This window comes from Lactuca virosa, chromosome 8, assembly GCF_052849685.1.
Source record: "Lactuca virosa cultivar CGN04683 chromosome 8, Lactuca_virosa_CGN04683_v6, whole genome shotgun sequence".
Lineage (NCBI taxonomy): Eukaryota > Viridiplantae > Streptophyta > Magnoliopsida > Asterales > Asteraceae > Lactuca > Lactuca virosa.
Window position 1 is genome coordinate 97881734 of NC_136433.1, and position 72089 is coordinate 97953822.

Genomic DNA, 72089 nt, shown 5'->3' on the forward strand with positions numbered 1-72089 from the left:
TAATGGTTTAGGTCATGCTAGGGTTAGAATGGTCAAAAAAAATTCAACCCCTGTACCCCAAAACATACTCTTAGACACCCCCACCACCATAACAACCCACCATCATCCACCAAAACCCCTTCAACTTCTTTTAGATTCGCACCCAATTCAAGAAGTTGGTTCAAATGTTGTTAAGAGCACTCTTTCTTTAGCTAACCATCATCACCCTTCACTCGAATTAAACTCAAATGGTAAGTGTTCCATTCAAGTTTCCCAAAATACCCCTCACCCTTCTTCTAATTACCATTTCCTTCAACAACAAAAGCTCAAACAACAAGCTGAAATGATGTATCGGCGTAGTAACAGCGGGATTAGCTTGAATTTTGACAGCTCAACTTGCACCCCTACAATGTCATCCAATAGATCTTTTATGTCTTCATTGAGTATTGAAGGGAGTGTTGCTAATTTGGATGGAAGCTCTTTTCGGTTGATCGGGTCAACCCGGTCAGCTGACCAAGCCTCGTATCAACACAAAAGGCGGTGTTCGGTCAGGGGAGATGATGGGAGTGTGAAATGTGGAAGTTCTGGTAGATGTCATTGCTCCAAAAAGAGGTCAGTAGCTTCATAATTATGAAAGTAAATTTGTTTTATTATGGGGTCTAATTTGACTAATTTTGTTTTGTTGACCAGAAAACATAGGATTAAGAGGTCAATCAAAGTACCTGCCATTAGTAACAAGCTTGCAGATATTCCCCCTGATGAGTATTCTTGGAGGAAGTACGGACAGAAGCCCATCAAGGGTTCTCCTCATCCCAGGTTACTTTGATTCAAAAGATTCAGATTTTTTGTAAATTCAAAATCTTAAATGAATCTTTTTTGCTGTTTTTGAAATGGGTTTTTGCGTTTCTGAAATGGGTAATGATTATTTTTTCATGTTTGTGAACAGGGGTTATTATAAGTGTAGCAGTATGAGAGGTTGTCCAGCAAGAAAACATGTGGAAAGGTGCTTGGAAGATTCAACAATGCTCATAGTCACCTATGAAGGGGAACATAATCACCCAAGGTTACCTTCTCAATCTGCAAACGCCTGAAAAATATTCTGTATATATTTTAATGGGTTTAGGGGATATTTGGAGCTAAAATTATGGGGTTTACAATCCTTCAAAAGAAAGGGTCAAGTGTTTTTTTTTTTTTTTTTTTAATTCTTCTGAATTGTCGTTTTTGTTCTTTGTTCTTTGGTTTCTTCTTTGTTTGACTAGATTAGTGTAATAGTAATTTGGGTCAGTCATATGGGGTAAAAACAAAGTCACCATTGTTGAATGTTGGATTAATTTGAAGGATGAAAGAGCTTTGATGGTAGAATTGTTGTTATTAAAATTCTGTATATATTTTAATGGGTTTAGGGGATATTTGGAGCTAAAATTATGGGGTTTACAATCCTTCAAAAGAAAGGGTCAAGTGTTTTTTTTTTTTTTTTTTTAATTCTTCTGAATTGTCGTTTTTGTTCTTTGTTCTTTGGTTTCTTCTTTGTTTGACTAGATTAGTGTAATAGTAATTTGGGTCAGTCATATGGGGTAAAAACAAAGTCACCATTGTTGAATGTTGGATTAATTTGAAGGATGAAAGAGCTTTGATGGTAGAATTGTTGTTATTAAAATTAATTTGTGGGATTTTGAGTTATGAAATATAAATGGTGTTGGATCTTGCTAAATATGGCAAAGGTTTGTTGGGGTGGGGGTGGGGTGGGGTGAGATGAGTGGGGTATGATCCGAATTTGGAAATATTTAATTGGATGTCACCCCATTTATTATTGAAAGATGGCAAAAAAATCCAAACTTTTCTTGATTGTAATGAATGTGTTGTCAATTATGGGGTGCTTATTTAGTCAAAAATATGTTGTCATAACTCATGACACAACAGTAGTGTTGATTTTGACTTTTATATCACATTCTTGACATTTTGACTTTTATGTCACATCATTGGTGATGGGGATGGACTGGCACTGCGTATTGAATGCATTATGTATTTTAACTCTATGTAAAGTTGGTTTATATAAAAATTGGGGTGGGGTGTAGATGAGATGGGATTTAAGTTCAAGAAAGAACGTCATAGTTTATAATTCTGTGTGATTTTGGAAAAATAAAATAAAATATCAATGTTAAAAATGATATTTTGTCCAAATCTTTTCAAGATTGCAAAAAGCGATTTTCTTGTAATTTTTCTAAGCATTTTAAATTTAAGTCTTGGTTAAAATTGAAACTTGATCAAACGGGGCAACTATTTCAACCTCGAGAAGTCGCTAAGAATGTATTAAAATGCTTAAAAATTTTAGATTGTTTTAATAACTTATATTGTTATTAGTCCTTTTTGTGATAAAAGTAATATATTGAAAATCGGATAAAAAGTTGTTTGGATAGACATAACCAATCCATTTTAAAATGGATGTGTTGAAAAGTCCAAATTAAATGGTTGGTTTGGCAAGTAGGCGTTTGAAAGCTTTTATTTTTTTTATTGTCTGACAAAATGTTTCGTTTTAAATAAAAAGTCTCGTTTGATACTATAAATTTTTAGCGTTTAGTTTAAACAAAACACTACAAATATAAAATCTATCTCACGTAGTTTTTAACAAAACACAATCAACTACCAACTACCTGTTAACAATTAGTTTTGCCGAACAAAACCCAAAACTAAAAAGGTCATAGTAGGAAATTCAAACCCTTATAAACAATTGATGGTTTGGTTTTGACATTTATATAAACAGGTTTTTATATTGGGTTCTAACTTTTCATATAAAACCCAAGTATTTTAAATGACGTTTTATATATAAGTTTAATCGAATGAGTGACTCTTTGGCTTTTGTATTATTTTTTGTTGAATTTTCAATGTTTTTGTAATATAGAGTAATTGAACCAACCTCATGAATAATTATAAAAAATCAAAATTAAACATAAATCAAAATTAAACGCTAACTAAACATAAATCAAAACTAAGTACGAATCCAAATCAAACATAAAATCCTACCAATTTAATTTGAATTGATCGAACATAATTGGTTTCACAAAAACTTTTTCCAGTTTCATTGAACATGTATTATGGTTATTAAGTTGTATTTATATTAAACATGTATTTAGATGTATTTATATTAAACATGTATTTATGGTTATTGTATTATTCTTTTGTTAAACCACTTATCTTTTATTTTATTATAACATCATTTATAAAAATATCAAAAGAAATAAAAAATAAAAACTCAAACGGTTTATTTTATTGCAACCCCTCCCATATTAAGATGTATTTATATTAAACATGTATTATGGTTATTGTATTATTCTTTTGTTAAACCACTTATCTTTTATTTTATTTTAACATCATTTATAAAAATATCAAAAAAAATATATAAAATAAAAACTCAAACGGTTTAGTTTTCCTACACATTAAAACCAAAAAAAAAATGATTTTGGTTTTAGGCTGAGGAGTGGTTCGGCAATGTTGAGATGTATTCGGTGAACACCGCACCACGAACTCGGCATGTCGAGCTTGGAAACCCAACTCGGCAATGCCTATTCGATGAGAGAGAAAATCCAACTTTTCAAAAAATTTAAAATATATTCATTTTTTTTTTTCAAAAATATACCCGTTTTTTTCATAAAAATTTCAAAATTTTAATTCTTTTTTCACCCATTATAAATACAAACAACTATCTGATTTTTTTAACACAACCTTCTTCAATTTTTCACCAAAACACTCTTCTTATTTTTGTAAAATGACTTCTTCCAAATCCCTATCCAACCAAAAGACACCAATAAGAAACAAAAAAAAATACCCAAAATACAACCACTTCAAACCTTTCATCACATATCTTCCAAAATCAAATGGATCGTCCTATAATTCACATACTAATTTCCATTATCCCGGTGTCGGTACATACTACACTCCATATCTTATTCAATCTCAATCTCAACCTGTATTCCAATCCCAGCCCCAATTCCAATCACAATCCTAACTCCAATTTCAGTTTCACAATCACATTCCCAATTAGAAAATGATTTTAACCCATTTGAGAACATTCCCCAAACCGTTGGAACAATCTGAACCCCAAAACGGATTATGAGACTGAAGATGTTCAACCTCAACCTGAACTTAAGAAAAAAGGAAATGCACCTTCTAAGAATTTGACATCGGAGGAAGAGAAGGCGTTGGCATGTGTATGGGTGGATGTTTCAATAGACGCAAAAGTCAAGAAGAACCAAGTTGCGCTAAATTTTTACCGAAAAGAGACAAGGTGTTTTATATCATAAATTAAGCTTGGAGACTATCGAAAAAAGATCAAATTTACTCAAAGTGGTGGAATACCAACAAAGTTTTCATTGAATTTAATGTTATATTTGTGAACGTGAAGCACAAATGGTAAAGTGGTGCGAACGATGAAACAATATTCCAAAAAGCTCTAGCACTTTACCAGCATGATAATGGGACAACTTTAAAATTTCTAGATTTTTGGAATATTGTGAAGGAGTCCAAAAAGTGACAAGATATCCAAACTTCGGAATCATTCACGACCAAAACATCCTAAATCATTCATAGTTAACCGTCGGATACACATGTCGGGGTTGACCTAAACGAAGATGAGCATGTTGAGGTTCTAAGACCTAGTCATCCCATGGGAAGAGATCAAGAAAAACGTAAAGGGGTCGCAAGTAGTTCGAGTGACATAGGTAAAATTACGATCGAGATTGACAGCTTAAAAACTAATTTGAAGCACTATATGGGTGTTGCAAAAGAGAAGGAGAAAGCTAATGTCATGACAATCTTAATGAAAGATATAAGTCACTATATCGGGTGCGAAAAAAATCATCGTTAAATGCAAAAGATAAGATTGCAAAAAATAGAGTAAATTACACGAATGGTCCCTGTGGTTTAGGGTAATTTGCGCGTTTGCTCCCTAACTTTTCTTTTTAACTCGGACCGTCCCTACTGTTTACTTTTATTGCTCGTTTGGTCCCTATCACCCTAAAAAAAACTATTTTGCCCTTAATATTAATTTTTAATTATTTTATTTATTATATAAATTTATATTATTAATTTATTAAAATAATTATTTAACAAATTAAATCCATGACTACCCCAAGTCTCTTTCTCACGTCCCAGTGCCTCTTCACCTCCAGCACCATCTCTGGCACCCTACCGGATCTCTGGCACTCTACCAGAGCCACCATCACCTTTTACTCCGGCGACTCCATGGTTCCTTAGGTCTGATGACCGCCAGCACACCTTTGCGGAAATCCATATCTATCCTCCCGACCTTACCTTCTTGCTCGCTGTTTTCATCAACAACCATCATTACCAAACCTTTCTTCTTCCTCCTCCTTTATTTTTTTCTCTCATTCTTCGAATTTTTGAAATCGTTCTTGTCGATTTCTGGATTTAATTTTACCGAGTTTGATTTTTCTCCTCTATAATTTTTCCTCACCCTCCTCCATTCCCCTCGTTTCCTATAAAATTCAAAACCCTAGCCGACTTCAATCTTCAAAATCAAGCATCGGTGTTCCTTCTCTGTGATTCAAGAACCCTCACATTCCTCCACCGGTGTTTCCCTTCCACCACTTTATATCCCCCCCCCCTCTCCTTCACACCGACAAAGTGATGGGTTTCGAGCAATACATCATTCCTATGGTGTACATGCAAACCCTAATAGCTTTTGGATCTAGTTTGTCTAATGAACATGCAATTGAATATCCAAAGCTATAAACCCTAGATCTATCAAATAATAACTGAAATAAGGGTTTAGTAATTACCTTTGATTGTTATATAGCAATAACAATCAATCCTTGCTTTGATTGGCTTTAGAAAGCTTAGTGCCTCAAGTGTTGCACCTCTAATGAAGTCACAAACACCACTAGGCAACTTTGATGAAGAGGGAGGAGAGAGGAGGCACCAAAAACGGCTGGAAACCCTAAAGGATTACTTGTCCCCGTTTTTGGGGCTTAAGGGTCCTTTATATACATGTAGGCTATTTGGGTTTACAACTAAGAAACCCTAATCTGGCTGCTTAAGCCCTAAGCAGCCCATGGACTCCTTTAACATATCTCTTGGACGAATTCCTTATGGGCTTCCCATAGAATTCGTCCAACCTAGATTATTTAGGTAATCCATAACTCAATTGCAATTATCTTATAATTACAAATCCAGTCCCCTAAGTTTAATTAATCTCTTTTAGCCACTAAATTAATTCTTAATTAATTATTGACTAGTATTAATTAAACAATATGATTTCTCCTTTAATATATTATTCTTATAATATATTAATAGATCATAATTAAACCTTTCTCTCCTTAATTCATCCTACGTATTGCTATGGTGAAGGCAACCCAAAAGGACCATGCTCATAATTGGGTCAAGTACATACTAAAATAGTTATGGACTTAGAACACTAATCCAACAGTCTCCCACTTGGATAAGTCTAATAACTATTTTGCATAACTTCAAAACCTGATCAGCAATCGTAGCTTTCAAAAGTCGTTGTCAACTCTGATCTTATCAGATACGCGTGTCCTTTAGATAAGGGATTATATATTTCTCCATTCTCAAGATATCGTATAGACACAAGACATGAATTTCGATCATTCTCTCTATATTGTTTCCCGACTTCCGATTTATGACGACTGACAACAGACTATAATTGAACACATCAACTTAGTCTCGGCTTGGCCAAGCGCTTAGGGTGTCATCACTAAATCATCGAGAGGCCCACATATATCGCTTTTATCCCACTTTGGGTAAAAGGAATGGATAAACTTCGACTCAAATGCTTTCTTGCACCTACTAATCGGATCACACACAACAATAAGTTTTATAACACCAAGTTACTGGTGCGTTTACTTATCATCAACGTGCAACCGATCAGCAAGTAACAACTCACACGTCTTGGTTTCAAGAATATACAATATTATTGTCTCACAATTACTCGTGATAAAAAACCATGAAGTGATTCCAGTGAGCGTGGGTTTAATCCAATACTTTAATCTTATCAAAGCACTCATGAACTCTGCAGCAAACTTGTGCTATGTCTAAACACTTCAGACAATCTACAGACAGATACATGACAGTCTTCCTTCATACCTACTTCCAAGGTATGACCGACTGTGGAGGTTCGAATAACCCAGTTATTCTGGAAGTCAAAACATGCAAAGTGAAACACAATAATAATATTAATCCTATATAGCCCCAAAACTTTTGAGCGTAAATAAAAACACTTTTATTTAAACACCATATTGATTACTCGTTATTCATTGCTTACTGTTTCAGAAAATCAACTTATTACTCGAAGTATAACCACAATTGTCCCATGCTCCAAGCATGCACACTTTGGTTTCCTATGGTCCATACTTTGTGAAATAGATCAATTGAAAAACTTTTCCAATGAAACTCATTTCACAATCCCCAATCCTTATTATTGGTATAAGAATACCAAATTCTTGCTACTTTTAGAATATGTCAGATTCTAACATTTTATGCAACGATCCTTTCGTAAAGTCATAGCACAAAAGTCATCAAGACTTGGCCAATGAAATCACAAAGTACTCTATCGGAAATTGTTACAAGACAATTCCATAGACGTGAAGTCTCACATTCAAAGTACATTCCTTTGAACATCCTTCTCGCATAAAAGTTTCTAATCTAGACATATTTCTTAATATCCAACTCCCATTAATAGAAATATTTCCATATTTGCCATATGACAACTCATTCTTAATAGAATATAGTCCATCCAGTACTATACTTCCAACTACTCACAAGCGACAAATCATCAGTGAACCTCAGATCGTCCTTTTATAGTTGGTTAATTATTTTAGTCAAAACTGATTATGGTCCTTTTTCCCTCTTAATGCCCTAGGCATTTGGAAAATTTTAGAATGGTCAAATATTATAGCATATGCAATCGATCCTATACCCGAAGCGTATTGGACATGATGCATAATGTCTCACATAAAGACGTGATACTTTATCAGCCTTCTGCCATAATATTTTATGTGCCATGTTCCCATAATTCGAACTATGAAGAGGGATGCCGTAATCATAATCGAATTTTGAGAATGCACTATGTACCTTGACTAAATTTATTAACGTTTCTCGTTCTAAGCTTTAGAATTTTGAAACGAAGTATAATATTCTCTCCCTTAATTATAGCAAAACAACTTTTCAACCCTTGCAACTTTGCAAAGTGAATCTTTGTTTTATATAATTAATATTGCTAACTTGTAATACTTACCATAATAATCATGCTGCCACTAACATGATGATTATTTTCTTACCAGCATAACATTTACGCTTCCGATGTAACACCCCACTCTGGCACTCATATTGTCCGCTTTGGGCTCCGGGCACGAAAACTTCCCTGGGCATCACCCATCCCTGAATTGCTCTCGCCCGGGCACGCTTAACTGCAGAGTTCTTATGGGATCTGCTGCCCTCACGACTTTAATACGCATTGTGACAGAGAAGGTATCCACACCCTTTTAAGGAATGTTTAGTTCTCCTTCCCAGCTGATGTGAGATCAGGTGTTGCTAACCTGTCCGCCTTACAACACGTTTTAAAGTCGTGAGGGCAGCATATCCCATAAGAACTCTGTAGTTAAGCATGCCCGGGCAAGAGCAATTCAGAAATGGGTGACCCCTTGGGAAGTTTTCGTGGCGGGAGCCCAAAGTGGACAATATTATGATACATGTCAGAGGGGGATGTTACATCCGAACTTGTGAGGAGTATTAGATATTGCTGATACATGTCAGAGAGGGATTTTATCACATGTTGTGATACATGTCAGAGGGGGGTTTTATCACATGTTAAAATCTCACGACATATTTGAACACTCGATTAAAAACACTCGAGTTTGTGATACATACGAGTGTTTCTATCTTCGACCACTTTAAATTTGAAATCTAGTATCTTCCAGAATAAAAACCAACATCAATGAGTATATGCCCTTAAAAGCTAACAATATTTCCAACAAAAGAATCAAAATTTTATTAAAATCTATCAAGTGTAGCTGGAGTTATGCTTAGATGAATCGACCATGGAAACACACCCTAACTTTTACTCAAACCCTAATTTTAACTTCAATCCCATGACTTACTCGTCTTGTGTTCTCAGCCGTTGGTTTACAACCATCTAACGTCTCACATTCAAAATGTTGTAAAGGCGCCGATCCGTGTGATGACTCAATTAACCAATCAAATACCAGAGTTGGATTATTTAAATACTCAGCTATCCCAGCATCATGACATACCCGCGAATCTGAGAATCGCTGATCTGTCATTGCCCGAACCCTAACCTAATCCTAGTTGAAATGGCAACGGAACAACCAATAGTCGCGACGGAGCCGGCCGCCAAAGGAGCCGCAAAGGCGACTAAAGTTAAGAAAGTTAAGAAGCCATCTGCTCCCAAGACGAAGGATGCTCCTTTGCATCCTCAATACTCCGAGGTTTGATTCACATTTCGTTTTCATTTATTTGTTTAAATTTTGGATTTCCATTGTTTGATAACCTGAATTATTCATCGGATTTTCTGTTTACTTGATTGTGCAGATGATTAAGGACGCCATCGTTTCGTTGAAGGAGAGGAACGGTTCGAGTGTGCAAGCAATCTCGAAATTTATTGAAGAGAAATACAAGAATCTTCCGGCGAATTACAAGAAATTGTTGCTCAATAGATTGAATAAGGAGGCCGACGCCGGTAAACTTGTGAAGGTCAAGTTATCGTTCAAATTACCACCCAAGAATACACCTGCAACGGCTGATGCATCTGCTCCGGCGAAGAAGCCGAAGACAGCTGTGAAGAAGCCTGCTGTTAAGAAAACGCCGGCTAAGGAAAATATTGCCGCTGCCGCTCCGAAAGCCAAAGCTCCAGCTAAACCTAAAGCCAAAGCCAAAGCTCCGGCTGCCAAGCCAAAGGCAGCTCCGGTTCAAAAGGCTAAGCCAGCTGCTAAGCCTAAAGCAGCTCCGGCTCCCCAGGCTAAACCTGCTGCTAAATCTAATGCAGCCGCAAAGCCGAAGACTCCAACGAAACCAGCAGCTAAATCCGTGAAGACATCGACTAGATCCACGCCGGGAAGAGCCGCTGAGGTCCCAAAGCCTGCAGCGAAACCTGCCGTGAAAAAAACGCCAGCTAAGAAGCCAGCTGCTCCGAAAAAGGCAGCGACAAAGAAAGGGAAGAAATGAACGTGAGTGTTGAACTATAGGGACTGTTAGTGAATTTATGTTTGTTTTTAGGGTTTGTTTTGTAAATTTTTCAATTGGTAAACCATGGGTCTGTCGTGATTCTTAGCTCCAAACCCCATGAAAAGATTTACAAATTTTCAGTCTCGATGTATTGATTTTCTCGATCAATTTGACATTCACAACGTTTGATTTATTTGTGTTATTAAGTGAAGTTTGTTTTCTCCATTTCAATTAATCTATTTAATAGAACATAATTTGACTGTTACATATTTGTCTTAATCGATAACTGAAGGTCCACTTGGTTATATTGCGTGCGTTAATCACAAGGAATTACGTTATATACTATAAAATTTCATGGTTCAGCATATATGAATTGTTTAAATACAATTTAACGAAAAAGACATTTCTCTTATTTGATTTTAAAATTTCATTGTTCTTTTAAATCTTCAGCTTTCTGAATGGAATACTTGAGCTCTTTCTGGATACTTAACCTTGAAGGTGACATCACAATGTCTTTCCAAACCGAACCACGTTTGAATGCTGGGTTGGGTTGCTTATAAAGTTCGTATATTGAATCTGCTTTCTCATTCAACCTTTCAATTGTCTTCAAGATTTTTATTTCGTCTGGATCGACCAATAACGTTTTGTCTTTATCTTTCCATCCTATCAACTTTAAACACATATTTTTCATTACAAGACAACAAACAACTTTATCTGGTGTTCGATATGAGATATGAGACCGAAGTTATCGAGATGAGATAGAATTGTACATTCGTCCAACCCAAAAAGCAAAAACAATGGAAGCAGCTAACCTCGGATTATACAATTTACCTTGGGTGGTCCTTCTAACGCATTAGTTAGATATAATCGTGCATTGTCTACAAGCTGACAGTATGTCATGAACGCTTTAGCAAATCGCTTGTGTGATGTTAACTGTGACCGGACCCTCACAGCCCTTCGGCACATAATGGCTCTCCTGTTAACATAAAAAAATAGATAATTATATTTTTAGTTCCGAGTATAATTGATGTTTGCAATTTTCAGTCACAATAACTCTTTCTTTAGCAAATTTGGTATTTTGAGGTTTTTATAATATTTTTGGTTGATGTTCCATATAAAATGACTACTTTTGGTCCGTGATTATATTTAGTTTTTGTAATTTTGGTCCCACCAATATTATAATATTACTTGGAACATATTAAAATAAAAACGTTGAAGTAAAGCCCCATATTTCAAGTGAACTTTTTTTGGACAAAATTGCAAAAAATAACTATACCCCGGCCAAAAAAAGTAATGTACATAATCACAACTGTATTTGACCTGTTATCCAACCCGTTGAACTCGCCCAATTTACCTCAAACTGAAATTTGGTTAATTTTATGTAAATGAGATGTATTAAAAGGGTTTAACTAATTTTACCTTATGCCTCTTATGACAGCCAAATAAGGATCACAAACAACACCGACAAGTTCTATTCTATATGGTCTTCTTTTCTTGTTACCATCAATTAACTCATTTTCTTCATCAAGTTGTTCCCAATAGTTCTCAATAACACTTCCATCTCTATTCACCTTGTAACCTGGTCCCATACGGTAATGTTTGCGGTGTACATTTCTTGCCATGGTTATCGTCTGCACAACGAATGGGACCCACGACAGGGTTCCATCCATGATCACATCTCGACCTTCGTTCAATGCTGTTACAAGGAGTGATGATGCTGCATCCGTAGATGATTGATGTACCTGTCATCCATCATCTATTTATTCCCAGACTATGACTGTTACTGTTACTCTTAATTTAATTGTGACCGAGAGAATTCAGTCACAAAAGTCTTGTTTTGTAACTGAATGGCCCATGATAGGTAATATATTTGCAAAAGAAATAGAGAAAGAGAGAGGGGGCATGCCAGCTCAGCTGAATGAAGCATATCATGGTGGCCTCTGGAGCTAAGAGCTCTGTAAATGACGTCAGACTCTTTGAAGGCATCTGCTTCTATCACAACAGCATTTGCTGATGCTCCTGCCCAAAATGGTCTGTCCACATTCAACACCAACCAACATCATAAATCTTCATACAACATAATTTATTCAGACATCGTTTATGTTAAACAAGAAAAAAAGGGTGTTACTCTTTAAGAAGTTCTTTAAGAACAGTGCTCTTTCCTGCTCCCATGCCCCCACCCATGAATAGAAGAAGAGGACTACGATCTTTGTGTGCCATTGGAACCATAACATCAGTACACTGTGAATCGTCTGGTGAAACAAGGCCTATTGCCTTCATCTCCTCCACTAATGTCGTGAACACTCTTGCCACTTTCAGGTTCTTTGTCACCCTTTCGAATCTTTGTTCCCTGTCTCATTTCAAAAAATTTTATAACATCACAATATCATTTACATTCAACTGAATGATTCGTGGATTCAATTTCCAAAAGATCGTACCTTGTGGCTTGCATGACTATGTTCTTGAGCTTCTTTTTTGGCTCGTGTGTATCAGGTCCCAACACCTGAAATTTCAGTAATCGATAATCACTTTCAAAAAAAGTAGATCCAAAACACCAAACGAAACTTACGCGTTTTGTAATTGTACCTGACTGATCATGTAAGAAGCATGGCTCCAATGAAACGCAAAGTAACTGAGAATACATCTCTCAAATTCCTCGACAAGTTTTATGAACAATGTATCTGCAAATGGATCGTCTACAAAGAACGAATACATGTCTTCTTCACATCCTTCTTCTTTCCTAATGTAATCGGAAGCTAATTTGCAGAGGTACGGACATTGTTGGACATCACCAAAACCCATCTGCCGAGCTGAATTCATTCATACAGACACATAAACACGAATTTCAAATACACGAAATGATTTTAGTTAATGGTGGACGGTTTTTATACCTACATAATGAGGGAATCTCTCGAGCTTCAATGGCTGGCGGGCCTTTGAGACACCAACACGAATCCATGGAATGATCTTCTGAGTCCGAAACTTTCTGAGACGAATGTGCATTGCGGCAGCAATGATCAAACCGATTAAAGATGCGAAGATGATTTGTGCGTAGGTGGGTTTATCATGGTCGTAAAGATAATCTAGATATTCTTTGAGAACGGTGTTAAGATAATCTAGATAAGGGAGAATTTTGGATGTAAAAAATTCTTTCAATTCCCATGCAATTTCTTCACATTTCTCCATGTTTGAGTTTAAATTTTAAATTTTGAGATTTGGATTTGTGTTGCAGGGGAAGGTGATGAATGGGAGGAAATTTTTGGATCTAAAAGTTGCAGAATAGATGAATTTGAGAGCGAGGGAGATGGAAGAGGGAAATCGTTTCATAGGTGAATGAAAGTAAATTAAATTTATTTTATTGTGTGGTCAGATGTTTTAAGAAATATAATTCTATCGATAATAATAATTATTAGAAGGTAAATATGTTTAAGTTACAAGAACGGTAAACCTATTAATATTTAGGACATGTAATTTCGTACTATAACCGCTTAAACTCTGATAGAGCAGTATATTAAACTAAGTTTGAACTCAATTTGATAGCTCAACAAGTCTTCTTAATTTGAAGATTTGAATCGAATAGAATATCGAAAATATTAGTGAAAACTTATATTTGATAGAGCAAACTCAATTATTTGAAATATAGCTTGAAAATATATGCAATTATTATGCTAGCTAAAACATGTTTCAAGAAGCTAGATTTTTTTTAGAACAACTGAATGATTTATATATACAAAAGTTATTAATCTCGAGTTGAGTCCTTATAAAGTTGAACTCAGTGAAGTCGGATGAATCCGATCTTAAATAATGCAATAAGAGCTCTATACGCATTGTCTTTTATGTCTTTTAACATAAGTTGGAAAAATATTTGAACTTCGATTATTTTGGGATATTTTTTTGTCAATTTGTCAAATATGGCTTAAGAATTGGTATCCGTCTGAACAAAGTAAAGAAACCCGACACCCGATATCTCATGGGGCTCAGCCCCAGTGGTATGGACGTGTGTTGATCTGTATAGTTGGGTTCGACCCTGTTGTTTTAGTTAGGGTTATGTTTTGTACTTTGCCTATATAATATGGCTAAAAGCTAAGGTTTATATAGCACTATCGTTTTTCAAGCTCGTGAATAAGAATACCCTTTTTGCCCGGTGGACATGTGTTACATTGACCGAACCACGTTAAGTGTTGTGTTCTTTGTGTGTGTATTTATTATTGTTTATTCTTAACTTCACTATACATTGTGTAAATCACTTATAATGTTGTGCTTTAGTACATAGTTTCAAGGTAAATTTAGTCTTAAAATGAACGAAACTAAAATATATTTTAGATGACATAAGAATTGACTTGAAAATACATGCGGACCAGTGTGTTCTTCTACGAAAAGAACTGTTCAATTTCACCAAAACTGATTTAAACAACACCATGACTTAAGGTTGTAAATTTCGTATCTTCCAAGGGCAAGATGTTATTTAGACTTTTGAATCGTCTCATTGAGCTTGTTTAAGTTTGAGATTATTGGATAATCGTTTTCACTTTTCAGATTATGAATGTTCTGAAAGTCTAAAAAGTTGCAGTTTCATCACTTCTATTTATCTGTTCATGAACTTGTTCACAAATGCTATCACAAACACGACTCAACCCAAAATTTGCTTATTTTAAAGCAAATTTGCACCACTTTATATAATATTCACATAGCAGATGCTACACTACATACAGATAGCCTTAAACACCATATATCTTATACTCCCTAAAATATTACAAAGTTAACCAATATATACTCTTAAACTAACACACCATTATCACATCTTAAAAAAGATTATTCAAAACTCACCTTATTTCACATTAAAAAAAAAATTAATAATATACTCTACCCATACCGATTTCAAATATATTTATATAGGCGCCGAACAAGTTGTTCTAAAATGGCCGGTTTGATTGCACCGACTACAATGCACGACTCGCTTCACCCGCCCCCGATCCTCCGATCTCACCCTCCTCTTCCTCGGCCTCCCCGGTGGCCGGAGAGATTTCGGAGGATTAATAACAATTTCCGTCACACCACCACCACCACCACCACCTTCCGCTAGTGACATGTCACCCGTACTCATTTCCTTCCAAAGTGTTTTATCAGGAACCGGATGAATCGTTTGCGAGTACGCCTTCCTATACGCCGCCACCGTGAAAAAACTTTCCGTCAATCGGTGAACATTCTGGCGGCACGAGAGCAGAGCCGCCACTGCGTGAGCACATGGCAACCCGTACAACTGCCACCCACGACACAAACAACACCGGTTCCTAATATCAACAATATTCGTCCCTTCATGGGATATAACTTCAAATTCCGCTTCGTTTGCTCTAAGAACTTGATAAGTCCGGGCTCGGTCAATCGCCTCCGAGACCCGTCTTTCCGCACTCGGAACCAAAATCGATGTCCACTGCATACTCGCTTCACGTCTCTCGTTAAACCAAGTCATCAACTGTCTCCGTATACATTCCATCATTTGGATTATCGGAAGCCCGGAAGCTTCTAGAATCCACGCGTTAAACGATTCGACTATGTTCGCCGTCAAATGACTGAACCGGGTCCCTTCGAAATACGCGGTGGCCCATAACCGTGCGGGAATCCGTCGAATCCAATACGCGGCTTCTTGACTAATCTCTTCGATTTCAAGAATTTTCGATTCGAAATCCATGACAGTTAGCGCGTTAGCGGCGTCCCATAAAAGGTTGACCAACATCGAGTTGTTAAACTCCTTCCGGAAGCTTTCGCTCAAATGTCGCATACAAAACCCGTGAAAAGCGGTTGGGAATTTCGATTCCACCCCCTCGACTATATTCTTTTGTCTGTCCGATAAAAATGTAAGCCTCGGCATATTTTCCGTGTTTATTTCTAACAAAGTATGTAATTCTGATAAAAACCAATTCCAATTTTCGTGATTTTCTTCATCTACAACCCCAAAAGCTAACGGAAACAACGCCCCGTCACCGTCGAAACCCGTCGCAAAAAGTAACGTCCCGAGATATTTACTTTTTAAAACGGTCCGATCGAGCCCGAGCAACGGTCTACACGCGTTCAAAAACCCGTAAATCGAAGCTTGAAAAGAGATAAACAACCGTTGAAAACAGTTGTCCGTAGGGTTTACATAAACAGACGCGATACTCTCGGGATTCGTGCGTCTAATTTGGTCACAATATTGAGGGAGAAAACGGTAATCGTCTTCAAAAGAACCCCGTAAAGCAGCCATGATCCGCTCTTTACCCCTCCAGGCTTGTTTGTATGATAATGTAATCCCGTGAACACGATGAATTTCTTCAAGAATCTCTTTCGGTTTACATTGCGGGTTTTCTTTCAACCGTTGTTCGACCGAATTCGCGACCCATTGGACCGAAGCTTGTTGGTGGCCAAGGTGCGCGATTCCACCACACGTGTGTTCGGAATGAATGGTGCGGATTGTAAAAGTGGGCACCCCGGGCAGCTTTGCGGCGTGGATTCTCCACGGGCAGCCTTCGCTCGCACACTTGGCGGTGAACCGTGTCTTGTCGGATTTAACGGTTTGGATCTCGAAATGGAGCGCGATAGCAGTGTGTCTTAGTGCCCTTCGACAGCTTGTAACATCAGGAAATTCTTGACCCACCATTAGTTCATAGTTTGGTGAAGGGACTAATGTTCGGGTCTGGATCACGGGTGTTGTCACCACAACTTCCGGATGCTGAACCGATATAGGAACCAGACCCATTTCATGGTGCGGGTGTTGGTGCACCATGATGTCTAGGTTTTCGTCTACAACTGCTAAACCATGGTTTTCGGATAAAACTAATTGTGAATCATGGTTTTTGACTGTGTCTTGATTGATATGATGATCGAGATTATCATCACCCTCTTCATCATTTTCGTTGTATCTGTTGTCTTGATGATGATTGCTGTCATCAAACTCGGTTGCATCTCCGAGGTTTTGTGGATGTGGTATAGCTGTCATGTAATCACGGTCTAAATGCATATCTTGATTACCATTTTCATGCTTGTGGGGATGCCCTAATTGCATATTGTGATTCTGATTCTGCCCGACTACCAAATTCTGACCATGTCTTAATCCCAGCTGCTGGTTTTGAACCAGTGATATATTCGGTCTTGGCCCAATCATCATCTCATGGTTTTCCATGGTGAATTATCCACAACACTTTCAGAAGAACTCTCGAATCCACAAGATAAGAAACATCAAATAGTCTGTTACAACAAAATCTTCGATTAGCACAATAATCCACAATCAGTAATCTTCAACTCTTTGATTCATCAAAACCATAAGCAGCTACATCAATTAGCATACATAATAATTCATTAATTATCTTTCACCAATTGTTAGGGGTTTTGGTGAGCGTTTAAAGCTGTATCAGGGTATCAACTTGCAATGATTAGTTTAGACTGTTTGGAAAAAACGTATTATGATTCTGATTTTGTGATTGTTTAAAGTCAAAATAAACTGACAAAAAAGGTTGTAAGGAGCTGTGAAAACCGATTATTGGGATAACTTAAAGTTAGTAGCTATCCTTGTCTAATTCTTCATGTTGCAACTTAAAAACCGCATATCCAAACGCTCCTTAACTTGCAGACATCCAACAATAACAAATTACGCCCTCAATTACAGAAAAAAGAGAGTTACATCAACCTATAGAGTATCAATCAGATTACTTTCTACTTCACTAATTAATATAGATTTTAAAATTTCACGAAAAGAACCGATATATGCATTAAATTCATTGCACATATGATCATGTTTGCTTTAAATTTAGTGTAAATAAGATAACAATTTCGCACCAAGACTAAAACCGTGGCAACGGCGAGAGCGAAATTAAAGATCTGGAGAATAAAAGTAGGTTGAAGAACAAAAACTCAACGATAACACACAAAAAACAACACAACCAAAAACACAAATACGTCGAATAACAAACAATTGGAAGACCTACCAAAATCCCAAAGGATCACGCGATAAGAAACACCAAATTCGGGGAAGAACTGGCAGTTCCAAGAACAAAAGGCTAAAGGAACCTGCAAAAGACAAACAGATGGTGAGAAGAGAGGCATAATTTGGAGAGTGTAAAAGAACAATCAAATGATTATGGTATGAACGTTTGAAATTGGAGTGGGTGTAAAAGGGGGATAGATGGGAATTGAATTTGGCGGGGCGAGTGAGATGTGAAATACCTGAAAGAGGGCTGAGGGAACGGCAGAGAAAAAGGGCAGGGAAGGGCACAATTGGGGAACGAAGAATGATAGGGGTATCGTATCGGATCTTAAAAAATTAGGGTTTTTTCTCTCTTTCAAAAAGAGGGCATTTAGGTCCCCCCCGTTTAGTACACGCATCTTAACTTTTCATGTACTCCCCATTTTACCCCCCACCACCACACTGGCCCACTTCTCATTTAACCCAAGTTTTTAAAGATTATCTTATTTTGTTTTAGAAAAGTTATAATTTTTTATCTACAAATATACAAATAAGGGAGTTGGATTTTTTTTTTATTATTTTTTAATTTAAAAAGATCTTGAAAAAAAAAAGGAAATCGATCTAAGAGGCTAGTATAGTTTTTATTTTGTACTAGAAAGGTTACCCCCGCTACGCGGGGGCCAGAAGCTTTCAATGTTGTTTCCGAATTGATAAATATGACAGACATAGAAAGTGCAAGGATGAAAAGTCCGGGCTTTGCCCCGGACAAAAAATGTAAAAGTTTTGACTGCAAGGACCAGAAGTGTGAAAATGGCTAAAGAATTAAAGGGGTAAGAATTAACAATTTTTTAGAAAAGGGATCAAAGTTGTCAAACCGTTAAAGTTTTGTGGCCAAACTTTAAATATTAAAAGGTTCCAAAAAAATGTAAAAATATTGATTGCAAGGACCAAAAGTGTCAAAATGGGTAAAGAATAATGACCAAAGTTGCCAAAAAACATCCAAATTTAGTATTCCTAACTTCCAACAATAATACAGGGACCAATTCTGCCAAAAAAATGGGAAGTTGAATGGAACACAAACAAAAGGACATGAATAAATTAATTAAAGAAGTATAGGGACCGGATATGTAAATCAAGGGACCAAACTTGGACAAAGTATCCCAAGTTTACTATTCATTTCTTCCACAACTTTAATATATATATAATAATAAGTTTATTCTTTATTTTTTATTGTTTTTGTCTTGTAAAATATATCATTGAATTTTTTGTTTTGTACATATTAAATCCTTAAGACCGACTAATCCATATTAAGTTCTTAAATTTACACGTTTAAACCTTATTATTATTATTATTTTTTTGTAAAATAAACATTTGTTGTTTTGTACACATTCAGTCATTATGACAAGTTTCTTCAAGTTTTGCTTAAGTGACATCATACGTGGGACAATTATTAATGAAGTGTTCTCATACGTGGCTCGTCCCTCACTTATATCAGTAACCTAATTTACGAATCGGTCAAATAATATTGATGTCCTAGTTTTCTCCAAGAAGATGTCTTTGGCTTTGGTTTCATCTATCTTCATAGCAAACAACAAGATTCTTTATGATTGTTTCCTTCCAACTCGACTTGACACTTCCCATAAAAAAGAACACCCTGTAAAAAAGTTTAGAGTCTTCCATAATTCATTGGTATTGGTATGTCGATTTTAACCGTTTTTCAGCAAATAAGTTTTTTGTTCTTTTTGAATTCACCTTCATTTTTTACTTGCTTATAATTTGTTATTTGTTATTGAAGAAAACATGTAAAAAGTGCAATTTTTTGCAATAGGTAGCTAAAGAACATGTCAAATTGACCCTAATTTTTTAAGATGAGCTTGTAGCTGTTAAAGAGGACTTTTCATGTCTCAAGAAAGAAGTGAATGAGCTGAAGAAGAATTTACGTATTGATAGGGTTAAAATAAGTTGTAATCTTATGTAATAAAGTGAAATTTAGTTGGTATTGTTATTGGAATCATTATGGATAATGTATTTACTTCATCTGATGTAATGTAGTTGATATTTATATTGAATGAAGTTGGTATTGGTGTTAAATTTAGTTGATATTGTACTATAACAGTTACTAATATCAAAAGCATAATGTTATTAATGACACATGATTCCACTGACCAGATGAGCCATGATATGACCTTATTTAACTATATATTGTAGGCCATTATCTCAATATATTTGATTAAGATGTTATATTTTAAGATATATGATACTTATTATGCTTTGAAATGTTTAAATACAGTTAAAATCAAAGTTGGGATGCAAATGGAGCTGGAACGGACGAAAAATGACAAAAGCGCTAAAATCAGCAAAAGACATGTCACACCCTTTTAGAAGGTGTTCGTGTGCAAAAATAGGAACTCGGCCACCACGTCATGGTGAGACCTTTACCACGTCGTGGTGTCGCAAAAACTATAAAAATAAGAGATTCTCAACCCTAATCGGTGTGTAGCCATTGGCAGCCTTAGACAATAAGTTATAAGTTGATTTTGACTTCCAGAAACCCTTTAGAGTCGATTTCGAAGCTAGAGAGTCGATTGGAGCAAGGATTTGAAGATTCAAGCACTATTTACATCGATATTTCACTTCGAGTTTGCTTGATGATCATGTCTCACAATCTTTTTATGATGTTTTTATGCTTTAGTTTACTAATTATGGTGTAAAAACCTTTACTTTCACTAGATGTAGACGAACCTTCGTTAATATGTTTTGATTTCGTTAGTAGGATTATTTAAGTTTGGTTAATACTTGTGTTCAATTGATTGTTCATCTTTCATGTTAAAGTTATGATTTTTATTGCCTATTGTTGAGTTATTTGTAGTTAAGAAAACCAATCTAGTTACATTAACTTGAATCTTAACTAGTTTATGATCATTAAGTTGTTAGGACTAGTGATTGATCAAATCCTAGTGTTGGGTAATATTAATCAGTAACTTGATTGTGTTAGACGGTTATAGATATCCATTCTATGCGTTGATTTATTGTCATGATAATTGATAAAAATCTCTAAATCATATCGTTCATAGTTCAAATATATTTAATTAATTATGTGTTCACTAATTTGCATGATCTTTGTATTAGTTGTTCATTATTTATTAGTACTAGGAAATCCGACTAAGATAACTTGTAACACCTGGTCCAAGGTACTTTTCATTTTTGATACTTGGTGTGTATTAAGTTTGCACATTTGGTCCCTAGGGGGCATTGTTGCCATTTTCAGAAAAGTGGGAGTACGCTGGGCGTACACACCCACGGGGCAAACCCTAAATTTTAGGGTTTGGACCCTATTTAAGCAACATTATGACCCATGATCCTCTCATTTCTCAGTCTACATTACCCTTTGAGCCCTATTTCGAAACCCTTACTCATCTACAAAAGATTTGACATCCTTGTGTGTTGGTGATCCTTGAGGAAGAAGAGACTTGAAGAGGGAGCTTTGATCAAGGGAAAGCTTGTAGATCTAGATTTCACTCATCATTTACAAAGCTTGGAACTTGGTTATTGTATGCTTAGATCTAGTTCTCTGGAGTTTTGTTCACTTTTAGTCCTACGAGTGAGATCTAGTGGGTTTCTTCCACTCCAAAAGTTAGGAGTTGTTTCTCTTGATGTTTCTAAGGTCCCTAGTCCATAAAGTGAGCATCTTGATGGTTGTGGATCAACCATGCATGTGTTTATGTCCATTTAGTGAAAGTAAAATGCTAAATCTAGGGTTTGAGTTCTTTTGAGCCATACAAAGGCTCCAAGTTAATAACTTTATGAATTAAGATGTTCCACAAGGCTTGGATATGTAGTTTGGACGTCTGGTTGCAAGCATTAAGTGCTTTAAGGAAAAGGTGCTTAATGGACGCGTACGCATTCGAGTCCCCGATCAAGCACGTCGTCTTGTACGTTGGGAGTACATCTGGTACGCGCAGCGTACCAGACTTGGTCTTGGGCTTTGTGGTTTGGGCCATAGTCAAACTATTAGGGTTTGGGCCTTGTTGGGCCACTATCCAGTCTAACTTTGGGCCATTGTTAGACTTTGGGCCTTTTTGGATTTGGGCCAATATTGAGCTCTGGGTAACCTTTAGGAAATTGGGCCACTATTGGGATTTTAGTTCCATTGAGTTTGGGCCTCGGATATTGAGCCAATTGAGGAAATGGTAAAATGGTCTTTTATCCTAGGTGTTGGACCAATGTACTAGAATCCCGCTTATGAATTATGACCCAATTATTAATTAGGTTTTATTTGGTTGGTTAGTGTGGGGATTCTCCGATTCAGCAACCCGAGCATCTATTAATTGACAACAGACTGAGATGAGTTTGCTCACTATACTGTAGGACACTAGGATATGTTATGTGTTTGTAGTCTTTGTGGCTTCTGTTGTATGTGTTATATGCATATATGCCTGTTTCCTATATGTATGTGGGGTGAAATAGACCCGGGGGTGAAATAGACCTGATACAGCCTTGTGCTGACATATGAGTTGAAATAGACTTGAGGGTGAAATAGACTCGGGGGTGAAATAGACCCGATACGACTTTGGGCCGACGCATAAATTGAAATAGACTCGGGGGTGAAATAGACCCGACACAACCTTGAGCTGGCAAATATGTATGGTATGTGGTATTTTGGGGAACTCACTAAGTTTCATGCTTACGGTTTTCAGTTTATGTTTCAGGTACTTTCGGATCAAAGGGAAGAACTCGGGATGATCGCATTGCACACACCATAATTTCCGTCTTATTTGACTCTGATGAATATGGGATGATTGATTAGCATTGATGCGTGCAAATAGCTACACCTAATTTAATATTTATAACCTAACTTCCTTACTAACTAAATTGCACCTAGGCAGTGTACCTAGACAAAATTATAGAATAGTTGGGTAAGTCGGGTGTCGATCACAGGGAACGGTATTGTCTAATTAAATTATTTACTACTAAATTAACCTAATTATTAACGAGCTTAACGAGGTTTTATGTGATTTTGCCAGATCAGACGAACTTAACTCAAACTCAATCAGTAACTAAAAACACTCTCGTTTAGTTCGAATCCACTTCTTATTTATGGTTAGCTAAAAATTATGGATTATAAAGTTGGTTACTATTGTATTAGTAATTTAAGTCTAAATTTACCAATATTAAACTAATTCATGTAAAACTATGTATGGTCACACACAATCAAACACATAATGAGTTGTAGATTATGAATTTACTATGTAAGATTAAGCAAACACAATTATGGTCATAATTCATGTTCTCTAGCACAGCCAAATTTATTTACTTCAATTACTATCTAAGATTTTGGTCGATCCTAGCTCTAGCAATTCAATGTTCACTAAATCACTAGGTTTCAAGTTCATGTAATTCAATAATCACTAAGCTACACAGAACATAAATTCAAGCAACTAAAGAAACAAATATTAACATGCTAGGTAGTAATAATCAAACACAAGCAAATTATCAACTAAGCTAATCCATTATCAATAAGCTAAACCATAAGTTAAAAGCTTCATCTAGCTAAACAAGAGTAGCTAGATTCAGCTGCTCATAGCAACAAATAAACAAAAACTTATCATAATAGAAGTCATGATGAATGTACCAAACAAATAAGCTTATTATGTACTCTTCTCTTCTTGGTTGATAAAAGCCTCTTCCAGAACTTCTTCTCTCCTCCAAATCGTCTCTAGGTCTGCCTTCTGTCCACCAAAAGTCCTTCAAGTCGTAAGGGACAAGGGTATTTATAATTATCCGATTTTTCCCTTTTCACGTCGTGACTTGATGTTTCACGACGTGGTTTTAGAGAAATCCTTATCGGGCAAGGATTTTGCTTTGCGTGTACTTATGTTCTGGAAGACTCATGCCACGTCGTGGCCTTCTAGTTCACATCGTGACTTTGGTAAGTTCCGTGGATTTCTTCAACTTTTGTACTCCAAGTCTCCAATGTTCCAAGTATTGTCAATTTTGGTCCCTTTCTTCGAAAATGCTTCACTTTGGCTGCAAATAACAATTTATCCTTATAAGAACCATTATTCTATGCAAATAACCAAAATATCAATAAAAATGTAAATAAATATTGCCTAAAAATATGTATAAATATGGCAATATCAAAATACCCCACACTCGTTCTTTGCTTGCCCTCAAGCAAATCTAATTATTTTCAAATTAAACCTTTATCACCAACATCACATAGAAAGATCCAACTCAAACTCAACCATTATGCCAAGACCTCAACGCGTGCATTTGTGTCTAAAATGTTTCCTAAATAACCCCCTCAATTCTAAATACTCACAATCCTCATAAACACGCGCCCACTTCTTTTGAACAATGCTCATTTTATGCATCCCTCCGAATCCATCCGCAGAAAACTTTCTAACCTCAAGGTATTTTTGTAAAGCTACCCAAGCATACATAAACTAGAGAATTACAACTTTTAAGATACCACACTATGGAGTTCTTGAATTCTTCACTTCTTCGATATTTGATCTTCAATTTCTTGAATTCACCATCTTTTGTAATCTTTGGTATCTTCAACTTTTGATTTTTTTTTCAGAATTTTTGATCTTTGATCTTCAACTTTGATACTTCTATAGCTCCAAAAATTCTTCATTTTTTCACTTTTTTGGTAATTTCTCTCTCTTGTTTTTATAAATATCTCACTTTTTCCACTCAAAACCTACATGCTTAAGCAGGGGCGCTTAACTTCAACCTTTATTGGTTAAGGATATTAATTTTCCTGGATACATTTCAAGTACAGGCTGCTAAACATATTGCATTCCTCAAACTAAGAGAGGTTGTGTTTTTGTCCCATGATTTCATTAGAATAAAGGAAGCCACAAATGCACTATCACGTATATTGGCTCAACTAAACATTTGAGCTCTCATCGGATTATCCCACACAACAGTAGCAACTTAAGTTTTTAGATTATCATTATTACTAGAATTTTAATTTAGATTATTATTTCAAATCTATTTCTAAAATTTTTAAATCTACTAAATTCTAGCAATTTACTTTTAGCAATCTAAGCAATTACTTTTTCGACCTCCTGCCCCACACTTATTACATACAATGCCCTCATTGTATGCATAAACTAAATAAAAGCAATAAAAGGGAGAAAAAGGAACAGACTCCCATGGGATGGTGGCGTGAGCGCACTCGAATCGTGTGGATGAAATGTGCATCTCGAATATGGACTTTTTCTAATTCGGAACTTGGACCTTGAAATCGCGAAATATGTGAATGAGCCAACAAGCAACTAATCGAAACTTCAATCTTCCATAAGAGTGGATGCAAATCTCCAAAGCGTGTAGAATAATGTGGGAAAGCAAACGCCACATTGTATGGTATAGGAAATGAGCCATAATAGTCTTCATAATGATCCAAAAAGAAACGTGGTAAGCCATAAGGTACATCGTGCCAAAGGACTTCATGTTTATGAAAAACGTAAAAGCACGACGTGATAAGGGTTGCCACGTCGTGGTGTCGAACAAAAACGTAAACTGAAAATCCAATGAATATCGGTTCACGACATGAAATGGGTCGCCACGTCGTGAAACCTGGGCAATCAGGAAATAAAAATTTCCCACTTCTTCTTGAACCGTGAACGTTGACCAATGCCTTGATGGGTTAAGACTCTTTTAGTTCAGTATTTTAAGACTCTTTTTAACTCAATCCTCTCTTTTTGACGCACCCAACACTTATTTCCAATTGTGGGTCTCGACTCTTGACTTGAAACTCTAAACGACCTTTGGCTAAACATAAACGCTCATAACTCCCGACTTCCTTCCCTAGACTCCGTAGCAAATCTGAAATATAGCAACCAAAGGAAAGATAGCAGTAACATAATAATTTAACGAGCCTTACAAACCAAATTAAGTTCCAAACCTAACAAAAGCTAATAAAAACTAAAAACCAAATAAAAAGTAAAATAAAGCGATCAATCATCATCTTCACGTCTTTGAGCTCCACTCGGTCCTTCTCCATCTCCCCTCGGTATCCAAAGCTCCTCCCAAGTCGGTATGTAAGGGCCTTGCGGTAGCACGGAAGGTGGTCGAACCACACCCATGTGAGAAAACATGGTTTCAAGAAGTTGGGTGTTATAATTCATCCCACCGCGAAGATTATCCAAGTAAGAACCAACCCGACTTTGAAATGGGTCGGTGGGTACTCCACCCTCATATTGTTGCGCTGCTTGACGATCTCTCTCCACGTCTCCCCGGGCTCTAACATTCTACCTTCTGGGCCTCGGTGGAGGTTGTTGCTCGGGTTGCTCCATTTATTGCTCATCATCCTCCGGGGGTATAACATAGCCGCCCCCTACATTCACCACTACCCGCATAACTCCCAACACTTGAATTGTCAAATCATTGTACGGAAATCGGGTAAGGTTCCGAACAAAATTAGGTGTCAAAATATTATATGACCGGGCAAGGCGGGTGACCAAATGTCCACCTGTTATCGGACTCCCTTGCCTAGAACCGGCCGCTTTCTTTCCCAAGAATCGCGCAAGCATATAAGGGAGATCACAAAAAACCCCGGGAGTAATGATACTCCAAAGATAGAACAAATTTTGAATGGAAACCTTATCACCATGGTGCTTGTGATTGATAGAAAAGGTGACAAGGCGATGAAGAAAACGATGCACGGGATTCCGAATCTGTGCTTCACTAGAATCACGAGAATTGTACTCGTGATTGGAGATAGTCCGCCAAAACTGAACATCCAAAGTGCCGGGAGTAAAATCCCGAACACAACCAAGTAAGAAAGGCACAAAGAATGGGGATTGAGTCTCCACTTCTGTATATAACCACATGCGCCAAGCAAACTCACGAAGACTGCATTCGCGATATATCCCGCCTAACCGGAAAACTAGTGCCCGGTTGTAATCAAAATCCATAGTCCTTTCCTCAAAGCTTACGGTAGAGAAAAACTCCACCGACAATTCCCGATAAACGGGTTCTTGAATTGTAAACAAGTTCCTCCAACCGTGACATGTAAAAGAAAAATCATTGCCTTCATACACCTTCGTCCAAAAATGCTCCAATTCTGAAACCATACCCACACCTCTAAGCCAATTCCAATCCACAATGGGTGCTATTGCAAACTCCCGATTATATAGCCATCCCAATCGGTTCTCATATGTTGTCAACAAAGCCCGAGAAATATTCCGTGGAAACCGATACAATGGGTGAATGCTCGCCACGTCGATCGGGTTATTTTCCTGTTGAACAGCCCTTCTAGGTGTCATTTTCCTGAAATGATCAAAGACAAACCAAAATAAAAACAAAACACCCAAACTGTCCTTTAAAAATGAAACAAGAAGCCTGGTCGCCTAGGTTGCACGTCGTGAACAAGAGTTTCACGTCGTGAAACGTAGTCGGGACCTGAACTCAGATCGAGTATCATACAGTCAATATCCGACAAAAATAACACCTGGGGTTTGTTTTATCTACTAATCTAAGACCATGCATCCCTTTAACATCAATTAATTCAACCAATTTGGGATTTTTAATTTCTAAACAAACCCTAACCATCAAAATGCATAAAATTGGAAGCATTGGCAACAATTAAAGGATGAAATACATACCAGATGAAGTTAAGAGAAGATAATGCAAGTGATTTGGAAAAAAAATGAAGGAAATCGGCTGTGGGGACTTCTTGCTTCCGTTCGTGTGACAGTATAATAAACAAATGGTGGGTCAAAGTGTTAACTTAACTGGTCCCCCCACCCCGTGTCCTTTTAACGGCCACGTCGTGAACGACAATTTCACGTCGTGGTTTGTTTTAGGGGCCAAATTAATCCGGTCCATTAAAAAAAACATTGGGCTAAGAAATTAGGCTACTGGAAGTCAGTCCCCGTAATTCCTCTATGGCCACGTCGTGAAACACATGTCCACGACGTGATTTCAGTCTGAACTAAAAATTAACTAAGTTAATGACATATATTTAGTTTAATTGTTTACCACTTACTCTAAAGTACCCCACAGCTAATTTTTACCAATTAAGAGTTTTTAGATGATGAAATGATCACTTCCCTAAACTAAAAATGTAAAAACTCAAAAGAAAAGAAAATGCAAACCAAACTCGGGTTGCCTCCCGACAAGCGCTTCTTTTTGAGGAGTCTTGAGCTGGACTCCGTGCCTCCTACATTGAATTGTCAGAGGAGTCCACCACCTGGATCTTTTGCTCCTTCCATCGTCTTTTGTATGCTTGAACACACCTAATGTACGCCTTTTTTGAATTATCCTTTTTAGCTTTGCTCTCGTCTCCATCAAGCTTGCGTTTGGTCCCTTTTTTCCAATTTTTCTTTACTCTTAAGCTCCATAGGATTCTTCTCTTCCTTAACTACTGGACTTGTTTTCATAGACGTAACAACTTCTTCATCACTTGACAATTCATCGCTCTCCTCACTCACCCAAGTTGTTGGTGTCTTATAAGCAATCACTTCAAAGACTAGTGGAACAGATGCTCTTGGCTTGGTGTGTTTGACTTGATGAATTGTCTTGATCTCTTCCTCCATAAGCTTCTCCAATACTTCAAGTTCATTATCTTCATTAATATTAAAAACTTCGCCTTGAACATTATTTCCTTGAAAACCATCTTCCACTCCAAAAGTTGCTTCATCATCACCAACCCTCAACGTAAGCTTGGATTCACGAACATCAACTAAGGCTCTAGCAGTATTAAGTAGAGGGCGACCAAGAATAATTGGGACATTAGCATCCTCTTTCATATCCATAACTACAAAGTCAATTGGGAAAACAAATTTCCCAATTTTTACAAGAATGTCTTCTATAATCCCTCTTGGGTGAGTCACTGAACAATTAGCCATGTGAATAGTCATCTTTGTAGCTATCATTTTCTGAATATTAAGCTTTTGATAAAATGAATCTGGCATCAAATTTATGCTAGCCCCAGAATCGGCTAAAGCATATGTCTTCAAATTATTCCCAAACTCACATGGAAGAGTGAGATGTCCAGGATCTCCCATTTTCTTTGGTAACTCTCCCAACACAATTTTGGAACTTTGCTCACTAAGAATTACTTTAGAATTCTTCTTCAATTCTTGACGATTATCTATAAGATCTTGTAGGAACTTCACATATTCTGGAATTTTTTATAATGAATCGATAAAAGGAGTATTGATAGGAATACCCTTTATTTGTTGAATAAACTCCAGATGTTCCCTTTCCAGTGGACTGAGATGTGCTCGAGACGGAAACGACAAAGGCGGTTGATATGTCGGAACAGCTACTGAAATTTTCTGTTTAGAATGGTTCCATGACGTGAGAATAACGGACTCACGTCGTGAACTTGGCATTTCAACAACATTTTTGTTTTCGAGCTTTGTCTTCTTTGGCTTTGGTTCGGATGGCTTTGGCTCCACTTCTAGGGCTTCTAAAAACTCAGAGATTGCCTCTTCTTCAGTATCAATTGCCATAACATGGGATTGAGTCTTCTTTTCAGGAATTTGAGGAATTAGCTTCTCATTCACCAAAGTTGTAAGTTGGCCAAAGTTGAGCTTCAAGGTTATTGATGGAGGCTTGCTGATTTCTCAGTGAGTTTTGCTGGTCGACCATCATGGCTTGATGATTTTTCATCAAGGTCTGCTGTTCCATCATCATTTTTCTTTGATCCTTCAATGCTGTATCAGTATCATCATGTCTCTTCTCTAAAGCTTCCATGAAACGAACCAACATAGACTCCAAATCAGCTTTCTTCTCAGCTGGTGGTTGCTCTTTTTGGTAAAAACCCCGACCCATCTGTCTGAATTTCTCCTCCTTCTGTTTCTTGTACTTATCATAAGGCAGCCACTCCTTCTTTGGTTTTCTCCAATCATCATCATACTTGTCCCCACTTGAGTAGCAAACTTGAGCCTTCTTGTTCCCATAATCATCCAAATGGCAATCCTTAGTCAAGTGTGGCCCACTGCATTTCTCACATCCAACTCTTATTGCATGAATTGATTGGTCCATTTGGGTCAATCTCCGGTCCATAGTATTGAGCATCGCCATCATAGCAGCCATCTCATCAGAATGTGCACCCCTACTGCCTTTTGCTCAATCTTGTCTTGGGATGTGGTACTGTAACGCCCGTAGATCCGGGCTAGTCAAATTAGAGATAATAGGGGTCGAAAACGACTTTTCGACAAAAGATTATTTAGAATAAATAATCTTAACTAAGTTGTAGAATATGTATCAAGGGTTCCGTACATATAAAGAACGCCGAAATCCGAGTTATAACGAAGAAGTTATGGCCGGTCGAAGTTTTACAGCAAAACCGACACGGCACCGCGAAGCGTAAAACGTGAATTTACGATAGAAGACTTTTTAGCCTTAGCAGTCTAAACCAAAGTCGTAGAGTATGTTAAAACGAGAAAATCCATAAAAAGAACGCCCAAATTTGACTTCGTATGAGGAAGTTATGATTTTTCAAAGTTTCGGCTTAGCAATGTACAGCCCGAAACTCGAATTTTAGTTCGAGCGGTTTTTGGCTTACGCGACCTAAATGAGAGTTGAAGATCTCATTAATAGGAACTCAACGGTAAAAAGACAGACGAAAACGGAGTCCGTATGAAGGAGTTACGAATTCTTCGCGGTCATTTAACAGTCTAAACTCCTCCTACTGTTAAATTTAAGATCGGTCGAGAATTAGCCGACGGAGTCTAAATGAAAGTTGTAGATCTTGTTTTTACCTACGCGTGAAAAAAAAAGAACGTCGAAAACGGAGCTCGTATGCAAAAGTTACGGGGTTTAGAAGTCGGCAGGGTGTTGCTGCAAAAAGGGTGACGTGGCTGAATATGGGCCAAGGCTTTCTCCCCAAGGAAAGCCATCAGGTGATGACACGTGGCACCGACTCGGCGAGTCCGTGAACCCACTCGGAGAGTCCGTCAGGATTTCACCCTATAAATAGAGGTGCCGGGTTCCCTCATTTCCTCACCCCTCAACCCTCTTCTTTCTCTCTCTATACTCTCTCTCTAAGCTCCCTAACCCCCCTAAAAGCCTAGGTAAACCCCCTAGCACCCGAAGGAAGCCCCGAGGCTCCCGGAGTCCCAAGAAAAAGGGTCTTTCGGCTTGGAAACGCTGCTCCAGCGAAGCCCGGTTTTGCGAAAAACCCGCTGTAAGTGAGCTACGCCTACACTATTTTTAATATAGCTACTAATTAATTATAGTAACATTATTAGGACCTTAAAATAATTATTTGGGCTATTATTATGAGTTATATAGTGTTGTTAAACGCTTATATAATAATAATAACAGCTAGACTATTAAATTAGTCTCGGTAAATATTGAACTAAACCCTAGTGGTAATGATACTAGGTTTTGTCGAGGGAAATTGTTTTAAGAGTAACGAAGTGCTGTCCAAGTACCGAGTCACCACCGTATCAGGTGAGTGCATAGTCCCTTTAATGAACATGATTTTAATACAAGTATTGATTGAAGTATTAATTATATGTTTATGTGCGAGTTAATTGATGTTACCTGAAATACGTGCTAAAGAACATACCTGATTATATATGATGATTTAGGATAAAGGGTAGACCTAAATTAATTATGAGGAATATTGGGTAGTATTTTCTTACGAGTACAAGTGAGTTATACTCAGAGAATAGAACTTTAGTATATTTCATTTATCCGGGAGCATGGATTAGACACAGTCATTGTCCCGAGTCCGAGAGTATGGATTGGACATAGTCAACTGTCATTAATTCGGGGGTATGAATTAAGACATAGTCAGTTGTCCTTAGTCCGGGAGTATGGAGTAAGACATAGTCATTCGTCCCTAGTCTGAGAGTATGGATTAGGCATAATCATTCGTCATTAATCCGAGGGTATGGATTAGTCATTCGTCCCTAGTCCGAGAGTATGGATTAGGCATAACCATTCGTCATTAATCCGAGAGTATAGATTAGTCATTCGTCCCTAGTCCGAGAGTATGGATTAGGCATAACCATTCGTCATTAATCTGAGAGTATGGATTAGGTAAAGCCGTTCATTTCTGATCCGGGAGTATGGATTAGGTAAAACGGTTAATCTTAGGTTTGAGAGTATGGATAGTCTCGTTGTGAGGATCGACGGGGTGGGATAAGAGTTGCTTATACATATATGGTGAAATTGTATATTTTGTGAGTTCTAAATTATATATATGATATAACATTGTGGGATTGAAATCCCTATGTACTCACCAGTTTTTCCAACCTGACCCACTCAGTTTATTGATATCACAGGTGTTGATATGAAGTCACATTACACTGAGAGATTAAGGAGATATAAATCACTAGTGATAATGAATGTAAGTTCTGTTTATGCTTATGTTTATGTATTGACGATGACATCCCAAATGTTTTAAAATGAATAAAAATACTTTTCTTCGGAAATGCTTTGATAACGTATTTATCATGTTTTACTGGGAACAAATTCCGCAACATTTTTATTAAAAGAGATACTCTGATTTTTATAAAGCATAAACAAAATCGGTATTTTCTGGCCGTGAAAATGGGGATGTCACAGTTGGTATCAGAGCATTAGTTTAAGCGAACTAGGAATATGGATTTATTTCTAGACTTAAACTTAGAATGTTAAGCGATGATCGTGAGGAGTGTGTCTAGTATATTTAGGTAATACACTTGAATAGACACAAGCACTAGCTTATTTAGGGAAAATTCCTAACATGCTTTTATGTGCTAAATGATTTATGATGCTTTATGATGCTAAATGTATGATCGGATCTATGGTCTGTTGCCGACCGGATCTGGAAACTTTATGTGTTCAGATTTCTAAACGTTTAATTACGGTATTAGAACTGGCATGTAACTTTTCGGAGTAATAAGGAGGATTACACGTCTAAACCCTCCTCTATCTATATTCTCGTCTCGATACACCGAACGCCTGCTTTGATGTATAGAATGTCATGGTGAAGACTTGTAGTGAATTGAGTAAATGAAGGAAATGAGAAGGCTTACGATAGTGAATGATACCTATCGGAAGATATCGTAAGAGTGGTATCTTGCCTTTAGAGTACGCAAGGAAAAATAACAGTACGTTTAAAGGATTACGGTACGTCCGAAGTACACCTTCGATTGACAGGATGATGAAACGATTGGCGTAATTCCTGAAGCTATCCTACCCTCTGGCATTTTCACCACCGAGTTGCAGCAGAATTGATTATTGAAGATACACATGGAAGAAATCCTAGTAGAGTCTAGGGAAAATTTTATGATTGATTGGACACATTTTTATGTGTTAAAATTGTTTTTGTGATAGTAACTTGGAAAGCTACGAGACAATACTTGGGACGAGTATGAGTAGGTGTGAATGGTAGTAGAGGCCTATACTACCGGAAGCACATGACTCACGCTTGGACCAAGGAAAGTCACAAGGTTACCAAGAAGCTAGTAATTGATTCTGTTTTATTCAAATATGTTGTTACCATCGTTTCGGTAATGACTAAGAAGATGATTGTTACTCCGACCCTAGTGGTCATACCAAATTGTGTCCGACTACGACGAGTCTGTTACGTGGTTCCGAGAACCTAGTTCGATGTAGCACCTGACTTAAGCCAGAAGAATTAATCAAAGCGATCAGTAGAGGTATCGCGACGGTTGCTTGTAGCTAGAAATGCTACCTTTTAAGATGAGATTAGAACATGAAGGAAAGTATAGTCTGTTCTGGAAGACTCTAAGAGACCTGAGTCTAAGCATTGCAACATAAGATGATAGGTCATTAGAATTTGACACATCGTTCCATTGTAGTAATAAAAGAACTTATCTTAAGTTTGTTAAGAAGAAGAAGGAGTCTCCAATAAGGATCGGGAGTGTGAATCAAAGGTCATGATTAAAGAGACAGAGAGCGGGAGAGAGATCGAGCGCCGCCTGCAGTCAAGGAGTCCAAGAGTTAAATACTCATTCGAAGGAACAAAGAAGTTACGATTATTACCTAGGATGAAGAGATAACGTATGGAGTCATTATACTATCCTGTTTCGTTGATGATTCCGGGACGTAATCATCCTAAGGGGGAGATAATTGTAACGCCCGTAGATTCGGGCTAGTCAAATTAGAGATAATAGGGGTCGAAAATGACTTTTCGACAAAAGATTATTTAGAATAAATAATCTTAACTAAGTTGTAGAATATGTCTCAAGGGTTCCGTACATATAAAGAACGCCGAAATCCGAGTTATAACGAAGAAGTTATGGCCCGTCGAAGTTTTACAGCAAAACCGGCACGACACCGGGAAGCGTAAAAAGTGAATTTACGATAGAAGACTTTTTAGCCTTAGTAGTCTAAACCAAAGTCGTAGAGTATGTTAAAACGAGAAAATCCATAAAAAGAACGCCCAAATCTGACTTCGTATGAGGAAGTTATGATTTTTCAAAGTTTCGGCTTAGCAGTGTACAGCCCGAAACTCGAATTTTAGTTCGAGCGGTTTTTGGCTTACGCGACCTAAATGAGAGTTGAAGATCTCATTAATAGGAACTCAACGGTAAAAAGACAGACGAAAACGGAGTCCGTATGAAGGAGTTACGAATTCTTCGCGGTCATTTAATAATCTAAACTCCTCCTACTGTTAAATTTAAGATCGGTCGAGAATTAGCCAACGGAGTCTAAATGAAAGTTGTAGATCTTGTTTTTACCTACGCGTGGAAAAAAATGAACGTCGAAAACGGAGCTCGTATGCAAAGGTTACGGGGTTTAGAAGTCGGCAGGGTGTTGCTGCAAAAAGGGTGACGTGGCTGAATATGGGCCAAGGCTTTCTCCCCAAGGAAAGCCATCAGGTGATGACACGTGGCACCGACTCGGCGAGTCCGTGAACCCACTCGGAGAGTCCGTCAGGATTTCACCCTATAAATAGAGGTGCCGGGTTCCCTCATTTCCTCACCCCTCAACCCTCTTCTTTCTCTCTCTATACTCTCTCTCTAGGCTCCCTAACCCCCCTAAAAGCCTAGGTAAACCCCCTAGCACCCGAAGGAAGCCCCGAGGCTCCCAGAGTCCCGAGAAAAAGGGTCTTTCGGCTTGGAAACGCTGCTCCAGCGAAGCCCGGTTTTGCGAAAAACCCGCTGTAAGTGAGCTACGCCTACGCTATTTTTAATATAGCTTCTAATTAATTATAGTAACATTATTAGGACCTTAAAATAATTATTTGGGCTATTATTATGAGTTATATAGTGTTGTTTAACGCTTATATAATAATAATAACAGCTAGACTATTAAATTAGTCTCGGTAAATATTGAACTAAACCCTAGTGGTAATGATACTAGGTTTTGTCGAGGGAAATTGTTTTAAGAGTAACGAAGTGCTGTCCAAGTACCGAGTCACCACCGTATCAGGTGAGTGCATAGTCCCTTTCATGAACATGATTTTAATACAAGTATTGATTGAAGTATTAATTATATGTTTATGTGCGAGTTAATTGATGTTGCCTGAAATACGTGTTAAAGAACATACCTGATTATATATGATGATTTAGGATAAAGGGTAGACCTAAATTAATTATGAGGAATATTGGGTAGTATTTTCTTACGAGTACAAGTGAGTTATACTCAGAGAATAGAACTTTAGTATATGTCATTTATCCGGGAGCATGGATTAGACACAGTCATTGTCCCTAGTCCGAGAGTATGGATTGGACATAGTCAACTGTCATTAATTCGGGGGTATGAATTAAGACATAGTCAGTTGTCCTTAGTCCGGGAGTATGGAGTAAGACATAGTCATTCGTCCCTAGTCTGAGAGTATGGATTAGGCATAATCATTCGTCATTAATCCGAGGGTATGGATTAGTCATCGTCCCTAGTCCGAGAGTATGGATTAGGCATAACCATTCGTCATTAATCCGAGAGTATGGATTAGTCATTCGTCCCTAGTCCGAGAGTATGGATTAGGCATAACCATTCGTCATTAATCTGAGAGTATGGATTAGGTAAAGCCGTTCATTTCTGATCCGGGAGTATGGATTAGGTAAAACGGTTAATCTTAGGTTTGAGAGTATGGATAGTCTCGTTGTGAGGATCGACGGGGTGGGATAAGAGTTGCTTATACATATATGGTGAAATTGTATATTTTGTGAGTTCTAAATTATATATATGATATAACATTGTGGGATTGAAATCCCTATGTACTCACCAGTTTTTCCAACCTGACCCACTCAGTTTATTGATATCACAGGTGTTGATATGAAGTCACATTACACTGAGAGATTAAGGAGATATAAATCACTAGTGATAATGAATGTAAGTTCTGTTTATGCTTATGTTTATGTATTGACGATGACATCCCAAATGTTTTAAAATGAATAAAAATACTTTTCTTCGGAATTGCTTTGATAACGTATTTATCATGTTTTACTGGGAACAAATTCCGCAACATTTTTATTAAAAGAGATACTCTGATTTTTATAAAGCATAAACAAAATCGGTCTTTTCTGGCCGTGAAAATGGGGATGTCACAGTTGGTATCAGAGCATTAGTTTAAGCGAACTAGGAATATGGATTTATTTCTAGACTTAAACTTAGAATGTTAAGCGATGATCGTGAGGAGTGTGTCTAGTATATTTAGGTAATACACTTGAATAGACACAAGCACTAGCTTATTTAGGGAAAATTCCTAACATGCTTTTATGTGCTAAATGATTTATGATGCTTTATGATGCTAAATGTATGATCGGATCTATGGTCTGTTGCCGACCGGATCTGGAAACTTTATGTGTTCAGATTTCTAAACGTTTAATTACGGTATTAGAACTGGCATGTAACTTTTCGGAGTAATAAGGAGGATTACACGTCTAAACCCTCCTCTATCTATATTCTCGTCTCGATACACCGAACGCCTGCTTTGATGTATAGAATGTCATGGTGAAGACTTGTAGTGAATTGAGTAAATGAAGGAAATGAGAAGGCTTACGATAGTGAATGATACCTATCGGAAGATATCGTAAGAGTGGTATCTTGCCTTTAGAGTACGCAAGGAAAAATAACAGTACGTTTAAAGGATTACGGTACGTCCGAAGTACACCTTCGATTGACAGGATGATGAAACGATTGGCGTAATTCCTGAAGCTATCCTACCCTCTGGCATTTTCACCACCGAGTTGCAGCAGAATTGATTATTGAAGATACACATGGAAGAAATCCTAGTAGAGTCTAGGGAAAATTTTATGATTGATTGGACACATTTTTATGTGTTAAAATTGTTTTTGTGATAGTAACTTGGAAAGCTGCGAGACAATACTTGGGACGAGTATGAGTAGGTGTGAATGGTAGTAGAGGCCTATACTACCGGAAGCACATGACTCACGCTTGGACCAAGGAAAGTCACAAGGTTACCAAGAAGCTAGTAATTGATTCTGTTTTATTCAAATATGTTGTTACCATCGTTTCGGTAATGACTAAGAAGATGATTGTTACTCCGACCCTAGTGGTCATACCAAATTGTGTCCGACTACGACGAGTCTGTTACGTGGTTCCGAGAACCTAGTTCGATGTAGCACCTGACTTAAGCCAGAAGAATTAATCAAAGTGATCAGTAGAGGTATCGCGACGGTTGCTTGTAGCTAGAAATGCTACCTTTTAAGATGAGATTAGAACATGAAGGAAAGTATAGTCTGTTCTGGAAGACTCTAAGAGACCTGAGTCTAAGCATTGCAACATAAGATGATAGGTCATTAGAATTTGACACATCGTTCCATTGTAGTAATAAAAGAACTTATCTTAAGTTTGTTAAGAAGAAGAAGGAGTCTCCAATAAGGATCGGGAGTGTGAATCAAAGGTCATGATTAAAGAGACAGAGAGCGGGAGAGAGATCGAGCGCCGCCTGCAGTCAAGGAGTCCAAGAGTTAAATACTCATTCGAAGGAACAAAGAAGTTACGATTATTACCTAGGATGAAGAGATAACGTATGGAGTCATTATACTATCCTGTTTCGTTGATGATTCCGGGACGTAATCATCCTAAGGGGGAGATAATTGTAACGCCCGTAGATTCGGGCTAGTCAAATTAGAGATAATAGGGGTCGAAAATGACTTTTCGACAAAAGATTATTTAGAATAAATAATCTTAACTAAGTTGTAGAATATGTCTCAAGGGTTCCGTACATATAAAGAACGCCGAAATCCGAGTTATAACGAAGAAGTTATGGCCCGTCGAAGTTTTACAGCAAAACCGGCACGACACCGGGAAGCGTAAAAAGTGAATTTACGATAGAAGACTTTTTAGCCTTAGTAGTCTAAACCAAAGTCGTAGAGTATGTTAAAACGAGAAAATCCATAAAAAGAACGCCCAAATCTGACTTCGTATGAGGAAGTTATGATTTTTCAAAGTTTCGGCTTAGCAGTGTACAGCCCGAAACTCGAATTTTAGTTCGAGCGGTTTTTGGCTTACGCGACCTAAATGAGAGTTGAAGATCTCATTTATAGGAACTCAACGGTAAAAAGACAGACGAAAACGGAGTCCGTATGAAGGAGTTACGAATTCTTCGCTGTCATTTAACAGTCTAAACTCCTCCTACTGTTAAATTTAAGATCGGTCGAGAATTAGCCGACGGAGTCTAAATGAAAGTTGTAGATCTTGTTTTTACCTACGCGTGGAAAAAAATGAACGTCGAAAACGAAGCTCGTATGCAAAAGTTACGGGGTTTAGAAGTCGGCAGGGTGTTGCTGCAAAAAGGGTGACGTGGCTGAATATGGGCCAAGGCTTTCTCCCCAAGGAAAGCCATCAGGTGATGACACGTGGCACCGACTCGGCGAGTCCGTGAACCCACTCGGAGAGTCCGTCAGGATTTCACCCTATAAATAGAGGTGCCGGGTTCCCTCATTTCCTCACCCCTCAACCCTCTTCTTTCTCTCTCTATACTCTCTCTCTAGGCTCCCTAACCCCCCTAAAAGCCTAGGTAAACCCCCTAGCACCCGAAGGAAGCCCCGAGGCTCCCAGAGTCCCGAGAAAAATGGTCTTTCGGCTTGGAAACGCTGCTCCAGCGAAGCCCGGTTTTGCGAAAAACCCGCTGTAAGTGAGCTACGCCTACGCTATTTTTAATATAGCTTCTAATTAATTATAGTAACATTATTAGGACCTTAAAATAATTATTTGGGCTATTATTATGAGTTATATAGTGTTGTTTAACGCTTATATAATAATAATAACAGCTAGACTATTAAATTAGTCTCGGTAAATATTGAACTAAACCCTAGTGGTAATGATACTAGGTTTTGTCGAGGGAAATTGTTTTAAGAGTAACGAAGTGCTGTCCAAGTACCGAGTCACCACCGTATCAGGTGAGTGCATAGTCCCTTTCATGAACATGATTTTAATACAAGTATTGATTGAAGTATTAATTATATGTTTATGTGCGAGTTAATTGATGTTGCCTGAAATACGTGTTAAAGAACATACCTGATTATATATGATGATTTAGGATAAAGGGTAGACCTAAATTAATTATGAGGAATATTGGGTAGTATTTTCTTACGAGTACAAGTGAGTTATACTCAGAGAATAGAACTTTAGTATATGTCATTTATCCGGGAGCATGGATTAGACACAGTCATTGTCCCTAGTCCGAGAGTATGGATTGGACATAGTCAACTGTCATTAATTCGGGGGTATGAATTAAGACATAGTCAGTTGTCCTTAGTCCGGGAGTATGGAGTAAGACATAGTCATTCGTCCCTAGTCTGAGAGTATGGATTAGGCATAATCATTCGTCATTAATCCGAGGGTATGGATTAGTCATCGTCCCTAGTCCGAGAGTATGGATTAGGCATAACCATTCGTCATTAATCCGAGAGTATGGATTAGTCATTCGTCCCTAGTCCGAGAGTATGGATTAGGCATAACCATTCGTCATTAATCTGAGAGTATGGATTAGGTAAAGCCGTTCATTTTTGATCCGGGAGTATGGATTAGGTAAAACGGTTAATCTTAGGTTTGAGAGTATGGATAGTCTCGTTGTGAGGATCGACGGGGTGGGATAAGAGTTGCTTATACATATATGGTGAAATTGTATATTTTGTGAGTTCTAAATTATATATATGATATAACATTGTGGGATTGAAATCCCTATGTACTCACCAGTTTTTCCAACCTGACCCACTCAGTTTATTGATATCACAGGTGTTGATATGAAGTCACATTACACTGAGAGATTAAGGAGATATAAATCACTAGTGATAATGAATGTAAGTTCTGTTTATGCTTATGTTTATGTATTGACGATGACATCCCAAATGTTTTAAAATGAATAAAAATACTTTTCTTCGGAATTGCTTTGATAACGTATTTATCATGTTTTACTGGGAACAAATTCCGCAACATTTTTATTAAAAGAGATACTCTGATTTTTATAAAGCATAAACAAAATCGGTCTTTTCTGGCCGTGAAAATGGGGATGTCACAGTTGGTATCAGAGCATTAGTTTAAGCGAACTAGGAATATGGATTTATTTCTAGACTTAAACTTAGAATGTTAAGCGATGATCGTGAGGAGCGTGTCTAGTATATTTAGGTAATACACTTGAATAGACACAAGCACTAGCTTATTTAGGGAAAATTCCTAACATGCTTTTATGTGCTAAATGATTTATGATGCTTTATGATGCTAAATGTATGATCGGATCTATGGTCTGTTGCCGACCGGATCTGGAAACTTTATGTGTTCAGATTTCTAAACGTTTAATTACGGTATTAGAACTGGCATGTAACTTTTCGGAGTAATAAGGAGGATTACACGTCTAAACCCTCCTCTATCTATATTCTCGTCTCGATACACCGAACGCCTGCTTTGATGTATAGAATGTCATGGTGAAGACTTGTAGTGAATTGAGTAAATGAAGGAAATGAGAAGGCTTACGATAGTGAATGATACCTATCGGAAGATATCGTAAGAGTGGTATCTTGCCTTTAGAGTACGCAAGGAAAAATAACAGTACGTTTAAAGGATTACGGTACGTCCGAAGTACACCTTCGATTGACAGGATGATGAAACGATTGGCGTAATTCCTGAAGCTATCCTACCCTCTGGCATTTTCACCACCGAGTTGCAGCAGAATTGATTATTGAAGATACACATGGAAGAAATCCTAGTAGAGTCTAGGGAAAATTTTATGATTGATTGGACACATTTTTATGTGTTAAAAATGTTTTTGTGATAGTAACTTGGAAAGCTGCGAGACAATACTTGGGACGAGTATGAGTAGGTGTGAATGGTAGTAGAGGCCTATACTACCGGAAGCACATGACTCACGCTTGGACCAAGGAAAGTCACAAGGTTACCAAGAAGCTAGTAATTGATTCTGTTTTATTCAAATATGTTGTTACCATCGTTTCGGTAATGACTAAGAAGATGATTGTTACTCCGACCCTAGTGGTCATACCAAATTGTGTCCGACTACGACGAGTCTGTTACGTGGTTCCGAGAACCTAGTTCGATGTAGCACCTGACTTAAGCCAGAAGAATTAATCAAAGCGATCAGTAGAGGTATCGCGACGGTTGCTTGTAGCTAGAAATGCTACCTTTTAAGATGAGATTAGAACATGAAGGAAAGTATAGTCTGTTCTGGAAGACTCTAAGAGACCTGAGTCTAAGCATTGCAACATAAGATGATAGGTCATTAGAATTTGACACATCGTTCCATTGTAGTAATAAAAGAACTTATCTTAAGTTTGTTAAGAAGAAGAAGGAGTCTCCAATAAGGATCGGGAGTGTGAATCAAAGGTCATGATTAAAGAGACAGAGAGCGGGAGAGAGATCGAGCGCCGCCTGCAGTCAAGGAGTCCAAGAGTTAAATACTCATTCGAAGGAACAAAGAAGTTACGATTATTACCTAGGATGAAGAGATAACGTATGGAGTCATTATACTATCCTGTTTCGTTGATGATTCCGGGACGTAATCATCCTAAGGGGGAGATAATTGTAACGCCCGTAGATTCGGGCTAGTCAAATTAGAGATAATAGGGGTCGAAAATGACTTTTCGACAAAAGATTATTTAGAATAAATAATCTTAACTAAGTTGTAGAATATGTCTCAAGGGTTCCGTACATATAAAGAACGCCGAAATCCGAGTTATAACGAAGAAGTTATGGCCCGTCGAAGTTTTACAGCAAAACCGGCACGACACCGGGAAGCGTAAAAAGTGAATTTACGATAGAAGACTTTTTAGCCTTAGTAGTCTAAACCAAAGTCGTAGAGTATGTTAAAACGAGAAAATCCATAAAAAGAACGCCCAAATCTGACTTCGTATGAGGAAGTTATGATTTTTCAAAGTTTCGGCTTAGCAGTGTACAGCCCGAAACTCGAATTTTAGTTCGAGCGGTTTTTGGCTTACGCGACCTAAATGAGAGTTGAAGATCTCATTAATAGGAACTCAACGGTAAAAAGACAGACGAAAACGGAGTCCGTATGAAGGAGTTACGAATTCTTCGCTGTCATTTAACAGTCTAAACTCCTCCTACTGTTAAATTTAAGATCGGTCGAGAATTAGCCGACGGAGTCTAAATGAAAGTTGTAGATATTGTTTTTACCTACGCGTGGAAAAAAAAGAACGTCGAAAACGGAGCTCGTATGCAAAAGTTACGGGGTTTAGAAGTCGGCAGGGTGTTGCTGCAAAAAGGGTGACGTGGCTGAATATGGGCCAAGGCTTTCTCCCCAAGGAAAGCCATCAGGTGATGACATGTGGCACCGACTCGGCGAGTCCATGAACCCACTCGGAGAGTCCGTCAGGATTTCACCCTATAAATAGAGGTGCCGGGTTCCCTCATTTCCTCACCCCTCAACCCTCTTCTTTCTCTCTCTATACTCTCTCTCTAGGCTCCCTAACCCCCCTAAAAGCCTAGGTAAACCCCCTAGCACCCGAAGGAAGCCCCGAGGCTCCCAGAGTCCCGAGAAAAATGGTCTTTCGGCTTGGAAACGCTGCTCCAGCGAAGCCCGGTTTTGCGAAAAACCCGCTGTAAGTGAGCTACGCCTACGCTATTTTTAATATAGCTTCTAATTAATTATAGTAACATTATTAGGACCTTAAAATAATTATTTGGGCTATTATTATGAGTTATATAGTGTTGTTTAACGCTTATATAATAATAATAACAGCTAGACTATTAAATTAGTCTCGGTAAATATTGAACTAAACCCTAGTGGTAATGATACTAGGTTTTGTCGAGGGAAATTGTTTTAAGAGTAACGAAGTGCTGTCCAAGTACCGAGTCACCACCGTATCAGGTGAGTGCATAGTCCCTTTCATGAACATGATTTTAATACAAGTATTGATTGAAGTATTAATTATATGTTTATGTGCGAGTTAATTGATGTTGCCTGAAATACGTGTTAAAGAACATACCTGATTATATATGATGATTTAGGATAAAGGGTAGACCTAAATTAATTATGAGGAATATTGGGTAGTATTTTCTTACGAGTACAAGTGAGTTATACTCAGAGAATAGAACTTTAGTATATGTCATTTATCCGGGAGCATGGATTAGACACAGTCATTGTCCCTAGTCCGAGAGTATGGATTGGACATAGTCAACTGTCATTAATTCGGGGGTATGAATTAAGACATAGTCAGTTGTCCTTAGTCCGGGAGTATGGAGTAAGACATAGTCATTCGTCCCTAGTCTGAGAGTATGGATTAGGCATAATCATTCGTCATTAATCCGAGGGTATGGATTAGTCATCGTCCCTAGTCCGAGAGTATGGATTAGGCATAACCATTCGTCATTAATCCGAGAGTATGGATTAGTCATTCGTCCCTAGTCCGAGAGTATGGATTAGGCATAACCATTCGTCATTAATCTGAGAGTATGGATTAGGTAAAGCCGTTCATTTCTGATCCGGGAGTATGGATTAGGTAAAACGGTTAATCTTAGGTTTGAGAGTATGGATAGTCTCGTTGTGAGGATCGACGGGGTGGGATAAGAGTTGCTTATACATATATGGTGAAATTGTATATTTTGTGAGTTCTAAATTATATATATGATATAACATTGTGGGATTGAAATCCCTATGTACTCACCAGTTTTTCCAACCTGACCCACTCAGTTTATTTATATCACAGGTGTTGATATGAAGTCACATTACACTGAGAGATTAAGGAGATATAAATCACTAGTGATAATGAATGTAAGTTCTGTTTATGCTTATGTTTATGTATTGACGATGACATCCCAAATGTTTTAAAATGAATAAAAATACTTTTCTTCGGAAATGCTTTGATAACGTATTTATCATGTTTTACTGGGAACAAATTCCGCAACATTTTTATTAAAAGAGATACTCTGATTTTTATAAAGCATAAACAAAATCGGTCTTTTCTGGCCGTGAAAATGGGGATGTCACAGTTGGTATCAGAGCATTAGTTTAAGCGAACTAGGAATATGGATTTATTTCTAGACTTAAACTTAGAATGTTAAGCGATGATCGTGAGGAGTGTGTCTAGTATATTTAGGTAATACACTTGAATAGACACAAGCACTAGCTTATTTAGGGAAAATTCCTAACATGCTTTTATGTGCTAAATGATTTATGCTGCTAAATGTATGATCGGATCTATGGTCTGTTGCCGACCGGATCTGGAAACTTTATGTGTTCAGATTTCTAAACGTTTAATTACGGTATTAGAACTGACATGTAACTTTTCGGAGTAATAAGGAGGATTACACGTCTAAACCCTCCTCTATCTATATTCTCGTCTCGATACACCGAACGCCTGCTTTGGTGTATAGAATGTCATGGTGAAGACTTGTAGTGAATTGAGTAAATGAAGGAAATGAGAAGGCTTACGATAGTGAATGATACCTATCGGAAGATATCGTAAGAGTGGTATCTTGCCTTTAGAGTACGCAAGGAAAAATAACAGTACGTTTAGAGGAGTACGGTACGTCCGAAGTACACCTTCGATTGACAGGATGATGAAACGATTGGCAGGTATTGCTGGTTGTACTAACCTCGGACCAACATCTTCACGAATTCGCTTCTTGTAAGCTCCCATTGACATTTCTTCAATGTTTGCCATCTCGTTTCTTGGCTCGTTCTCGGGTTCACTCGTATAAAGTCCAAACTCAGTCTCGGAGTCGTACTCGGATTCGGTTGGGAAAGGTATTTGATCTAAGTTTTCAACCTTGCTCTTGTTCTTTGAAGATGAACTCGACTCTCCCGTTTTCTTCCCCGACTTCTTTGAGAACACTGACTTGAGTTCTTGTAAGGGTGTCTTCTTTGGTGTTTGATATTCTTTCACGTTCTTATCTTTCTTTTTGTGAAGGGCAGACTCTGGATCTTCAAGAGGTGGTACCAAAGGTGTGTTAGAGTCTCTGGTCATGAACTCCTACAAAATAAACAAAATAAAAACGTAAAACTGAACAAAAACTAATTAAAAACTTCTTACTGACTGGCCACCACGACGTGGTAAAGGCTACCACCTCGTGTTGTCGCAGAAAGGCAAACAGAAAAGAAAGACGAAAAAAAATGAGAAAATACTGAGCTCACGTCGTGAGTCTAGTACTGTAAAAAAAAACTAAGCTGTAAAAAGTAACTTTTTGCAGGTTTTACCCCACACAAATGATCGATTTATCTAGAGCAAATAAATAACTATCAAATAAGCCGTTCCCCGACAACGGCGCCAAAAACTTGATGCGTGCAAATAGCTACACCTGATTTTAATATTTATAACCTAACTTCCTTATTATCTAAATTGCACCTAGGCAGTGTACCTAGTCAAAATTATAGAATAGTTGGGTAAGTCGGGTGTCGATCGCAGGGAATGGTATTGTCTAATCAAATTATTTACTACTAAATTAACCTAATTATTAACGAGCTTAAAGGGGTTTTATCTGATTTTGCCAGATCAGACGAACTTAACTCAAATTCAATCAGTAACTAAAAACACTCTCGTTTAGTTCGAATCCACTTCTTATTTATGGTTAGCTAACAATTATGGATTATAAATTTGGTTATTATTGTATTAGTAATTTAAGTCTAAATTTACCAATATTAAACTAATTCATGTAAAACTATGTATGGTCACACACAATCAAACACATAATGAGTTGTAGATTATGAATTTACTATGTAAGATTAAGCAAACACAATTATGGTCATAATTCATGTTCTCTAACACAACCAAATTTATTTACTTCAATTACTATCTAAGATTTTGGTCGATCCTAGCTCTAGCAATTCAATGTTCACTAAATCACTAGGTTTCAAGTTCATGTAATTCAATAATCACTAAGCTACACAGAACATGAATTCAAGCAACTAAAGAAACAAATATTAACATGCTAGGTAGTAATAATCAAACACAAGCAAATTACCAACTAAGCTAATCCATTATCAATAAGCTAAACCATAAGTTAAAAGCTTCATCTAGCTAAACAAGAGTAGCTAGATTCAGTTGCTCATAGCAACAAATAAACAAAAACTTATCATAATAGAAGTCATGATGAATGTACCAAACAAATAAGCTTATTATGTACTCTTCTCTTCTTGGTTGATAAAAGCCTCTTCCAGAACTTCTTCTCTCCTCCAAATCGTCTCTAGGTCTGCCTTCTGTCCACCAAAAGTCCTTCAAGTCGTAAGGGACAAGGGTATTTATAATTATCTGATTTTTCCCTTTTCACGTCGTGACTTGATGTTTCACGACGTTGTTTTAGAGAAATCCTTATCGGGCAAGGATTTTGCTTCGCGTGTACTTATCTTCTGGAAGACTCATGCCACGTCGTGGCCTTCTAGTTCACGTCGTGACTTTGGTAAGTTCCGTGGATTTCTTCAACTTTTGTACTCCAAGTCTCCAATGTTACAAGTATTGTGAATTTTGGTCCCTTTCTTCGAAAATGCTTCACTTTGGCTGCAAATAACAATTTATCCTTATAAGTACCATTATTCTATGCAAATAACCAAAATATCAATAAAAATGTAAATAAATATTGCCTAAAAATATGTATAAATATGGCAATATCAAGCATACTCTAGTTTACCTTTATGGCTTTATAAACATGTTTGGTTGATGGTTTTATTATTATGAAAACGAAATTTTTCGTTTCAATATTTGGGACGATACAAGTTGGTATCAGAGCCTTGGCTTGAGGGATTCATGCATACTCTCGAGTATGTCTAAACTCAAGCTGAGGGTTTGGCAGATTTAAAATAAAAAGTTTTATAAAAAGCGTTTTCGAACAAAAGAAAGGGTGTGGTGCAACAATCGACCGAGCTCAAGTAAGTATTCCCAAAATACCCATACATGTTTTGTGTTATGATTTGAATTGTGAATCTGTGAATCGCATGCTAGATTAGGGCTAAAGATCTGCTCGTGATTACATGATAGAATGCTAGGATAGATGCCTTTATATGCCTACTGTATGAACTTGTGGACCTGCATGCTAGTATTGATTAGTCAGTGACAGGATGACCTGTTTAGGTTATGCTTTGATTCCGATTACTCGATGCTCGAATGCTGCTTGCTTTGTGCTTATAGGAGTTCCCATTAACATCAACTAACTAGTAAGCGGATATGTTAAGTTACATACTATTGAGACTAGATAATTTTAGAAGGTTAGGTTTTAACTCTATTGCGCAACTCTTGTTTGAGTCCAACCGTTGTAGTGTGAGACCATTCATTTGAAGAATTATCTGATGTCGGTTATGTAATTGTATTCGTACGCTAGTTAGAGGGTGTTAGGGGGAGATCCTTCTGCAGTTGATGGCAAAGAGTGGTGTGGTGGTAGCCCTAAGAAAACCTAGGAGGTGATTCGGTGTCGAGAGCCTTACCTTATTGAGGATTGTTTGGATTGATAAGGGAGTGACTTGGAGGACTCGGGGCGATCCTTGAGGAAAGTAAAAATAGACGTGGAAGGTAATATGGGCCCATACTACTAGAAGTATAGGATCTGTACTCGAGTCAAGGAAAGCCATAATGATACCAGGAAGCTTGTAGAATGTGGGATTCCTCGTTGTGTGTATATATGTTCTAATGGTTTGAATGGTCTATTTTTAGTATGGTGGTCACACGAGGGAGTAACAATTTTTAATGAATTTCAAAATGAAAGTTTTGTTCCAAAAACCTTCGCAGTTCCTTCCAAAATAACTGAAAATATTCCATCTTCAAAAATTATTTCCTAAAAGATAAAGTCACGTTCAACACATCAAATTTATTCCAAATAACTATGTAATTGAAGAAAATGTTTCAAAAACCTTTGGACATGCTTTTAATCAATATGTTGAAATTGGAGGAATTATTTGGGCATGATCTTTTGATGAAGAACCTTTGAATGAAGAGATTGTTGCTTCTGATAAATCACTTAATTCACATATTCCTCCTTCGGAACCTTCACAAACCTCCAAAATTGCTTCAACTGTCTCAATTGTCTTTTGTAACATCCTAAAAATTTGAAAGGTAAAAATTTCATTTTTAATTCAACCATAAACACCATTTAATATTTCCAATCATTCCAAAGTGTAACAAGGAAAAAACAGTTATCAGAGTACAATCCCAAAATCATAAAGTTGCAGAAACATGGGTGGATGTAGTGCAGTCACATTGGGCCCTTCCCTTTTGTACCGGAAGTACCTGAAACCATAAATAATAAACCGTAAGCACAAAGCTTAGTGAGTTCCCCAAAATACCACATACCATACATACAATAGAGAATGCTATGTGCCAACCATAGTCTTGCCACTATGCCACGAGCCGTATCATGATCTTTCCTTTCCAGGCTGGGGGCCAAAACCCTGAGTCTTACAGACAAGTGCCAAGAGCCACATCATGGTTTTCCATGCAAGTATCACAAAGACAACTAACATACTATCTATTATATAAGTATCTACCTATCTGCTAGGGTCTGATCCCTGGTTTTGCATACAATTTGTCAGGAGATGCCTCCGGGTCTTTCATACAAATGCCAAGGGCTACCCCCGGTCTTCCTATAATACATAAGCTAATGGGCCAACATTGGTGCCTTCAACTCATAGTACAGTGAGGAGACTCACTTCAAGCTGCTGAATATCTCAGATAAAAGCTCAGACTGTTGATCCGGAAGATCCCCGCACTAGCATCATCAAATAATACTCGATTAATAATTAGTCATCAACCCATAGCTGGAATCCTAGTCCGATTGTCCAACACTCAGTGTAAAAGTCCATTTTACCCTTTCCTTACTTGGCCTAAAATCCAAGGCCCAAACCAATAGCACCAAAAAGCCCAATATGGCCCAAATTCCTAACTGGGCCCAAAACCCATCACATGCCTAATCCAAGAAGGCCCAAAGACATAAAACTAGGGCCCAAGAAGGCCCAAAAGCCCAAAATCACATCTCACGTCGTGACCAGTCCTTGGTTACGTCGTGAGAGCTCACTCGATCAGATCCAAACTCATCACGACTCAACTTAGGCAACTCATTCAAGGAATGAAACCTGACTATCTAGATCTCATTTAGGTCCAAAATTGAAGAAAAAGGCATCCAAGTTTCATGCAAGGTTCCAAAACTCAACCATTCTCTAGATCTGAACTCCAAGACATCCCTAACGCCCCCATAACTCATAAAGTTGCCAACTTTATGGTTTTCATTCATCCAAACATGCACATCCAATAAGAAAAGTGGGACAAAACTTAAATCTAGCCTTAAATAACCATAAAGGTAGGAGCTTTATCACTTACAATGGTCCAGAAACAATATAAGATAATGTTGATGATGACTCCTTGCAAGCCACAACGCAAGACCACCTTCTTATTCTTATTTCCTCCTTCTTCCAAACCAAGAAAAGCTCAAAAACCACCAAAGATCAAGCAAGGATGGACACTAGGTTTTTTGAGGTGAAAGAGGGTTTGGGGTTGATTAGAAACCCTAGAATGAGGTTAGAGGTGCTTAAATATGAAGGAAACCCTAAAAGATCATGGGCTTGGGTTGCATCGCTCCTCACGTTGTGAGCTCTTATTGCTCACGTTGTGATCTCAATCCCGGGAAAAGGTCTTCATGCAACTATCTCACGTCGTGAGACTCTATGTCTCAGGTCGTGAGACTCTGTTTTCTCCAAAAATCAACCTTTTGATTCCTTGAAACCCCAATTCGATTCGTCTAGGAAAATGGGTGTTACAACTCTCCCCCACTTAAATTAGATTTCGTCCTCGAAATCACTCCTTACTATCTTCCAGCCACGCCAGACAGCTTGAACACTTCTTCCACAATCCCAATACGGACTGAGGAAACAACTCAATCATACAACAACATTCCAAAACTACAACCGAAACCAGCCTTAGTTGGGCTCTCAAGTCCTTACGATGAACGGATCCTTACCCCACTAGCGCTAACCACTGGAGAATAACCATTACTACTCTGCCCGAAATCCGAGATCCAAAAACCCTATCTAACTCCCCGACAGACAGTCCACTCTGAATCACTGTCAATTCAAATCTACTTAGTATTCCAATCCGATCATAACACTTCCAACCCTTGATTATCTTGTTGTTTCCACTGGAAAACGGAATCCCTAACCATTTATTGCTGCCAAAAACGTTTCTCTTGGAAAAAGGCTTAGATAATCCTTCGAGTAAAAGACTCATCCCTACAACGGTTAGACTCAAATGAGAGTTGCGCAGTAAGGTCAAATCAATTACTCTGAGATTATTTAACCCATACAGCAAGTGACCTAACATATTCACTTAATAACAATACGGCTACCAACACGAGTCCCAAACACTAGTACCACCTCAGGCTCATCTTGTTGCCCCGTAATTACATTCCAAATGCAGCCGAGACCTCCCTGGTCTCCTACTTACCTACTAATTAACCAATATACCGAATTTCCAACCGGTTGATGAGACTAATAGTCTCACACTATCGCACCACGCGACTTTCGAATGAGAGTCTTATCTGGGAAGAGTTGTCCTAGCTTGCTTCCCATAATGGCTCCAAAAACCCTCATGATCCAACCAGACATAACCAACCATCAACCAAATGTAACCAATTTCCTCCTGCTATAAATGAACGCTACATGCCCAATTGTAGTCTTATATCATAGTCGACCTCATACGAATCACAACCTTCCTTCATTCCAAGAATGTTGTGGCCTTCCTTCAGACTCACGACATGTCCTTCCATAGACTAATCCCACCTAGAGTAAACTACGAGCCAAATCATATATTTACCATGCTCCCACAGCTAATCAAGAGCCAGATGAATGCTACGGGCAACCCCACAGTCTTAAAATACTATCACACTACTTGCCAACTTAGTGAATGCTACGGCCACTCCTGCAGTCTTACGTCACTTCTACCACTACTTTCCATTCTAGTGAAGGATTGTAACACCTGGTTCCTGGTATGTATTTAAAGTTATAATTCATTCATTTTTGTATAGAATATTGACGAGTTAGAGGATCCAAACTCGTCGAGTAGAGATGGATTTGGGACGCGGGTTGTGAAGTCTATTCGACGAGTTGAGAGCCTCAACTCGACGAGTAGGACTGACAGAATGAAAGCCTAATTTTATGGGTTTTGCACCCTATGTAAACACCTTAACCCCATAACCTGGCCTCATTTATATCCTCCTTTGTCCTAAACCCTAGCCACGAAACCCTAATTCGATTTTGAGAGTTTTTGAGCCATATTTGTGCATTATTTGTGATTTTGAAGAAGGGGATACTTGAAGAAGGAGCAAGTATGTGTAGGAGGAGAGTAGATCCAGAAGTTGAGCTTAATTTCTGGTTCATCTGAGGTATAAAGCTCCTATATTGCCTATAGTATGCTTAGATCTCTTTCTTATCACTTTTATGGGGTTTTGGTCCAAGTAGAATGGTCCTTGGGAAATGGACGTCCCAAGTGAGTATACTTCAAGATCTAGGACTTTGAAGGGCTTTCATGGCATAAATGTGCAAACTTTATGGCCATTGAATCCCCATGCAAGCTTTAGGATGTCATTTTGGCCTTTTAAGCTCCAAAAGGCCATGCATGGAGAGAAAGTCAGAGACTTTACGTGTTCATGTAGTGTCTAGGGTCTAGATCTCAGTTTGTATACCTTAGCTTGAAGTATTAAGGGCTTTTGGATTAAGATCTAGATCTTAAAGAGTTAGGATTTGAGCTAAATCCATTAAGGAAGGGTATTAACGTGTAAAGTTGGAAACTTTACCCTTAAAAGGACATTTTCAGTATGTATAGGAAGTATGGAGCTTAGATCTGAAGGATAGGAGCTTAATCCATTAAGAAGGGTTTAACAGACTGAAGAACTCGACGAGTTCATAGCGGGACTCGCGAGTTGGGTCGGGGTGTCCCGATTCTGTTGATAGGAGGAAATCGACGAGTTCGTGAAAGAACTCGACAAGTTGGATCGCGATTTCAGGGTTTGATTTATGGAAGTCGGCGAGTTGATGGAGCAACTCGGCGAGTTGAGTCAACCCAGAACGTTGACTTTGACCAGAACGTTGACTTTGACCAGAATGTTGACTTTGATTTGGACTTTTACCAAAGTTGACCCTTAAGGAGGGTTATGAGTATGGAATGAATAATTAAGGAAATCTTCTATGTATAGGGGCTTGAGTCGGGTGATATCCGGAGCCGGAGTTTTACAGCTACTTCCAGTTATAGAGGTGAGTTACCTTCCTATAGGAGTGGTTCTAAGGCACCAATGCCGACCCACTAGTAGGAGTATAGAGTAGAGATGATTGTCTTTGTGATAATTGTTAGGTTTGCCGCAATCTGATGTGATTTATATGTTATATGCTATGCTATACGTGATAGTGGTGGAAGGGATGGTTAGACCTCGTAACCGGTTGTGATAAACCCGAGAGTAGGTCGGGCAACCACATATTCCTGGCAGTATGTTTATGATATGTTATTATGTGGTAGTGGTAGGGGTGAAATAGTCCTCGTAACCGGTTGAGATAAACCGGAGGGTAGGTCGGGCACCCAGATATGCCTGACAGGGGTAGGTCGAACACCCCGGTATGTCTGACAGGGGTAGGTTGGGGACCCCGGTATGCCTAACATGGGTAGGTTGAGCACCCAGGTATGCTCAGTAGGGTAGATCGGGCACCCAGATATGTCTGACAGTATGTGTTTATGTGGTATGATGGGGGAACTCACTAAGCTTCGTGCTTACGGTTTATAGTTTTGGTTTCAGGTACTTCTTCTTCGAAAGGAAAGGAGTCGGCATGACTGCAGCGCATCACACCATGATTTTCCACATTATGATATTCTTGGGATTTGTACTCTGACATTATTATCCTATGACATGTTTTTTAGACATATGACTTATGGGTTTTTATGATATGAAATAACCTTGATGATGTTTTCAATAATCTGTTTTATGAATTGTCAAATTAAAAATGAAATTATTGGTCTTGGATTTTGGGATGTTACAATGATACAACCACCTAGCAGTCTTACAACACTTATATACTGCCATGGTCACCGCCTATGGTCCTGCCGCTCATCTACCATTCCAACCATAATCATCTGAGTCGAACCCGCATCCGACTATATCCCAACCAGGTGTTTGGGTTATGCTTCGAACCTATAAAGCCTTCATCAGAAAAGAACAGACAGAGAGGTTCTAACACAACCCTCGACCTGGATCCATGCACATACCTGCCATGCGTCACTACTGACGTGCAATGAAACCCAAATATCCATTCTTGTGTAATCCCTTAGACCAAATGATTCTCCCCCACTTGGATTCGACTGCACTCTTCCAATCCGCAAGATTTGATGGGTTTCCAACCCATCTCTCAACCTTACTATTCAAGCTATCGACCACCTAGACCTACAAGAACAAGCATTCCATTACTAGCCAATCTCCGTGATCACATGTGCTCCAAAATTGGATGAATCCTTACTGAAATATCATTGAGTTCTACCATCTCAGATACTTCCTGTTGACCTCACTACAAGTCCTCGACGACTTACCGGATGGTGAAGAACAACACCTTGAATATCCCAACGGGTACCTAACGGATTCCACAACATACTTGCACTTAAAGCAATTCCCATGCGAACTTGTATCTGACCACAATATGAAGGTATGAAATTGACAACTACCAATCTTAATCCCACGATCAACCCATTCCTTATTGCCCCGAAACCACGAGGAACCCGTACATATCCTACATCCGAACCCAACATGCCCACCTCATGAATTTCTTAAATTCTTGCTGAACTACCAAAGATCGAATCGACTGTTGATATTTTCTCACTTTAAGCTTGTTCCAACGATGGCCGATGCCTCCCACATTGAAATCCAAATCTGGCTCACCCAAACATCCCGTAAACACGACTCTCGGCATGCAAAATGGCATATGAAGGTTCTCAAGTTAAAATTTCTAGACCATCATGAAGAAAACTATAATCCCAAGTGGAGACTTAGATAAACCCCACATATCATCTCATACATAAACATACAATCATAAATATAATTAATAAGAGCATGAAGGAAAAGAATACAATACGCACTTGCGACATCAACTGATGGAACTCGGATCCCCTCGACGTGTGACTGCAATGCTCGGCTCCTTACCAGAGGAACCTCCATTCTTCCCTCGCAACCATCAATAATCATCAAAGTGGCTGGAGCAGGTGCCCTCACCACTTCTCTCATCAACTCCGGACAGTCGGCCTTCTTGTGGCCCACTTGGTTGTAGTGGAAACATAACGGGCTCGTCCCCTGGGGACAATCTCTGCGGACATGACCAACCCTGCCACACTTGTAGAAACCCATACCCCTAGATCGACAAACCCCATCGTGCTGCTTCCCGCACGTGTTGCACTGACTCCGGCCCTACTGGCCCCTCAAATGCTGGTCTGAAGTAGGGACGTCAAAAAGTATCGTGGGGGCCCTGTCCCGTATGGGGGTACTTGCTGAAAAAATCCGGGGATAGGAGCGGGGGCGGGGGCAAGGTTAATCCCTGTTTTAATTTTGGGGGCGGGGGCGGGGGTTGGCAGTCCCGTCCGGAAACCCCCATGGGAGCCCCGTTAATAAATTATATATTTACACATATAAGTTATATAAATATAATAAACAATATAATGATTTTTACATACCAAAATTCAACAAAATACATGTTTCTAAGTTGTTTGTAACATGTAAAATTATGCTATAAATAGCTATTTGTTACCCAAAAAATAGTTTTTTTTAGCCCAAACAAGAACTTCTTTTAGACCAAATAACGTAGCCCAAAATCAATCGGGGGCGGGGATGGGGGTAAGAAGGGGATTTCAGTGCGGGGGTGGAAAGGATGGATATTTCGAGGGCGGGGGTGGGGGATGCAATCCCCGTCCCGTTTGCCACCGTTGACATCCTTAGTCTGAAGTCTTAGGTCTCTTCGCAGAACCCCTATCTGTCTGCACCTGCTCTGGTCTCCTCTTCTCCAGGTGCTCCAAATCAATCTCCCGCTCTCGGGCTCTAGTAATCATATCATTCAGGGTCTTGCACCCTGACATACTCACAAACTCCCTGATGTCATCCCTCAACATATCATAATCAACATATCATAATACCTTACCTTCTTCATCTCCTCGTCCATTGCATACTTCAAAACCAAAAAAATCCCTCTCTCGGAACTTGGCAGTGATCTCTGCCACAGTCTCAGTAGTCTGGCGAAGGTCCTGAAACTCCCTTGCCAACTGCTGCACCTCAATAGCTGGTCCAAACTCGGCCCTAACCGGGTCACAAACTCATCCTAATTCATCGTCTCCAGCGCTTCGCCTCCCAAGGCGAAGTCTACCTCTTCCCACCAATCTCGAGCTCTGTCTTTCGAAATACAAGAAGCAAATCTAACCTTCGACACCTCGGGCCAGAAATGCGTCCGAAAAGCGTTCACCATATCTGCTAACCACCTCCTACTAGCAATAGGGTCATTCACCCCAAAGAACTCGGGAGCTCCACAAGCACATAACTCGCAGAAGGAAAGAGTGCGAGCCCCCATAATTTCCATAACCTTAGTGCGGAACGCGCCGACACGCTCATCCAAAATCTCCATAATCCCCTCCTTGATCGTACCGAAGATCATAGGAGTCTACTCCAAAATACTGCGGGTGATCTCCGACGAGATAAACTCCCACGTCCGCTCATCAATCGGATCAACACCTGCACCTGAGCCTGAACCAGAATATGAACCTCCTCCACTCGTGCTCATCACCATTCTGAAAAGAAAACATCCAAATGATCAGAACATACCCAAGAATCCTCAACCCATAGGCTTCCTAGATTCTCCGTGACTCTCCTCGATTCGAGTATGGATCTTGTGCTTTCAGTAGTACGAGCCCAATACTACCTTCCACACCTATCCATACCTTCGTCAAGAATCATCCCGAATCCTCTAAGTTACCTTCTCAGACTGGTACTCAAAATACTCGTTAAACAGCGCAACCAAACCCACTAAAGCATATCCTAGGCTCTCCTAGATTCCCGTTCTCACCTTGCCATCAGCTGCTGAAGAACTCCCACTAATATCAACTAACTACTTCATGAATATAATCACATGCCACAAAGCTTAGACAATCCTTCAAGTAACAGACTCAACCCTACAACAGTTATACTCAAACGAGAGTTGCACAATAGAGTCAAATCCATCACTCTGAGATTATTTAACCTTTGCAACATGTGACTTGACATATTCACTTAATAGTTATCTCACATCACCAAGAGTTCCACAAAGCACAAAGCAAGCAACATTCGTGCAGTAACACTCCAAGCTATAGTACAAAAAAGGAACATCCAAAGCTCAGTTACTACAACTCATGCTAGAAACTTCCACTCTCACTGTCGGTTGCCTTATGCATGTTGTGACAACTGGTAAACTTGGATTCGAACCAAGGCAAAAGATGTACCATGTATGAGTGAAACCACATCTTAAATTTGTTGCATTGTATCACCTATAGCCATGAGGGCATGTTTTATAAGTTAATAAATACGTGTATGTAACACCTGGAATCCAGAAGGCCAACTAAGGAAAGAAAAACCGTAAGTCAAGAAGGTCTACTCGTCGAGTCCAAGGAGGGTAACTCGACGAGTAGAAGCAAGATTAGGACGCGGGTGGAAGGACCTACTCGACGAGTCGGGAGGACCTACTCGATGAGTTGGTATGGGTTTGAGAAACCCTAAATCCGGGTTTTGTACCCGATTTAAGCATCCTTAACCCACACCCCCTGGCCTCATTTACAACCTCCATTGTCCAAACCCTAATCCACGGAACCCTAGAGCCTTATGTGAGTTTATGAGCCATTTTGAGTGAACTTTGTGTGATTTGAAGCTTGTAGAAAAAGAAGAAGTTCGAGGGCTCCAAGAGAAGATTGTAGATCCATAAAACAACATTCCATCCTCTTCATTTTCTGGTAATCAAGTCTCTAACTTGACCATTGGTTTCTTAGATCTATTTATTTCATCTTTATGAGGGTTTTTGTCCCAGAAGATTGATCTATAGGACATGGACGTCCCAAGCAAGGATCTCTTCAGATCTGGAACAATTAAGGGTTGTTATGGCATAAAGGTGCAAACTTTATGCCATTAGAGTCCCATGCAAGCTATGGAGATGTCATTTTGACCCTTTTGAGCCCAAAGGGCCATGCATGGAGGAAAAGGCAGAAGCTTTATGTGTCCAAACGATGTCTAAGGCCTAGATCTATGTGAGTATGCTTTAGTTTGGAATGCTATGGCTTTTGGACAAGAATCTATGTCTTAAGGAGTTAGGGTTTGAGCTTAATCCTTTTAGGAAAGGTATTAATGGGTAAAGTTGGAAACTTTAACCCTCTAGTAGTATTTCCAGATTGTATACAAAGTTTGGGGTTTAGGTCTGAAGTGTAGGGGCTTAATCTATCAAGATGGACCAAACAGACTGAGGGACTTGGCGAGTCCAGGGAGGGACTCGATGAGTTGAAGTGAGTTGTCCTGATTCTAATCACGATAGAAATCGATGAGTCTAAGGATGACTCGACGAGTTGATTCTCTAAATCACAACCATGAGTAGACAGGGAACTCGCCGATTTAGAGGGGTGACTCGACGAGTTGGATCGCGATTTCAGGATTCTGATAGGAAGAACTCGGCGAGTTGAGTCAACTCGGAGAATTGAATTTGACCATTGACTTTGACTTTGACCAAGGTTGACCTCGTTTGAATTTTGAGGGCATTTTGGACTAAGTGTCATTTTGGGTACTAATAGCTCGGGGAGCCGAAGGAGCAGCAGTTCGGGGAATTGCCAGTTAGCAGCCAGAAGAGTATCAGCAGGACTTCAACAGTTCAAGGTGAGTCTCCTCACAGTGTGCATGGGTCTACGGACACAATGCCAACCCATTTAGTTTTTGTATAGTAGGAAGACCCTGGGGTTAGCCCTAGGCATTGTATGATAGTATGTTTCCGGACCAAGGTCCGATGCCGGGCGGGGCCCGAGGAATGAATATGTGTAGGAATTCTGGTTTAAGGTCCGATGTCGGGGCAAGCACAAGGAATGTTTCCATGTTAGATTATACTTTTTGTCTTTGTGATACTTGTATGTTCCTGGTAGGGAGGTGAGTGTGGGCGAGGTCCCGTATCTCATCACTAGCTGAGTATGGACGGGGTACCATATCTCATTATTAGCAGAGCAGGGGAGGGGAGGGGCCCGTGATAGGAGAGAAGTGAGTGTGGGCGGGGGGCCCGTATCTCACTACCAGCAGGAGTGTGGACGGGGTTCCACGACTCATATGTAGCAGACCAGGGGCGGGGCCCAAGTTAGGCGAGACCTTAGAATAGGAAATACATTTAGTATGCTTTCTTTATGTGCTAGGATGTTTATGTGCTTGTATGCGTATAGCGGGCGAGGCCCAGAGACAGGAGAGGCCTAAGAGAAACAGATCTGTATACCGAGCAGGGCTCGATGCCAGGCGGGGCCTGATGCCGGGCGGGGCCCGATGCCGGAGCGAGTCCGATGCCGAGTAAGTCCCGATGTAGGGGCGGGGGGCCAGTATGTATGTTCATGTGTATGGTATGTGGTAGTATGGGGAACTCACTAAGCTTCGTGCTTACGGTTTTTAGTTTTGGTTTCAGGTACTTCCAGTAGCGGAGGGAAGAGCTCGGGATGATTGTGTTGGATTAGGTGTCTAAGCCCATAACTATAATTGGTATGTACTTGAATTGATAGCAGCACAGTCCTTTTGGGTTGCCCTCAAACCTAGCAACTGGATAAGGAAATTTTGAAAGGAGAGATATTAATTTATAAGATTAATAAATTAATATAAATGATTTATTAATATGTTAAAAGATTAATATATTAATTAGAAATCATTATGTTTAATTAATAGTTAGCCAGAAATTAATCAGAATTAATTTTGGGGTTAAAAGTATTAATTATAAAGTGCAGGGACTAGTTTGCAATTATTAGATAGTTGAGTGAAAGGCTCCAGAACCTCCTTGGAAGGAGGTGGACGAAATCTATAGGGGAAACCCTAAGGATTTCGTCCAAGGGACTTTGGATAAGGCCTTTGGATTAGCTTAGGCCCCAAGCAAAGGAGTATTAGGGTTTTCCCTAAACCCTAGATCCCTCAACTATATAAGGAGCCTCCCAGCTCCTCACTCCTACCTTGGAAGAAACCCTAGGCCGATTTTTGCATACCCTACCTTCTCTCCTTCAAGTTTCCTTGCTAGTTCTTGGGTGTGATTCCATTAGAGGCATTACATTTGTGGTGCTAGGCTTCCAAGAAGATCAAGTTCAAGAGGATTATCAATTGTTTACTATAACAATTGAAAGGTATGTAACTCTTAAACCCTAGTTAGTTATTTTCGAAAATAGCCTCTCTCCTCTAGGGTTCTTGTTTGCAATTCAAAGTTATATGTTCAATAGTTAAAACATAGATCCAAAGTAGGTTGCATGTGAACTTAGGAATTGTTTTCTAGTTTATTTGTTTTACCTAAAACCCATCAGTGGTATCAGAGCCATTGTTTGTTTTAAATTGAATTGCTATAATAGTTGAATTGCAAATTAGGGTTTATAGCCATTAAACCCTAAAGGTCAAATTTTTTCGATTTTTAGGGCTTTGGTTCAAAGGGTTTTCGAAAAACCCTAGCCTCCATGAACCCTAATCGAAATTAGGGTTAGGGTTTTGGAAACCCTTGCCTCCTCCCTTAAAATTTCGAAATTTGCTAGTCCCTTTTAGGGTTTCTTTGTTTTGGATAATAGTTGCCTTATTGGATAATTGAGAAAAATAAGGAAATTATCCTATCCCCATATTTTCGAAATCTAGAAGGGATATAGATTAGGATTAAATTAATTGTTTAATTTAATTAGATAATCCTTACAAGATTTAATAAATTAGTTAAAAGTTAATTAATAGATAAATATTAAATCTAGTTATTAGGTTTATTTTAAATTTAAAATTAATGTCTTAATTTTCGAAATTTATATATAAACCCTAAAGTTTTAAAAAGTTTAAAACACACCTTATATATATATATATATATATATATATATATATTATAATTAAAAGTTAAATATTATATATGTATAAGAATATGGTCAGTCAAATCGCTAGTATGCCTCATTCACGAAGCTAGTCTATAAGGGGGTATAAGGAAACTGCCTATAAAATGGTAGTTGAATGGGTGTCCACTCTCACCCACCGCTTCCTTGATTAGTGGAGGGTCGTTAGCAGAACGGGTTTGATAGGACAACTACATCTCATTAAAAGTATAATGTTATTAAAGAAAGTACTAGAACATTATTTTACAAAATCCCAACTCTAGTTACTTTAGGAAAAATGTGAAAAGTATGTTAATCCATGAAATTGCACATTATGCTTTATTGGTCGTTAGTGGAGCGTGTGTGGTTAACCAGCACACTAAAAGGCACTAATAAAGAGTAGTAATGAGTATCTCATAATTGTCATTTTGATGGAGCGTGTGTGGTTTACCAGCACATCAATAGTTAATGATAAAGACAATGAGGTTACCAAGCACATTTGCATGGTTATTCACATCTTGTTTGTGATCCTCGGCATCCCAGTCACAAATAGAAGAGCATAATCTGAGATTAAAACATGCCATTGAATAGTTTCAATGTATCTCAAAAGAATTAGGAATTTCACTTCGTTTATTTCGTCTAATGGTGGAATTGGTGAATCGTCATTCACATACCTTTATGAAATTTACACTTGGATCTCGGAATCCCATTTCTAAGTTGTGAATCTTCATAGTTGGATCCTAACCTTAATATTATATCTTTGGGTTATTATATTGAGGTATCTTGAAATCTAACTAAAACTTTCTTTCCTTTCAGATGTCTACTCCTGGAAACACTTCTCTTCATCATCCTCTAACCACAACTTCTCTTTGCTCAACATTTGCTCCAAAGTCGTTATGGATGGCTCTAACTATAACGATTGGATGCATAACATCAAGATGGCGCTTCGATTTGAGGACAAAGAATATGTCCTTGAAAAGGAGCTCAAAGAGCTTGATGAGTCTAAAGCTACTCCTGAAGAATATGTTGCCTGCAAGAAACATTATGATGATGCTACCAAAGTGGCATGCATCATGGTCGCAACCATGTCCCCAGAACCGCAGAGGTACTATGAGGACTACTGGCCCTTTGAGATGAACAAGGACCTTATGGAAAAGTACCATAAGCGAGCTCGTCAAGAAAAGTTTGAAGTAGTCAAGTCACTCATGGCTTGCAAGATGAAAGAAGGGGAGTCGGTTGTGTCTCATGTGCAAAGAATGCAACGCTACATAGAGCGTTTGGTCAAGCTCAACATTCACTTTGATGAGGAATTGGCCATTGACATGGTCTTGAACTCATTACCTGATTGTTATGGTCAGTTTATTCTAACTTACCATTTGAACAACACTGAGCAGACACTGGCCCAATTGCACAACTTGTTGCAGACAGCTGAAGCAGGGATGAAGGGTAAAAGTATAGCCTCCACTCCTGTAAGTGCCCCTGTCTTGGCTATTGGACAGGGAAAGGGGAAAAAGAGGAAAGGTCCTCCTAAGCAAAACTGGAAGAACAAGGCTCAAGCTGGGTCATCTAGTAATGGCCCAAAGGCTAAGCCCAATGCTACCATTCCCCATGTTTCTGATCCAAAAGATGCAGATTGCTTTTATTGCAATGACAAAGGGCACTGGAAGAGAAGCTGCCCAAAATATCTGCAGGATATCAAAGATGGCAAAGTGAAGCCATCTTCAGCAGGTATTTACACTATTTCTTCTAATAACTCATTATCTTCTCGTTCATGGGTCCTTGATACAGGATGTGGTTTTCACATCTGTTCTGATTTACAGGGGCTAAAAGAAAGTGAGGAGATAGAGCGAGGAAGGATAAACTTGATCATGGGAAACAAGAAGTCTTCACCAGTGACCAAGATCGGAGTTTATCAACTTTTTCTTAGTAATGATGTTAGATTAGATTTATTAAATTGTTGCTATTCGTCTGAGATGACGAGAAACATTATTTCATTTCATTCATTGTTCAGACAAGGTTTTAAATATTCTTTTAATGATTTAAATGGTTCAATTTCTGTTTATAAGAATGATGTTTCTGTGTTTGAAGCTTTGCCTTGTGATGGTGTGTATGAAACAGTGACTTGTGTTGATAGCTTAGGAAATAGTGTATTTAATATTGACTTGTCTAATAGTGTAGACAAGGCATGCTTGTGGCATTGTCGTCTTGGACACATTAACAAGAAACGCATAGCCCAACACCAAAAGGATGGAGTGTTGGAATCATTTGACCTAAAATCAGATGATATGTGTGAATCTTGTCTTTTGGGAAAGATGACAAAATCACCATTCACAGGGTCTTGTGAAAGAGGTGAAGGTCTATTGGATCTCATACATACAGATGTGTGTGGGCCCTTCAGATCAACTACAAGGGATGCTAATCGATTCTATATGACTTTCACTGATGATTATAGCAGATATGGCTATATCTACTTAATCAAACATAAGTCAGAAACCTTTGAAAAGTTCAAAGAGTTTAAGCATGAGGTCGAAAATCAATTGGGCAGGAAGATAAAGGTACTTAGATCCGATAGAGGCGGGGAGTATCTAAGTATCGAGTTCAACGACTATCTGAAAGAATGTGGGATAGTCTCACAATTAACTCCTCCTAGGACACCACAGTTAAATGGTGTAGCTGAGAGGCGTAATCGAACCTTGTTAGACATGGTTCGTTCTATGATGAGTCGTGCTTCGCTTCCTATTCACTTCTGGGGGTATGCCTTAGAGACAGCCGCCCACATCCTCAATCTTGTCCCTACAAAGAAGGTTGCCAAAACACCTCACAAAATGTGGACCGGGAAAGTTCCCTCGTTAGCACATATTAAAGTCTGGGGTTGTGAAGCTTTCGTAAGACGGGAGACTCACGACAAGCTAGCAGCTAGAAGTGAGAAATGTGTTTTCATTGGTTACCCAAAGCAGTCTTTTGGATATTTGTTCTACAGACCTAGTGAAAACGTGGTCTTTGTAGCACGAAGAGGAGTCTTTCTAGAAAGAGAGCTCATATTCAAAGAGGACAGTGGGAGCACCATTGACCTTGAAGAAATTCAAGAGTTAGCCAATGAAGGAACCTTAGATGACACTAGCACTCAACCAGAGGAAACAGTTCCTGTTGAACCAGTTGATAACTCATTACCTCTTCGAAGATCCACTAGGGTGAGTGTGCCACCTGAGTTGTATGGTTTTCATATTACTTCAGACGGTGACACATTCATCAGTGATAGGACACTGGTGAATTTAGATGAACCAGTTACTTACAAGGAAGCAATGGCAGGCCCAGAGGCTTCCAAGTGGAAAGAGGCAATGGACAACGAGATTATGTCTATGTATGACAACCAAGTTTGGAATTTGGTTGATAGTGCATCAGGTCGTAAGACAATTGGGTGCAAATGGATCTTCATGAAGAAGACAGATATGAATGGAAATGTGCACACATTCAAGGCTCGACTGGTTGCAAAAGGTTTCACTCAAACCCCAGGGGTTGACTATGATGAGACCTTCTCGCCAGTAGCTAAGATTAAATCTATTAGGATATTGCTCGCCATAGCTGCCTTTCATGACTATGAAATATGGCAGATGGATGTCAAGACTGCTTTCCTTAACGGGAAGTTGGCTGAGGATATTTACATGAATCAGCCAGAGGGTTTTGTTGATGCAAAGTTTCCCAATAGAGTGTGCAAGCTTGAGAAATCCATTTATGGATTGAAACAAGCATCTCGCAGCTGGAATCTTTGCTTCCATGAGAAAGTCAAAGAGTTTGGTTTCTCTAGAAGTGAAGATGAGTTTTGTGTGTATATCAAGGCTAGTGGGAGTATAGTAACTTTTCTGGTGTTATATGTCGATGACATATTACTCATTGGTAACGACGTTCCAACCTTGAAAGATGTTAAGTCTTGGCTTGGAAAGTGTTTTGCCATGAAAGACCTTGGAGAAGCTGCCTATATTCTTGGGATTAGAATATTGAGAGATAGAAAGAAGAGACTAATTGGACTTAGTCAGAGCACATACTTGGATAAGGTACTTAAGAGGTTTAGTATGGAAAATTCCAAGAAGGGAGAGCTACCTATCCAAAGCAATACCAAATTGAGTAAGACTCAATGCCCGAGTACAGATGAGGAAATGGCTGACATGAGTCGTGTACCTTATGCTTCCGCTGTCGAATCGATCATGTACGCTATGACATGTACTCGCCCTGATGTGGCATTTGCTTTGAGCATGGTCAGTCTCTATCAGGGAAACCCGGGTAGAGCTCATTGGATAGCGGTTAAGAATATACTCAAGTATTTGCGAAGGACAAAGGACTGGGTCCTTGTGCTTGGTGGCAATGATACTTTGAGAGTAGATGGTTACAGTGATGCCAGTTTTTAAACGGATAGAGATAACTTCCGTTCTCAATCTGGCTGGGTATTTTTACTGAATGGAGGAGCGGTTACTTGGAAAAGTTCCAAGCAAGATACGGTGGCTGATTCTACTTGTGAATCAGAGTACATAGCAGCGAGTGAAGCGTCGAAAGAAGTAGCTTGGTTAAGGAACTTCATCGGAGATCTCGGAGTTGTTCCAACCATCCAGGAGCCTATGGAACTGTTCTGCGATAATGAGGGAGCGGTTGCCTTAACAAAGGAACCGAGAGATCATGGTAAAACCAGACATATCGACAGAAAGTACCATTTTATCAGACATAGAGTAGAAGAAGGCCATCTTGTAGTAAAGAGGGTGTCATCTGAAGATAACCCAGCAGACCCCCTCACAAAGGGTCTGAGTAGGGCTAAGCATATTCAGCATGCTCGGAGCATAGGACTGAAAGATGATATTAGTTTTAGTAGTTAGATTAGTTTTGTTCTGAAACTTGTAACCAAGTAAATGTAATTGACTTTTGGTGATTAAATAATAAAGTATTATTTATAAGTTTGGTTACTGCCTTTTGTCGATTGTTTATTATTGTGTTTCATATTTTACATGTTTTACTTCCCGAATAATAAGATTATTCAAACTCCACAGTCGCTCGTACTTTTGGAAGTAAGTAGTGAATTAAGACTGTCGTGAATTGGATTGCAGATTGTCTGAGGATAGACATGGCAATAGAATTGCTGCAATGTTCATGAGTACTCAGAAATTGAGATTTGAGTATTGGATAAACCCTCGCTCAGAGTATCACTTCATGGAATTCATCACGAGTAATACTGAGACGATAATATCTTATATTCTTGAAACGAAGATATATGAGTTGTAATTTACAAAGTCGGTTATACATTGGTGATACGAAAACGCATCAGTAACTTGGTGTTATAAAACGCATTGTCATGTATAATTTGATGAGTAAAAGATACAAGCATATGAGTCAACGTTTATTCATTCCTTTTGCCCTAACCGGAAAAGAGATATCTGTGGGCCCCTCGATGATTTGGTGTTGACTTATGTGCTGGGCCCAGCCAGGACTAAATTGATGTGTTCGATTAGAAGTCCTACATCATCACAAATCAGAAATCAGGAAACATAGATTCTGGACAAAGAGATTGATTACGTTCCATGTCTTATGTCTGGGGATATCTTGCAGAACGAAGGATTATATGATCACTTATCTAAGGACACGTAACTGACTGGGTCAGAGTTCAGCAGCATCTTTTAGAAGCTACAATTTGCTGGTCAAATTTAGAAGGCATACTAGCAGTTATAGTTACAGACTTATCCAAGTGGGAGACTGTTGGATTAGGTGTCTAAGCCCATAACTATAATTGGTATGTACTTGAATTGATAGCAGCACAGTCCTTTTGGGTTGCCCTCAAACCTAGCAACTGGATAAGGAAATTTTGAAAGGAGAGATATTAATTTATAAGATTAATAAATTAATAAAAATGATTTATTAATATGTTAAAAGATTAATATATTAATTAGAAATCATTATGTTTAATTAATAGTTAGCCATAAATTAATCAGAATTAATTTTGGGGTTAACATAAAGTGCAGGGACTAGTTTGCAATTATCAGATAGTTGAGTGGAAGGCTCCAGAACCTCCTTGGAAGGAGGTGGACGAAATCTATAGGGGAAACCCTAAGGATTTCGTCCAAGGGGCTTTGGATAAGGCCTTTGGATTAGCTTAGGCCCCAAGCAAAGGAGTATTAGGGTTTTCCCTAAACCCTAGATCCCTCAACTATATAAGGAGCCTCCCAGCTCCTAAATTCGGTCACTCCTACCTTGGAAGAAACCCTAGGCCGATTTTTGCATACCCTACCCTCTCTCATTCAAGTTTCCTTCTTGCTAGTTCTTGGGTGTGATTCCATTAGAGGCATTACATTTGTGGTGCTAGGCTTCCAAGAAGATCAAATTCAAGAGGATTATCAATTGTTTACTATAACAATTGAAAGGTATGTAAATCTTAAACCCTAGTTAGTTATTTTCGAAAATAGCCTCTCTCCTCTAGGGTTCTTGTTTTCAATTCAAAGTTATATGTTTAATAGTTAAAACATAGATCCAAAGTAGGTTGCATGTGAACTTAGGAATTGTTTTCTAGTTTATTTGTTTTACCTAAAACCCATCAGATTGCATTGCACACACCATGATATTTAGCCTCGGGTGTTGCTCTGATGTTTAGATACTCTAATAATAATGTTTTGAAATACCTTGAATTATGTTTTAATGGAATGGTTTGACACTTATGGTTTTATTTAACGATTAAAAACTAAAAATTTTCGACCGTATTTTTGGGATGTTTCGATCTATATTGAAACCCATGTTGATTTAATTTAATATAAGTCAACATAACTCAAAAGGTTAAGTCTAAAACCATAAATAAATACACTACAATTGAGATTTCGGTATTTGGAAACTAGAACCTTAGGGTTTTCGGTTTTAGGAATCTAGGATCATATAGATTTCGGTTTTGGGAATCAAAGTTCAATGGGGTTTTCAGTTTTGGTATGGCCGAAATCTCAAATGTGTACCCCTTGGACCGAAATCACCCATTCTTGGGTGATGACAAACCAAAATCAAGGTGATTTTGGTCATGCTTAGGCCGAAATCACCCAATTTGGCCCACTTGTGTTGCCACTTGATTGGTTGTTAGCTTCCCAATATGATAGATTACACATACCAAGGTAAATGTCACCTTACAATCCTATCTTTTCCTTCCTATATAAGTCACGAATTAGGAAACATTCAACCCTCCTTTCACAGTAAACAAACTTCACCTCATACTCTCTCAAAACTCAAACCCATTTTTCCTTTCAACCTCAAGTTCATAACAATCCCCAGGAGACCTATGCTTCAAAGGTTATTCTCTAGGATTTTGGCAAGTACACTTCATAAACCTAGTGTTTATGCAACACTTATTTTACTAGTTACATATCCTCACACATTAATATGTGTTTAAACTATTAGGATACGACTAGCTCCCCGTATTCTAGACTCGAAGATCATCATTTTCACCTCGTTATCTAACCGCAATCACAGTCGAGGTGAGTTCAAACCCCCACATTTTCCAAAGTTTTTCTATGTTTTAGGGGGGGGGGGGAATACAAGTAAAACACAAGAATACTTGTGTAAATATACAAATCGTTTCTTACGTTTTCTTATATTTTATTTAATGAAAATGCTAAATAACGTTACTGCCAAAATTACAAATTTGTACATGCAAAGTCGTTAATACACAAAGGCTTTCATTTCGACGGAACAAACATTTACAAACTATAATAGGTATAGTTTGTGGAATATTCACACTATTTTACGCTACGAAAAGGTAATACATACATTTACTTCATTTCATTTTGACATGAACCTGTTAATGGATAAATTTGTGAGACACGTCTTCAAGTGCTTATCTAAGTACCAACAAAAGTCATGTATTATAACCAGAGTCTCCTGGAGGGAGAGCGTGACACTTGTGTATAGATCTATACGGGACTGAGAATCCCGCACCTAAACTGTTAGCTACAGTTAGACCGGCAGGTCTGGGGTGACAAATGTCATAACATTCCGACGCCTGAAGAACGTCGTCACAGGCCAACTAGTCGCTAGTATGGTTATAATAACTCACATGGGGTATTAACAATACATTTTGGTTTACGGGGCTAACGTACATTTAAAAGGTTTTATGCAAATTAAAACTACATATTACAAACTTTAAGTACAGAAAACTTATACATATCGGTCTTGGAACATTTTAAGACTACAATTCATTTTATAGAAAATATCGGATTTTCTGGAAAACAAACACGATTACTTTACACGGAAAGGCTTCATTCATACAAAATCTTATGAACTCACCAACTTAATTGTTGACATTTTTTTAAACTACTTGTATTCTCAGGAAATCACTAAAACATGTAACCACCAGCTTTTGAGGACGGGACGCTAAGGCGTCAGTTCAAAACTCATTTTGTCATCATATTGTAGTTTATTTGGAAACATGTAACTCAGGAAACAATGTAACCTTTTAAATTATATCTATGATGGTTGTGTTTGCTTTCTTTACTATTACTCAATTGTTATGATATTGTACATGACGTCATCCGCCCCCGAACGTTTCCGCTGTTCTGGTTTGGGGGTGTGACAGATTGGTATCAGAGCATTGTTTATAGTGAACTAAGTATATCAAACCACGTAAGATATACAAACTATAAATACAATGGGACTAAAACTCTCCGACGTAACATTTTCGTACAAGTATACTTTAAAATATTATGATATTTTTATAAAAGTATAAGTACAATCATACTCACTAGTTCAGTATCATAACAGTAACAAAACAAAAAGTATTGAGATGAGTTGACCACTACGAGTAGGCCTTGGGGTATGTAATCAGATCGGGGATGAATATAGCCTGATCAACTATATTTATCCGGGATGTGACCAACGTATGCCGAGGAATGGTCGTAGTGAAAAACAAGTCTAAAACTTACCAACCCCTCATGCCAAGAAACTCTAGAACCAAACATAAAAGTTTAAAATACTATAGGAGTATTTTATGATACTATAAGAACCATAACAACAATGTTTAGGCCTCGATATTTATTAAAACTAGTAATCGTAAAGAACCTTCTCACAAGAATAAATCAAATCCTTCACATAAAAACTAAGGACCCTTACTGGTAGATCTGTAATTGTAAAGTGTATATGTTAAGGTTATATATAATTAAGATTCTATAGACTTAGGATTTGTGATTCCGCTTTAAATCCCGTTCCTTGTGTGGTTGTGGGCTTAGAGTGTAGCTACTTATCCGACGGTCTATTCGATCTTGATTATATACAACATGTATACACTAAGTAATTATAGGAGGAAGCGGTATAGGCCACAATTTTATTAAAGATATTTCTATTAAAATTTTATTTTTCCCTCAAAAATATTACAGAATTATACACTTAAGTTTTTCATATATTTCTCATATCCATATTCTCGCACAGATGCAATGGCAGGATTTCATATACCCGGAGACCTCTATTTCCCTAACCAGGGAAATGCTGGTTGGATCGTAGAGGATCCCGAAGAGGATCCTGAGGAATTGATGGAAGAAGACCCCGAAGACAATTCAGAAGTGGAAGAAGACGAGGAGGAGGATCAGGAAGACACCGACTCGGAACCAGAGGTCTACAATCTACCTCCTGTCCCCACTCCTAGACGGATGTTTCAGGGCGCGACGCCTTGATGGGCTGTAGACTTGAAGATATGGAGCCAAGAGCAGGGCCAACGCCCTCCCTAAGGTATGGAACGAGGCTTCTACAATCTCGACAAAGGGGACTCAGCAGACAGGGCTCTCCCTATCATAGTTCGTCGTATCGCTCGCCATGGTGAACAAGCAAGGGCATCCGACAACCACCTCATGGAAGTTGGTGCCACCATTAAGATCCCGCAGTTCACCTTTGTCGCCTGCACGAAGACCATGATCGGACCAGGAACAACACCGAGGCTCTTTAGAAGGAAGTGATCGCAGCTCGAGCCGAGATTAGAGAGTTTCGGGAACACCAAACCACATTAGAAGGATGTGTGATAGAAGTAGAACATCAAGTGATAAAAGCCAGAGTGGAGACTAGGGAAATGCAGACTTTCATATCTTCATTTTATGGCCCTCAGAGCAACACCCGCCGCGAGTAGTGCATACACTACTCACATTTTGATATAGACTAGGTTTACGAGTAAGGTTTGGTGTTACTATTTTCTACATATAGACTCGACCCTGCGATTAAGTGACTACACTATTCGAGGGTGTGTGATGCTGTCAAAATTTTCCCTTACATTGATGTAATGTAGACCTGCATCAAGGTCAGGTTTTTCCAAACACTATGTACTAAAAAAATATCAATGAAATTGTCATGCATTTTATTTCACTGGGAGTGTTACCACAAATTTCATAACCTTGTTTTTACGAATTATTTACTTATGGTAAATATATGATTGCTTAGTGTATACATCAGATTCATATATAATTAAGATCCTATAGACTTAGAATTTATAAGTCCGCTTTAAGTCCTGTTCCTTGTTTGGTTGTGGGCTTCGGGTAGACGCACGTATTCGACGGTCTATTCAATCTTAATTATATATAACTCGTATACACTAAGTGATTTTAGAAGGACCTGGTATGGATCAAGGCACATATTTTCATTTGAAGAAGTCACTATCAAAATTCATAAGTTTATTTTACGTAGACTTCTATTATGAATTGTTTGCAAATACTTTAAAGTCGGAACACAATACATATAGAACTGATATAATCTAGTTCAATAACATCCGACTTATAATCACTACTGAAGACTTACCATCATTTCGTCTTTAACCTTATGGCAGAAGAATGCCATCGCGCAAATCTAACAAGCATTTCAACAACACAACAACAGCACCACCACCACCACCTCCACAATTCGACCCTGTCGTTTTCCATGCTGCGGTAATAGCCGCAGTGGCTGCCGCCATGTCATAAATCCGCACCAATGGTACCAGTGGGGCAGGAAATGGTACTACAAATTCTAACCAAGGAGACAATCAGGGAAGCTCAACGGAATGTTCCTACAAAGACCTCACTAAAGGAAAACCTAAATCCTTCAATGGAAGCGGAGGTATCATCACTTTAATTGTCACACCCCCAAACCGGGATGGCAGAAACGTTCGGGGGTGGATGACGTCATGTGTAGTATCGCAACAATTGTATCATAGCAATCATAGTAAACACAACCATTACATTGAATACATATATGAAAAAGGTTTACATCTGTTTACTTCTTGTTTTTATACACCAAAAGTATAATCAAAATAGAAAGACGTAACTCTATACGCTCCGTCTTCTCAAAACTCCAGGAGGTACCTGACTACTGATTTCCTGAGAATACAAGCAGTTTTGAAAGAGAATCAGCATAAAGCTGGTGAGTTCATAAGCATGTTTTTGAGAAGAAAGTCGGTTAATAAATCAATAAATGTATTTGTATGCTTCCAAGAAAATCCATTATTTTCTAATAGGTGTATTCTGTTACTAAATCTCATTGAATAAGTTGTGCATTGTTTTGTTGAATAAGAA

The 72089-nt window shown here is 38.5% G+C and overlaps 4 protein-coding genes across 5 annotated transcripts in view; 2 read left to right on the forward strand and 2 right to left on the reverse strand.

The window, feature by feature from the left end:
- LOC145129462 (putative WRKY transcription factor 21) overlaps positions 1–1621 on the forward strand; it is a 2309-nt gene extending 688 nt beyond the window's left edge. For both annotated transcript variants that reach the window (XM_079064198.1, XM_079064199.1), the window contains exons 2-4: positions 1–591; positions 670–795; positions 926–1621. The exon at positions 1–591 is cut by the window's left edge and continues 227 nt beyond it. In XM_079064198.1, coding sequence (XP_078920324.1) covers positions 1–591; positions 670–795; positions 926–1070 — 862 coding nt within the window. In that variant the 3' untranslated portion in view covers positions 1071–1621. The remainder of the gene's footprint in view (positions 592–669; positions 796–925) is intronic.
- A 7648-nt stretch (positions 1622–9269) lies between these two features.
- On the forward strand, positions 9270–10387 carry LOC145134344 (uncharacterized). The gene is made up of 2 exons (XM_079069205.1): positions 9270–9458; positions 9562–10387. Exons 1-2 carry the CDS (start codon positions 9324–9326, stop codon positions 10192–10194), a joined length of 768 nt encoding a protein of 255 aa, XP_078925331.1. The 5' UTR covers positions 9270–9323; the 3' UTR covers positions 10195–10387.
- A 234-nt stretch (positions 10388–10621) lies between these two features.
- Positions 10622–13499, reverse strand: LOC145130665 (calmodulin calcium-dependent NAD kinase-like). The gene is made up of 8 exons (XM_079065437.1): positions 13086–13499; positions 12781–13004; positions 12633–12697; positions 12323–12544; positions 12101–12227; positions 11614–11936; positions 11026–11170; positions 10622–10864 (listed from the first exon to the last, which is right to left on the reverse strand). Exons 1-8 carry the CDS (start codon positions 13378–13380, stop codon positions 10622–10624), a joined length of 1644 nt encoding a protein of 547 aa, XP_078921563.1. The 5' UTR covers positions 13381–13499.
- Positions 13500–14824: 1325 nt separating this feature from the next.
- On the reverse strand, positions 14825–18504 carry LOC145129903 (uncharacterized). The gene is made up of 3 exons (XM_079064738.1): positions 18391–18504; positions 18153–18234; positions 14825–17415 (listed from the first exon to the last, which is right to left on the reverse strand). The coding sequence occupies exon 3, from the start codon at positions 17348–17350 to the stop codon at positions 15083–15085; it is 2268 nt and encodes a 755-aa protein (XP_078920864.1). The 5' UTR covers positions 17351–17415; positions 18153–18234; positions 18391–18504; the 3' UTR covers positions 14825–15082.
- Positions 18505–72089: the final 53585 nt, after the last annotated feature.

Excerpts from the sequence above, each read along its gene's own strand:
- LOC145134344 (XM_079069205.1), top strand. The coding sequence starts at position 9,324 with ATGGCAACGGAACAACCAATAGTCGCGACGGAGCCGGCCGCCAAAGGA. Across the intron at positions 9,459-9,561 it reads TGCATCCTCAATACTCCGAG|ATGATTAAGGACGCCATCGT; the intron begins GTTTGATTCACA and ends TTGATTGTGCAG.
- LOC145130665 (XM_079065437.1), bottom strand. The coding sequence starts at position 13,380 with ATGGAGAAATGTGAAGAAATTGCATGGGAATTGAAAGAATTTTTTACA. Across the intron at positions 13,005-13,085 it reads GAGATTCCCTCATTATGTAG|CTCGGCAGATGGGTTTTGGT; the intron begins GTATAAAAACCG and ends GAATGAATTCAG. Across the intron at positions 12,545-12,632 it reads ATAGTCATGCAAGCCACAAG|GGAACAAAGATTCGAAAGGG; the intron begins GTACGATCTTTT and ends GAAATGAGACAG.
- LOC145129903 (XM_079064738.1), bottom strand. The coding sequence starts at position 17,350 with ATGGAAAACCATGAGATGATGATTGGGCCAAGACCGAATATATCACTG.